Source organism: Callospermophilus lateralis, chromosome 5 (assembly GCF_048772815.1).
Source record: "Callospermophilus lateralis isolate mCalLat2 chromosome 5, mCalLat2.hap1, whole genome shotgun sequence".
Classification (NCBI taxonomy): domain Eukaryota; kingdom Metazoa; phylum Chordata; class Mammalia; order Rodentia; family Sciuridae; genus Callospermophilus; species Callospermophilus lateralis.
Window position 1 is genome coordinate 63403767 of NC_135309.1, and position 70099 is coordinate 63473865.

Consider the following 70099-nt stretch of genomic DNA (forward strand, 5'->3'; position numbering starts at 1 on the left):
ATATTTTCCATCTGTGTGATGCTTTGTAGGTACTTTTAGTTCCCTAATTCCTCATGTATGTCTAATCTGCTATTAATTTGTTCATTAACTTTTTTGAAAGGCATTATTGGTAAAATATGCACAGGAAAATGCATAAAATCGATGTAAAATTAAATATTTTAAAGTGAACATTTATGTGATAATCACCCAGGTCTAGAAGTAGAAAACTTCCAGTTATCCCAGAGGCATTTATGAGTCTGTTCACATTTGTAAATCCTTCCTTCCAATTACCACTATTCTGATTTTTATGTTAAACATTTCCTTGTACTCATAAACATGTATTTGCCGTCTCTTACCATTATATTTCTGAGATACATCCATGTGGCTGCATGTAATAGTAGTTTGATGTTCATTCTCTGCCATGTCTAATGTCAGGTTTCTCAGTGTTTGGGCTCATATTGGCCCTTTTTCGTTTATATAAAGAACAAAAAGAGGCAAAATAGTTTCATTTGAAGGTTACTTTCCCAGATTATATGAAAGATTAATTACCTGATTTTTCAGGATCTAAATTTTACTTGCTGAATGAAGAGTAATAGTCCATTAAAACAAAGATATAGCCATATACCTATACATGGGTACAAATTCACAGAAATTTATAATTCTAAAAGGACCAAACTTTCAACTGGTTGTCTCTAGTACACAGGAACAGAAACGAATGCAGAAGTGTGGGAAGAGGAATGAATGTACATGAGAGCAACTGTGTTGGACAGATACTTTCACATTTTACTTTTATTTTTTACAGTAAGCCTTTTTTTAACATCAGCAATTCACATGATCAGAGGAAGGGAATGAGGATCCACTTTTGACTGCAGGAGTCTCCCCCAGTCTCTTCTGTGTCTGTCAGTGGTAGTTACCCTCCAGAGCACGGTAGAACCAACCCAAGGCAATCCATGTCCCCTCTTCTACTTGCCAGACACTTTGATTCTTGGTCTTACACTCATAAAGCCTAGCTTTAAACAATGGCCCTTAAATCCTAGAGAACACACCATTGCAAACAATCCTAAGAGTCTGCTGGCCCTTTGGGATCCAGGAAAGGAACAAAACTCCAGACCAAAAGGAAAATGCAACCACTCTCCCATCAGGCCTGGAGTTAGAGAAGAGGAATTCCCATCCAAAGGGACCCCTGCAGTGATGGGAGGGTTTCCTTCAGGTGGCAGCTTTTCTGACCCCAATGCCATCCTGGCAGCTGACTTCTCAAGCTACACCCATTGCAAGAACCATAGATTCCGGCCAAGAACGGTGCTTGCAAGAAACCTAACAATGACTGAACCCTCATGACTGTGACCTGCACCCCCTAAAGGAGTTTCTATACTCATCTTACAGATGGAGAAACAGAGTCTCAGGTGTGAAATGACTGGCCCAAGTTCACCAGGCTTGCAATGCCAGAATCAGACCCCATCCCATCCCATCAGGTGGCCCAGCCTCCACTCAACCTGTGAGCTCCAAGGCAAGGCACCACCATCAGTGCTTCCAGAGTGATTGGGCATTGGCTTGGCCACCCAATATAGTAAAAAGAGTAAAACAGGTTCCCATTTTGACTCTGCCCCCGGCTAAGACATTTCCCTCTTTTCAGCTTGAACATTCACATCTGTAAATCGAGAACAAAAAGACCTTTCTCTCAGGCTATATTGAGAATTAGGAACCAGGTGTGTCAAGAACCCAGCCCAAGTACTAGACACTCAATAAAAAGCACCACCACCACCACCATCCTCCTCCCTAGAACTAAGGGACCTGCTCAGAGGGAGGGTGGAAGGGAGTCCTTATAAGAACTCCATTCCACACCTCTCTTGTAAAGTGCCCAGTAGGGCAACCCCTCTTTGGATCTCCATGGTCACACCTCTATCTAGGCCTCACCCCTTGCAGACTCCCTGGTTCTCAGCACTGCTCCTCTTCAATGTGTCCCCCACAGCAACCAGCGAAATCCATTGCTAAAACCTCCCCATTTCTTAAAACCCCACTTCTGGACCTCACTGACCCCTAATATAACCTCTCTCTTCCCCAGGACAACCTGCATCTATGCTCAGTGCCACACCCACCTCTGCACCTGCCGATCCACTTATCAGGAAAGCCCTCCCACCCACCTCTTTCCTTAATGAATTCGCCTTCTTCCTGCAAGACCCCACTCAAATCCTCTGGGAAACTTCTGGAATTCCACCCCACCACCAGGTTTGGGGACCCTTCCCCTGCTCTACGACACCTGGTTCCTCCATTGTCAATGAGCTGTAGGGAAAACTAAGGTGATTTACTCCTTCGCAAATCGGCCCTCTCCACCATCTTTTTTCCTCCTGAAGGCCTGGGCCTGGCACACTGTCTGGCACATAGTAGGTACTTAGTAAACACTTAGAGCATGCACAGATAAAGACTAACTGCAACTCAGTAAAAGGGAAAACTTTCTAATTATCAGAGATATCCTCAGGTAGATGGGCTGCTAGTGAGTGCACCACCATCAGGGAACGGAGTGTAAGCTGCATGGGTGTGGATTCCTAAAGGCACTAACTGTGGCCCCGTCGCACAGGAATCACCTGGAGTAGTGGTTACTGATAAACATTCTCCACTCACGAAATCCATTTTCCACTCACGAAATCCTGATGCTAAGGGTCTAGGGCAGGCCAGAAATCTGTGTTAGGACCAAGGTCCCCAGGCGATTTTGAAGCACATCTGCATTTGGGGACTATTAAACTTTGTGACCTTTGAGGCCATTTGCAATAATGGTTTGGTGTGAAGGCTCTTCATAAACTGTGAAGTGCTGTCCACGAGTCTTGGCTTCAGATACTACCTGAGCCTGGAGACTGAGGAATTGAAGCTTCAGCCTGGGACTACAATTCCTCGGATTCTGGGAGGTTGCGGACCCAGCCCTGAGCCACCCTGTTGAAGCTGGGTCTGAGGCGGAGGAGTTCCAAGCCGCTGAAGGGCTCCGAGACAAAAGGGGTGCCTGCCCTGGGAATGGTCTCCCCCATGAGGGGTCCTCCAAATGGCACTGGGGTCCTGGGAAAAGAGCAACAGGAAAGGTGGGCTGTGTGGAGCAGGGATGGCAGAAGGCTGACATTCAGGTCACATGTGGCCCCTACCTGCCTCTCTCTGGACCTGTTTTCCCTTGTATACAGCAAAGATTTTTCACTGTGGTTACAGGTTTCTCCAGTTCTGGCCTCTCCTAAGTCTGCCCCTAGTGGGGAAGGAGTAAGAGATTTTCCTTCCTCTTGTTACCTCAACTTAGAACAAAATACCCACAAATTGGAGAGAGAAGGAAGGATCCAAAAGACCAGCAAGAATCAGGGAAATGCAAATCACCACAGAGATTTACCAAATTCTCCCCCAAAAGACTGGCAAAAGGAAATAACTTGATGAGGCCACCTTGATGAGGTGGTAGGGGTGGTTTCACTCGTAGTCGGGTGGTTAGAGCGCAAATTGGTGCTGCTACCTTGGAGAACAATTCAGTGGGATCTTCTGAACCCTGAATTTATGTCAACTTTGTCACTCAGCAACTCCATCTCTAAGTGTGGGGCTCAAGGAGGCTCATGCATGAAAGCACAAGGAAGCAGACATGAATGGTGCCTTAGTGACAACCAGAAACAACTCAGATGTCCCCTGGCAGAGGAGCGGACAAGACAGAAATTGTGTGTCACAGGACAGAATTTTTTCAGCTTAAAAGGAAAGAACTAGATCTACAGGTATCAGTGTGATAGATTTCAAAAGCATAATGTTGGATGAAAAAAGCCAGTTACAGAATAAAACACAAAGTATCAAAACACATGATACTCACAAACCAAGGCCGCAAGCTCTATAGTATGCAACGGCCTTAGCGATGTTTTCCAAAAACACACAGGCCAACCGGACAACAGGGCTACCTTTAGAAAGGGCCCTGGGAAAGGGACCTGGGGGACAGTAAAAAAGGGCCCTGCTTTTATTTGAAGTTGCCTATTTTTTTTTTCTCAAAGAGAATGTATGTGTGTGATTTTAAAACAATGTTTTAATTCTAAGGAAAACATAAAGCACTGCTCGTGTGGTGTTTGCCTGCAGCAGGGGCCAGTGGAGAGAGGGGTGGAAAGACACACCATGGGCCAGAGCCTGGGATCCTGCCAGGAAAGCACTGCTGCCTGGACCACCCCAGCTTTGGCAGCAACAGCCAGGCCCTGCCGGAACAGGCTGGGCACTGTCCAAGCCAAGCAGGCCTCACAGTCGGGGCCTTGACTGGAAGCCCAGAGCCCAGCATTCTGAGCCCCACTGGGCCCCCAATACCGCTGTCCCTCCTCTGGATTCCTTAGTTCCTCCTTCTGTCTCAGATGAGGTCTGGGCCCAGGACTCCCTACCGCCTTCCCCCTGCTGGTGGGAATGTGCCTCCGCCTGTCAATCAGAGGCCTGAGATGGGTAGGAGATGTGCCCAGAGACAGCCAGCCTGGAAGCTGGCTGCCAGCCCTGAACGTCTGCGTCGGGTTTTAAATAGCAGGGCAGGCTGGATCTGCGGGTCCAGGAGGAGGACAGGGCCGCCCTGGCTGGCAGGGAAGTCAGAATGTCTGCCAGTGGCTCGTGGCTCACACAGCGCCTGTCGGGCCTGATTCTTCCCATCAGGGCCTCCCTGGGTATTCGACCGTCCGAGGGAAGTCACCTCTGTCCTGAGCCATCTCTTCTCAAGGCTGATCACCCCCCCCCCCATTCCCATCCTTCAGTCCTCCCTAAAAGTGCCTCAAAACGTCCTAGCCAGGCCCTGGAGTGCACCCATCTGTCTCTATCAGACAGACACAGTCTCCACGTGTGGTCTGAGGAGGTGCCAGAAGAGCTGGACTGTGGCCTCCTCTCTGTGGACACTTCTTTTCCTCACTCAATATAGCCTAAGCCAAAGGAGTAGGTTCAAAAATAGATGCGGACGGAGGAAGCCAACTGCAACTGAAATGCACCCCCAGTCCAAGGCCCGCCTCCAAGTCAAACTCCAGTCTTGACTCCTATGGTCTGTTTTTGGATCCCCAGGGCAAAATACTATTGAAGTTCTCTCTTTTTAGCTCTTCCAACCATCATTTCAGCCTGCAGTAACAGTGGTAGTAGTAGCTGTAGCTGTCCTTTATTGAGAACTTATTACTTGCCAGAACTTTGCCTGTGGCTTCTCATGTCATCCTCATGGCAATGCTGTGAAGCAGGTACAGGTGGGGCAATGGAGACTCAGAGAGGTTAAATTGCTTACCCAAGGTCACACAGGCTAGGCCTGGAGTCTGCATTTAAATCCATATGGACAACTTATGCCCTACACCAATCTATGACACTCCTTTGTGGCCCTGACCTCTGGCCCCACTCCCAGCTTTGGGCACCCACATAGACACCTTGGAGGTCTCTTCCACACCCTTGATGCAAGTAAGGAAAGGCTGGGTTGGCCTTGGAATGGGGAGATCTGGGGCTCTCCAGGGCAGAACTGGATGTCCATCATGGAGGTGGCCCACGACAGTGAGGAGAACAAGACACCAGCTCTGGAGTCACACAAACCCAGACTTGAATCCCAGTCCTGCTGTTTCCTCCTTGTTCTGAGACTTTGGGCAGGTCGTTCCTGAACCTCGGTCTCTTTATTAGCAGAACAGAGGAGACCAAGGCACGGCAACCTCATCTTGTGGGAATACAACAAGACTGGGGCACGTTCACCATTCATTCGTCCTACCTTTATTAAGCACCTACTAGGTGCTGAGGCACTGTTCTAGCAAGACCTCAATAAGTACATATGAAGTGCTGGACCTAGAACTTGCATGTGGAAAGTACTAGGAAATTCGGGCTACCGCTCTGGCACCCTGTAGGTCCTGGGCTCTCCCAGAAACTGCCCGGCCGCCCCGCCTGGCCTTACTTGTTGAAATTCCGATAGTCTCGCAGGTTGGGGGTGTAGCTTGCGCCATCGCTCAGGTAGTCCCGGTAGCTGATGAACTCCTGCCACGGGCAGCGGTAGCCCTTGGGGATGGCCGTGTGGTTGAACTTCTCAGGCGGCACGCCTTTCAGGGGCTCCGCGTAGCCTGCGGGAGAAGCAGCTGTGGGTGCCCCGCGGAGGTGAAGAAGCGGGCGCCTGGGCTGTGTCTCCGCCGCCCCACTCCCATCCCCACCCAGCTGACGAAGTTGGGGGCGCAAGGCTGGAGTTAGGAGGAGTGGAGAAAGGAATGTCACAGTTGCTCCAGCAAAGGGGACCCTCCCTCATCCCAGGAAACGAAGAGGACCTGAGCAAGTGAACCTAGGGTTCTTCTAGTTTGGGATCGGATTCTGACTCGCTGTGTGACCTTGGGCGCACTGCTGCCACTCTCTGGGCTTGTGTTCCGATCTGGTGTGTTGGGGGCGCGGTCGCTCCCTGCGTTTCAGCCCTGGTGGCCAGGACTCAAAGCGGCCACTCACCTGGCGCCAGAGCGCTTGGGCTATGGACCGACGCCGCTGCTGGGTGGGAGTCCTCGGGACCCCCGGGCGAAGCCGGGAAGACGTGGAGCTCGGAGCGGTAGTTCGGCCCCTCGGGGCCATTGGCAACCTGGGCACAGGGCAGGGCGCTCAGAGGCTCGGACAGCCACAGACAGCTGCCCCGCCCCTTCCCGCAGCTGCCCCTCCCGAAGGTCTCCCTCGGCGCTCACCATTCCCGCCTCCGCGGTTCCAGTTACGCTCCTCTTGGCGCTTCCGGCCAGGATCTGTGGGGGTGGGGAGATAAACCACAGGGAGGCTCAGGGGGCACGGTGCCAGGGTTCTTCTCCACCAGAGAGAGAGAGAGAGAGAGAGAGAGAGAGAGAGAGAGAGAGAGAGAGAGAGAGAGAGGGGGAAAGGGCAAGAACCCTCGCATTCATCTCCAGGGCATGTTAGAAGGATGGATAGTTACAATACTAGGCTCAGTGCCTAGAACAGAAGAACGCTCGCTGTTCCCTGCACTTGTCATGGAGTCTCAACAAGATACTTCCCTGAGCCCCAGTTCTCTTCTCTTTCAAGTGGGCATCACCGTGATGGTGGTATCTACCTCCCAGCACTCCATGCAAGGATAAACTGGAAAGCGCTTGGCCAGCACTGTCTGGTGCACGGCAGAGGTAGGTGTTTTGGCATCCTTATTGTTCCCGTCACATCGTTCCCTCTCGGCTGCCTCTTGTGTGGCTCAGAAATGGAGTGGAGTATGGGTAAAATACTTCTATTTTCACTAGAAGTACCTGAAACTGCCTGCAGCCTTTTCCAAGCCTAGGAATCAACCATTCCCACCCTCCTTTTCTGCCAGCAGATTGGTCCATGACCTTTTTCTTCTTCAAGCAGAAAGACAAAAATTTTAAAAAGCACCATGCATTGTCCATCTTAGATCAAGCCGAAGTCTGAACTCACTCCTGCGCACTGCAATCCACCCCAGAGCACACGGCTGGCTGTTCTTTATCAGTTTCTGTACACCCAGGACAGCACAGCTCATCCTCCCGACTCACTTTGTGATTTGTCTCTGGGAGAGACGCCTGCAGGGAGAACCCTTCTCAAGGATCACACAGCAAAGCAGGGGCTCAGTCGGATGGGGGCACCCCAGTCTCCCCAGCTGCAGAGACTCTCCAGGAGCCAGAGGTCCTTGGTCTGGCTCTTTCTTGGCCTCAGTTTCTCCATGAGCACAATGGAGACCTACTCACCGCCCGCTGACTCTCCTCCAGCTCGAAGGTGAACCTTTGCACCCGGCGCTGCCTCTTCTGGAAGAGGAGGGATCCTGGGTTGTTGCGAAGCGACAGCTCCTCTATCATCAGGTCCTGGGGCACGCTCAGCTTCTTCCCCAGGTCCAGCGTAGGGACTGCCGGGAGAGGCCAGAGCGAGTTTTACTACCCAACCCCAGGGCACTCCTGGCCACCGCCTTGAGGGCCCCTGTCACAGCACCGTATGCTGTGTACCAGAATGGCTGCGTCACCGCGGTCTGGACTCCTTGCCCACCTGAGGACGGTTTGCCCTGCTCAGAGCTGAATTATTTGAGCACGATACTCTGTTCTTTGGCCATTTGTACCTATGTCATAAATCTCTCATGCAGGTTCTTGCCCACTGTGGTGAAGGTGTGAGAAATGGTCAGATTCTAAACTGTTTAAATAAACCACAGGTGCGGGGTGTGAGAGGAGAGTTAACTGCAAGATTTCTGACCTGAGTCAGCAGAAAGGGCTCAGCCAGATGGAAAAGGATGAGGGAAGAGAAACACCAGAAGTCTGACTTTAGACATCTGTCTTTTAAACTTTTTATTATTATTATTTGTGGTGCTGGGGATTGAACCCAGGGCAGTGTGCATGCAAGGCAAGCACTCTACCAACTGAGCTATATCCCCAGACCCTTAATTTTTTTTTTTTTTTTAAGAGATGGGGCTTCATATGTTGCCCAGGCTGACCTTGAACTTGCTTCCTGCCTCAGCCTCCTAAGGCATGTGCTACCATGTCCAGCTCTCTTTTTAAGTTTTAAATAATCTCTTATTATTATAAAAACATAAATGTGCATTTTAAAAGTTAGAAAATTTACATATAAGTAAAAAAAGAAAAAGAAATATCATTATCTGTCACTCAAAGGTTGCCAATATTAACACTGAAGTGTATGATATTTCATGTCCTTTTTATGTTTCTTTCTTTTTTTTTTTTTTTTTTTTTTTTTTAGAGACAGGGTCTCACTGAGTTGCTTAGGGCCTTGCTTTTGCTGAGGCTGGCCTTGAACTTGTGATCCAGCTGCCTCAGTCTCCCAAGCTGCTGGATTGTAGGTGTAGGTCACCATACCCGGCTTCAAGTCTTTTAATAACTACATATTCATATGTGAGTTTTTAGTGAAATCATAGCAAACATGCTTTGTAACTTGTTTTTATCAATTAAAGAGACACCACTTTTCCAAATGAACATATTTTGTTTTTTTCTAATATATCTAGTCTATATTTAAACTCCCAATTGTGTTCAAAATTCAGTTTGAGGAGCCTTGCAGACATCCAAGAAATGCTGAGTAGGGCATGTGACTCTGATGTTCATGAAAGAAAACTGACCTGCAGGTTTTAAAAAATTAGAGACTGGTGAGCTTATAAATGGTATTTTGCTGCCGTTGTTTTTCAATGCCGAACATTACATTTCTTTCCCTTCTCATGGTTAGGATTTGTCATCTGGCTGATGACTGTCCTTAGTAGTATGGGGTCCATCCCCCAAATCTGTGCTTTCCCTGCCGACAAAATGCAAACTTTTACATTTGACTAAGGAGAAAAGCTTTTTGGTGGACAGAGTGGCAGGAGAGCAGAAGGTATGTCACCAGCATGGCCAATGCTGTCCAACTGAAATCAGATACAAGGCAGGAGGTGTAGCTCAGTGGTAGAACACTTACCTAGCATGGGCAAGGCCCTGGGTTCAAATCCCAGACAGAAGAAAATTAATGAATTAGCTAACTTATTAAAATAAAATCAGAATCACACAGGCTCATGTGCCAGCTCTATGAAATGATATTTTAAACCAGGAAGCTGAAAAAGATCAGGAAGAAATGAGAAAAGATAAAGAGAGTCAAGACTGAGCCCTGAGGTTTCCAACATTTAGATGAGAGGAACCAGCCCTGGAGCCTGGGAAGGAGCAGTTAGCCAGTGAGGGAGGAAAAAAAAAAAAAAAAAAAAAAAAACATCTAAAGGGGATGGTGTCCTGGAAATTAAATGCTGGAAGATTTCTGGGATAACAAAGTGACCAAGAGGTCAAGTGCTGCTGAAAATTGACTCTCGTATTTAGTAACATAGAGTCCCTGGTAATCTTCACTCACACTGTTTCTATGGAGCATTTGGGTGTGAAAGTCTGATTGGAGAGGATTCAAGAGAAAATGGACAGAGAACAAGCCTTCACATCCCACAGGGGAGCGGTGGGCACGGCCAGGACTTGGAACGTTCTACAGGGCAACTGGCCTGTTTTCTTCAAACAAGTCAATGACATGGGGGAAGGGGGCGGGTTGTTTTAGATTAAAAGAGATTTAAGAGGCATGGCAACCAAATAAAAACTATGACCCTTGTTTAGATCCTGATTAAAATAAACTAGAAAACTGCAGAAAGCTAAATATGGGACTGGCTAGTAGATGTTGTTAAATCATTACTGCTAATTTTGCTGAAGGTGCTAATATTTTTTAGTGGCATATAAGGAAATGTCTTTTTTCTTATTTTCATGGATGCTGAAGAATTTAGGGGATGCCATGAAGTGCTCTTTGGTATTTGCTTGGGGATCCAGGAATAAAGGGTGGCACCCTCTATTTACGCGTGTGTTTGGAAACTGGCATATGACGTGTTAAAAAGACAGAATGGGAAGAAAAGCATCGGTGCTTTCAAGGCTTGTGGCAGCAGGCTGCATGGGATCCAAGGGGGCTGGTTTGTAACGGGGAGATAATGGCCTGAGTGTTAGCTGTGGGGACCATCTGATAATGCACAAGGGAGAAATGCTGGAGGAATGTCCTTGAGCCTGAGAAGGGGCAGAGCAGGGTGTCCTGTCCAGCTAGAAGGGCTGGCACCAGACAGGTGTGAGGAGCATTCATCACCCTCTCAGGCAAAGAAGGATTGAGAACAGATGCAAGCCAGTGTGCAGATGTGGCAAAGGGGGCTTGCAGATGTTTTCTTTGAGCTACTATAGTTTTCTCAGCGAAAACTATAGTAGCAAGGTCACTAGCTGAGAGTGAAAGTGGGGGCTTTGGGTTGCCAAAGTCACCTGAGAGAGTAAGTCGTCTGGAGGGGTGTCCGGGCTGGGGAGAGGGACTTGGCTGCCAGCAACAATGAGGGCCACCCAGGTGCTGCGGTTTACCTGCACAAGACTCCTGGGCTCTACTCCTAAGGATTCCACCCTCACGACCACCATTAAAGGTTGATTAAATATAAATGACATGTCCACACACACAGGGAAACTGAGGGGAGGAGGCAGTAAGATAAATCATGGTAGTGTGCAAAGGAGTCCGTGATATGTTGCTAAGTGAAAAAAGGAAGTAGCCAAAGAACACAGCACACAGTATTTAGCTCATGTGCATGTGTATCTATATAAACATATCATATGTAGACAGAAGAACTTACACAAGAATGTTAACAGTGATCATCTACAGATAGTTCCATTATGAAGAACTTTCACTGTCAAAGTCATTCATGGTGTTTTGTCTGAATAGTTTTTTAAATGGATGTATTCTGCCAGATATGGTGGCACATGCCTGTAATCTCAGCAGCTCGGGAGGCTGAGGCAGGAGGATTGCAAGTTCAAAGCCAGCCTCAGCAACTTAGAAAGGCCCTAAGCAACTCAGTGAAAACCTGTCTCAAAATAAAAAAATTAAAAATAAAAAGGGCTGGGGATGTGGCTCCGTGGATAAGCACCCCTGGGTTCAGTCCTTGGTGTGAAAAAAAAAGAGAGAAAGATGTATTCTTTGCATAACCACATAGAAGAAGCAATTCTGGAGACAGAAATTGCAAGTCAAATTTCAGCTCTGTTACCCAGAGGTGTGCAGAAACCTCACTCCTTGAGTCAATTTTTTTTTCATCTGCAGAATGGGAATAATAATATCTAACTTGTAGAATTGTTTTGGGGCTCAAATGACAGGACGCAAATCTCCTAGCACACTGACCCAGTAACCATCCAATAAGGATGGTGTTTTTATTATTACTATTTTAAAATGAATCTTTAAGTGGTGAGACCATGAGATTTCTTTTTCTTTCCTATTTTTCTTTCATTTCAAAATCTTCTTTAATTAGTGGCTTAGCAATTCTCAACTAGTTATATATTTCAAGTGTGGCATAAATGATGTGTGTCTCAGACTACAGAAATGAGTAGGCACTGCCCGACTCTTCCAACTGAAGTATGAGTATCTCACAATGTTTGCATATTTCAGCACACAAAATCAGGGGTGGGGGGGGGCTAAAAGAAACACAACACCAACAATAGGAGGCAAGAACACACAAACTAGCTAGGTTAAAAGTTTGCATATAAAGCACAACTTGATTGACTGCTTCTTAGGACTGACAGAGGCCAACTGCACAGGGGCCCTTGGACAAGCATTTCTCAGAGCGAGCTCACTGTCACCAGCTTTGAAGTCACCTGAACACTTGTCCAAAAGGCAAATGTATGACCCCCACCCCCTAAGGTCTATGAAATCAGAGACCCTGGGGGTAGATGTTGTGAATCTTTATTTTTAACCAAAAACATGGAACCACTATGACCCACACTAAAGATTGAGTGTCCCCCCCTGAGTTGAATTCATTTCTAAAATATTTGAAATGCTCTAATGTAGACCAAATAAGCAGACTTCAAAATTATTCCAGAAGTTCATAAAGAGGTCTTACAAGGTTGGTAAACATGGTTTTAGATGATTTATTCTTTAGATGAGCCAGCTTTGAAGTAAGATGGTTTGAGTTTGAGGGAGTGGTCTGCTCTGGCTCTCCTGCCATGCGCTCCCCCACCACTAGGGTCGAGCCCTGGGCTGGGCCGCCTGGGTCATCCTGAGGCCCACGAGAGGCCTGTAGGTACCATTAGCAGGAACAAGTAGGCCAGAACTTGTGGCTACAGTTGATCTGGGACCAGAGCCCTCAAGGAAGGCCTTCGCTGGGACCAAGGCCAGGGTCATCTTGGGGTCAGAACCTACTATGGGGCATTTAACCTCAGCTCCTGGCCTGTGGACATAAGGGCAGGGCCCCTTCAAAGCCTCAGGAAATGCCTGCGCTCAGGTGGCAGATTCCACAGGCACTCCCTCAGGGCTCTGGAACTCACACCTGCTTGCTAGCCTGGGGCCAGCAGGCCTGAGTGACCACCATCTGGGACCAAGAGAGGAGTTTGAGGAAAGCGTCGGACTGGGCCCATCTTACCTGGTCCGGCAAGGTCCCCCATGACAGCCATCACTGGCTCCTTCGGCTCCTTGGGGATCATCCTGTGGAAGAGAGACTCCCACAAATAGGCCAGGCTGTCCCCTTCCTCCCTGAACCTCTCCCTCCCAAGGCTTCCTCCAACTCCCCGGTCCACCCAGCCCCAGCCCTGAACAGTCTTGACCCACCCCCAAATCAATAGCAAAGGTGTCTGAGCTGAAAAGGGCTTCCAGGTCTTTTTGTAGAAGGGAGGAGATTGAGGCTCAGGGAGGACAGGGGAGGTGCTTGAGGTCAGACAAATGGGGTCCATGTTGCTAGGGAGGCACTGAGAGCCATCCTAGGTCCTCCCCCAGTACCCACCCTGCACTGACTTCCACAGTGCTCTCCCTCGACCCTCCTCTTCTTCTTCCTCCAACTCCCCTTTTTCATCTCACGGCACTTTCCAGGAATCTTGGAGACCATTTGTGATTAAAATAAGCCCCAGAGCCTCAGAGAACCCTTGCAGGCCCCAAACCCAGATTACTGAACTCTTTCCCGGGGAAGGAGGCAGCACCCTTGGGCTCCCTGGCTGACCACCCACCCCAGTGCCCCTCTCCTTTGATTCCAGGTCTTACCATATTCCTTCCCTCAGGAAAAAATGTGCCCCTATCTGTGTCCCCCCCCACACACACACCTGCAAGGACCCTGGGTTAGTCAGTGGACACTAAGCTAAGCAACCTGCAACTGCGAACAAGTAGCTCTCCAGCTCTGTGCCTCGGTTGCCCCGTATGTGATTTAAGAGGGTTGAGCTAATCATAGGGATCCATGCTGAGCTTCGGGGTATCATGAACAGCTAGAACTGTAAGTAAACATGAGTGTGACCACACACATTTGGGGTGATCAAGAGATGATAGAGAGTGCCCCGACTCTGATCTTTAGAATGCCACAGTCCACAGATCTATTTCTGGATAAACACTCCCCTTACCAGAATTGACAGGTGCAGGGGTCCTATTTACAGACAGGAAGCGACTTCCCTCCGCTGCCTAATGACCCTGAAGTCCTGGGCAGAGCCATTATCTATCCCCAACCTTTAATCCTAGTCACCCCCTCCCCATTTCATGGAGAGAACCTAGAACTTGTTCCCCTCCTCCCAACCAGGATCCAGGCTTTCATGAGGCCCCAAACTCCCCGGATCCTCTGCAGGGCCCTGTCCCTGCTGGGGGAAGAGGTCCTCTGGGAATCGCCTAGCCTCCTCCACCCACTCCCCACAGCTCCCCCAGCTCCCTTAGGATCCTGGTACCTGAGAGGGTGAAACCACAGTGGTCAGGAAGGAGTATCCGACCCTCAAGATTAACACCTCTGTCGGGAAGCTGAGAGTTGCGTGGTCAGTATCTGTCACAGTCGGCGGTCAGCGCTCAGTGATCAGAGTGTGCCCTGTAGCCAGCTCTGGCTTCAGCTGACGAGAATCATTCTTGCCTTGTCGTGGGTCACAGCCTTATTTCGGGCTGCAACAGGAGCCGGGGCCAGATGCTAAAAGAAAGCACCAGGCCCTAGGGAAGACAGGTGCTCCGGCAGCAGGCCCTTGCAGACAGAAGGGCTTGCACCCACGGGTACACATGCACAAGCGCACATGTCCAGGTCACCTGGAAATACTGAGAATCAGTTGCTGCTCACTTCAACTTGTTAACTGTCATGTTCTTAGGCCTACAACAGTGTTGGATAGGAGCTCAATAGATATCTGTTGGATAAATGAATGTGTGGATGGATGAATGAACTCTTCCTGATATTTTTGCTTGACTTATCCTTTGTCTCCTTCCTTCCTCCTCTCTTCGCTCCCTCCCTCCACCTTCTCACATTCTCTCAGCCTCTCTCTTGAACTGAAAATAATAAGCAAGGGCACTGTCCTCAAAGAGCTCTCTCAGGCCACAAGCCTTGTGATGCATCATGGGAAAGTCTTTGGGAGAGCCAGGGGAGCAGGGGAGCAGGAGAGCCTGTCACCAGCTCAACCTGGAGGGTGGGGAGGCTTTCCACAAAGGGAGACATTTGACTTGGGCCTTGAAGGTTGAGTGAGAGTTCATGGGACAGAGGTGGGTAAAGGCAGTGCAGGTGAAGGACACAGCACTGGTAAAGATGGTAAGAGGTTGGCGAGTAGAACCAGAGCCAGGGCCGTGGGGCCATGGTGTGAGATGAGGCCCAGCTGGTGGGCAGGCGTGAGATCACAGCAGGCTTCTCAGAAGGAAGCTGTTATGAAGGCCGCTGTGGAAACTCACTAGTGAAGTGGAGTGGTCAGATTGGCATTTGCAACAGATACCTGGCTACCAAGGGGAGCAAGGTGAGACAGGGGTGGCTAGCCTGGGCAGGGACAGAGGGGATGGAGAACTGAAGGGGCATCAAGGGTACTTGGAGAATCCACAGGTCTCATTGAGGGATTGAAAGTGAAAGGGGAGAAACAGGAGCTGCCCCTGACTCCTGTGACTGACTCGGGAACTAAGGTAAGAATCGGGCAGGAGCAGGGTGGGGCGGGGGCAGAGACAGCTCTGTTGGGAGGAGCTCAGTTTGAAATGTCGGGTACTAGGGTGAAATCAACTGTAAGCAGTAAGTAAACTTCAGAGGTTCCATCTGAAGTTGTGGCTGGGTCAGAGGCACACAAACCACTCCTGGGAAAGTGTGGGCACAGGAGGGACAGGAACACCCATGCCTATGTTTTGGTGAAGTTGTTCCAGGGCACAATTCTGACACCTGGTAGGGATGGAAGACTGGAGTCTGCTGTGGTCCTGTCCCCTGGGCAACTCTGCTCAGTGTCTGCTGGGCCTGAGCTGCTGGAGAGGAAAGGCAAGTGATGTCCGCCAGGAAGGCTTACCCTCACCTGCGAGTGGGCCACAATCTTCTTTTTTAGGCAAAGGATATAGGAGAAGATTACTCCTGAAAGTCTGGGTCCTGACCTCACTAGTGTCCAGACTCAGATGTGACTCCTCATAATGGCTCCTGTTCCTGCCCTGGATCCCTGACCTTCCACAAGGAAGCAGCCCCAGAACACCCTGACCCAGGTAGGCTCTGCCCACTCCAATGTCAGTGACATCGAGTCAGGGCATGGGCAATATCACCCTGAGACATTATCTGATCTAACTCTCTCATTACAAAGATGGGGAAATTGAGGGCTGGGGCTGTAGCTCAGTGGCAGAGTGCTTGTTGCGCATGTGTGAGGCACTGGATTGATCCTCAGCACCACATAAAAATAAACAAATAAATAAAGGCAAACTACCAATTTTTTTTTTTAATTTAAAAAGAGGGGAAAGTTGAGACCTGCTGGAGTGGGCTCACTCAGAGCCACCTAACTAGTCAATGATGGAACCAGGATTTCAACCCAGGGACAACACAACTTCTATGGTTCTAAGTTTTTCCGTTGTTCACCATCTCTCCTCAGGGCTGCATAACCCCAAGTTCTCAGTCCATGTGTCTCAGATATTCCCACCCCCCCCCACCCAGTGTCCCATGGACTATGCCACATCTGGGGAGAAGGGAAGGGCTTTAGCTAAGCCAAAAATGACACAGGAGGCGGAAGAATGCAGGAAGCATTTATTTAGCTGAATTCTACTGGAGGTTAGAGGCAGTACACAAGCAATCTCTTAAACGGTTAGAGAGGGTCAGGGAGAAGGCAATCCTAAGGAGAGAACAATCAGAGAAAGAACTGCAGCCTCCCAAGGCTGCCTCCTGCTGGCTCTGTGGAGAAATGCAGTTAGAAATGGCTCCTCTTTGCCACTGCATCAGCCAGAGGCCTCAGTTTCTCTTCTCTAGGAGGAGGTACTCATAGCCCTGGTTTCCTATGCTACAAGGGTCCCTGCAGGTAGGGGGCTTTGGTAAGTGTAGTCACTTATTAAATGAGGAAGAGTCCCATCTCATCTTCCTATCAACAGGGCATGTGTCCCCAGGCCCTAAGAATCCTCTGGGATCACTCCTTTATTCCAAAGTGTGCCCCATCCCAATCCTGATTCTCTTCCATCATGACCCTTGCTTTCCCTAGCCTTACATGGAAGATTCTATGACTAATGTTACTCTGCTGGGTGGGTAAGTCTACCCTTAACCCCAAATCATACTGTTCCTCACCTTTAGCAACATCCTAATATTCTTTCTCCTACATATACTTGATCCTCAACCAGTTTCAGCTACCACCCTGCTGCATCCAGGCAAAGTATTCTGAATCTGATCATCTGAACTTATAGAGGACCCCACCATTCAGCTCTGGAAACTACAGAACAGCCACATTCCTCTCCAGTTCCCTCCTAGGGACTAGAATCAGAGCTAAGAAGGATGGCTAGGGCCTGTAGCTAGGTCCTCAAGGTCACTGGGACTAGGCATGAGCTAGGCCAGACTGCAATGATAAAGAGTTGGGTGAGACAATGCCCACTCTTCTGGTTATGATATGGACACTGGGGCTGTGGCCTAAAACTGAAGAGGGAGGCACTTCCTAAGTGGCCAGAACCTAGGCTGACTCTGGCCTAATCCTTCACTTACTACCTAAGCTCATCTGCCCCTGAATTCAAGCTCAGCCCATCTGTCACAACCCCCTTCCCACTTCCTAATACCATGTAACGCATCTGAGGACTAGGAGAGCCCTTGGAGGTGATCTGAGACAATCTATCTCCTGTTAGACTCTCCTTTGTGCATCCTGGCCGCAGCTTGCATACTTTCTATAACTTTTTGCCTCTCTCTTTCCAAATGGGCAGCTCCAAACTGAGGGCAATAGGTAAGGCCAGAGGGTAACTCTATTTCTTCTTCTCTCTTCAGCCCAGCTTTGAGACCAGAACCTGCCATGAACAGACCCAGAAGACAGGCAGGTTGGAGGCCCAAGACTGCAGAAAATTACTGTCCTGGCTGCAGAAGAGATGACATGGACAGTCTGACCTGGGATGGAGAAAGTAGCGTGACAAGACCCAGGAAGAATCTTCCTGCTCCTTTTCTCCAGAGGAACTAGGAAGGCACCTTGAGCTGGCTTGGGAGATCTCTCTAAAGGTCACTGGGTAAAAATAGAGCCTGTCTGAGAAGTGATGGAAAACAGCTGCTCCTGCCTGGGACTTGGTGCCAGGGAGCTGGGTGGTCAAGTCAGGGCCTGGACTGGGGACATAGCCTAGGTTCTTATGAATATACCCCTTATTTGCTCCAGAGAGCAAAGAGCCAAGAAGGGGTGTGGAACCCTGGAATGCAGCAAGTCCAAGGGTCCATATGCACAACTGAACCCTCCAAGGCACGTGTGTGTGTGTGTGTGTGTGTGTGTGTGTGTGTGTGTGTTTGAAAGAAGGGGAAATTTAGATGTTTGGCGACTGCCTTGTCCAAAGCTGCATTAAACAGATGAGAAAGCTGAGGGTCAGACGGAGGGAAGGTCTAGCCCAGGGTCATACCACTGAATGATACAGCGTGGATTAAAACCCAAGCTTGGGTACCTACTCCATTCCCAAGCCCAAAACGCTCTTTTCTGACCACTTAGCTCTGGGGCTATTCAATGAGGCCAGATCCTTTGGGGTCGAGGTGCGGGGATTCCCCAACACTGATGACTTCTCTTACTGCTGGGCCCTCTCGGGGTGGGGCTTTAGGTGGTGCAAGAGGTCTCGGTGGGGAGGCTGCCACGTTTGAGCCTCAGGCTACCGTTCCATCCTCGGGGACAGATGTTGTAGCCGAGGATGCCAGGCGATTTAACCCCAGAGTCCTCGGAATCAAGGGACACGTCGGAGTCCGTGGGCGAGCGGCGGTAGGGAAAGGGCCTAGGCGGCGCAGGCACTGGGCTCCGGGGACTGGCGCAGGACGGGGGCCCGGCCAGCAGGGGGCTCGGCGGAATGGGCGTGAACGCCGCCCCCCTCGCTACCCCTGGGTTGGAGCGGGTGGGCTGCGGCGAGCGCATGCGCGGTGGCGGCGGCGGCGGCGGCGGCACCCCGGGAGGAGAAAAGGGCCTCAGACTCTCGGCGCCCGCTGGCCGCGGGGAGGCGCTCTTGCGCCGGGCCGCGTTGATGATGTTTCGCGCCAGGAGCGCTTGCAGCTGGCGGCTGGGCGGACGCACCTCGGTCTCGGTTCGCAGCGGAGATACTGAACGCTCGCTCCACGAGGGAGACATGGGCGGCGGCGGCAGCGGCGGGGGGCTTCCCATGCTGCTCCCGCGGCCCGGCTCCCACGGTCCTGGGCTCACCCAGCCGTCCAGGCTGCTGGGGGGCCGGGACGCGCTGGGCGTCCAGGGCGGGGAAGTGGGCAGGCTCTCTTGGCGGTCCTGGGGAGAAAACAGAGAGGGTGAAGGCAGGTTTTTAGTGCTGGTTTTGGAAGGGACTGAGTCTGATTTGTATTTTCTATAAGGATAGAAATGCACTGACCAAAGTCAGGCAGAACCTGCAATGAAACCCAGGTGACCCAACTCCCAGCCCAGAATGTTTTTAAAAGCCCACGCTATCGGGGTCAGCCTCTGCTTTTAAACGGAGGACAAGGGGAAGGGACGATGACTAGGGTTAAAGAACGCTAGCTTTGGAGACAGACTTGTTAATTTATTGGCAAGCTCTTGCTCCCTCTGGGCTTTAGTTTCCTCCTCTGTAAAATGGTACACTGTAGAGTCCATGTGAGAGAGAGAGGTGACTCCTGTAAAAGACAGTTATATGTATTCGCATATTGCTTATAGGAAAGTGCGCAATAGATGTTAATTACCATAAAGAGATAGTGGAGGGGTACATGTGAAACTAACCGAAATGGTTACTGGTTAGGAAATAGTTTTATCAGTAGAGTCAGAGCATACAAGCCTCAGGGGAGTGGGTCCGAGGCTTTTTAAGATATTACTTTCTATAGAAGTTTAGATTTTTTTATGTGCATATATTATCTTTTTCAAAACAGTTAAATTTAAGGGCTGGAATGTGGCTCAATGATACAGCACTTAGCTAGTGTGCACCAGGCCCTGGGTTCAATTTCTGGCACACACACAAAAAGTTAAATTTAAAACTATTAGCTACTATTATTAAAGTTGGACTTAATGAAGACTCCCTCAGCCCCAAAACATTTGCTATGTTGCTATGATGACCTCCTTATTTTTCCTTGATGCCTAAGGAGGGAGGGAGTTCCTACTGACAGATGAAAGGCCAGTCGGTCTTCCCTAGGCAGCACATTCCCCTGGTTGGACTTTTTGCTGGCACCAGGAGAGGAATGTGACTCCAGATAGTGAACATGCTTGAGGCTATAAAGCACTACTTTGCCATGCACTCTGCCATACCTGTTTCCTCCGTTCAAGGACTTGCCTGTCTGCAAGGTTGTTTCTCATCCTATATCTCTCGTTGATTCCTCACAACAAAGTGGTGAGGAGGTAGCGGGCATAGTCACACCTAATTTCCTAATGATGAAAATGAAGCTCAGAGGTGTAGATAGCAGCCCACTATATTCTGCCATCCCCCCTCCCCTGAAATGTTTGTGTAACTATCTGCTGCTCAAAGGCTACCTCCCTTGTCATCAGTTTTATCTGGCTTGGAAGTGGAGGACTTGGAAATCCATGCCGAGCTTATATTTCTCTAACCATCCCACTGATGATCCTGTTGATCCAATCAGATTCCAGCAATAACCAGTCTACTAGGGCTCGCAATCCAATCCAAATTCACCAACAGCCATCCATCCATCTGAGTCCCTAACTAGTCAGTCCATTCATTCCTTGCCTCCTACCCAATCAAATCTAGACCCCCCACAAGATCATTCTTTCCTCCAATCAGCAATCAGCCACAGTCAAGCCAGTCATCCTTTCAACCTATTGAAAAAAGCTAGTTTCTCCCAGAAAAAGGAAGCAATAGGCAGAGATTATACTGTTCTCCAAACACAAGGCAGCAGTGCTAGTTGAGCCCAGACTCTCGGAATAGAGCCCTTTAACCTAAAGAGGAACGTCATGCAACAGCCTGGAGAGGAAGTTTTTCATGGTGCCTTGGACTTTAGAGACCTCCTGAGGACATCCAAGCTTCAACCATGAATAGAGAGGTTACGACTCAGCATGAGAACCCTGTTTCAGGGTCAAGAGTTGTGCAGAGTTTGAGCTGGAGAACCTGAGAGCAGCTCTATGTCTGACACATCCCAGGAAGTGTGCATCGAGCCACCTGTGGAAGCAGAGCCCATGTCACAGGGAGAGGAGCTTACAGGGAGGTCCTGGCCACATAGGAAGGAGTAGAAGCTCAACCCAGAGTTTCAGGGTGTGCTCGGGCATATCCTATACCCAACTACCATGCCCTCCTGAGCAGGAAGGTGGGGACAAGAGCTCATGACTCGAGAAGAGCCATCAAGGCAGAAGAACAGGCTTTTCAACCAGGAAAGGAGGCCGGGCCCGGGGGAGCTACAATAACTGTCAAAAACTCTAAAATGTTGTCTTTGCCTTTTGTGGCCACAAGATGATTACGGGGTTCAACAAGTAGAGGGAGTAACAGGATTAGCCAGGACCCTGAAAGCAAGCAGCTCGAGCAGAGGGTGGGATGTTGTGGGTAGTGGTGAACAGCTCCTCAGCCTCTGGAGGACGGCCAGGCCTGACCTCATACTAACTCCACGTCCAGGGACTGACTCTGCATGGGGGTTGGGGGGTTCACAATACAAAAACACTGCAGAAAATCAGAACTGTTCACTTTCTGCCAAAGTAGAAATGCACCATATATGCCGATCTCCTTGGAAATGCACTAGGTGGAAAATTCAGAGAATAGCACCCAGTCAACCCTGCCCCAGTCCCACAACAGAGCACATGTTTGGGGTAAAGGCAGAGCAGTCAGCCTCTGGCTAGCATAGACCAAACAGAGCTCCCACCTTCGACACTCCTATCTGCACAGAAGGAAAAACTGAGGCCAGAGATGGGAGGGGCTGTGCAAGGCCACACAGGAACCAGGTACACATCTAGCAGTTCTTCCCTCTCCAGCAGGGGCAGAAACTTGGTGTTTTGAGGAGCCAGGCGGTGATGGTGATGAATGTGGGAAATCACCAAATTTAGATAATAGGAAGGGGGGGGGACGTGTAGAATGTAGAAGAGCGAATGCTCTGGTGAAAGGCATTTCAGTTTCATTTTTCAAGAACCCAAACAAGGGCTGGAGATGTGACTCAGTGGCAGAGAGCTTCCATAGTGTGCACAAGGTCCCAGGTTCAATCCCCAGCACCAGTAAATAAAAAAATAAATACATCTGGGCCATAAGAGGCAGCATGGTCCCCCCTTGCTCAACGGCCATTGTGGTCAGACTCTGAGGGAAGGAGAAAGCAGAACAGGAGTCTGGGTCCCTGCGGGTTAACCTGGGGAAGAGAGGGCAGCCTTCACTTCCCAGGCAGCACCTAACTACGGTAGCCCCAGCAGATCCAAACACACGAGGACACACTACACTCACACACAGTGGCTGACCAGTCCACTCCACGGCCCAGGCCAGAACCAGGAGCAAGGGAGCCATGACCCAGCAGCAGCAGAGAATAAAGAAAGAAGCAAGATGGATTTGAGGCAGAGTGTATTGAGAACAGGAGAGAAAACAAAGTTGGGAGAAGAGCTCAGCCCAGCCATAGGATGGAAGGTGGGCTCCTCCACGGCTGGCCCCCAGGGTTGAAGGGAGCAAGGGCCCAGGGCAGGGGGCTTCACCTTGTTCTGGGGAGGATGTGGCATGAAGGAACTAAGCTCCTTTACAGCTCCCCAAGCATGCCCCCTCAGTTTGTGGTTCGTGCAGAATGAGCTCACTGAGAAGGCACCCCTGTTCCCATGGAGACGAGCCCTGAGCTCACGAAAACTGCAGGCTCAGCCCAGCATGGCACCGCCTCCACCACCCCTGGCCCCTCTGGGAGCCCAGAAATAGGACTGGGAAAAAGGAAGTGGGTGGTCCTCGGCCCCCGGTCTTGGGCAGCTTCCATCTGAATCCTGTGGCTGGTATCTGTCTTTTCTTATCCCCTACAAAGTATAGTTTGGGGGGATGCATCATATCAAAGGGGCGCAGGGGGGTGTGGGGATGTCTGGCTACTTGACTCAACACCTTCACTGTGTGCATGGGGAAACTGAGACCCAAAGATACACATCAAGTCATTTCATTAGAATCCAGGTCTAAGTCCAAGGCTTCCCTCAAAGCCTTAGGGTCTTTACTGTCCCTTCCCCCAGAGCTGCTGTGGGCCTATCCCAGCCAACATCATTTCCACAGGCAATTCCGACCTGAGTCACCCCAGCCCAGGCTTCTGAGCCTTTGGCCTCCTGCAGCAGCTCATTCTAACCATACCTCACCGGGTCATCCTCACAGACATCTAACTCCATCTATCCTGTTTCCTTTTCCTGTCTTCCCAGGGACTATCTTGTCACTCACAAGCCCTTCCTCGAAGAGCACCAGCCTATCCTTTCAATCCTCACAGCTTATCATGGGGAGGAGCCTTCATTGTATAAATGAGAAAACTGAGGCTCAGAGAGGGAAGTGACTTGGCCAAAGTCACACAGCAAGTGGAAGGCCTGGATGGGACCTCCTCCTCTGCCTCCCTCCCTGGGGCCTATGCCATTGCACTGAGGTGAAGCCCAAACAGCCCATGATACCTCACTCAGGAGCCGCCCTCCTAGCAGTACACACACATTTGCACATCATTCCCTCAGGGATCCCCTGGGATGTCCCCCACCCCCAAACAGAAGGGCAAGCCAGGTGGAGCAAGACTGAGGCCTAGGCCAGGAGTCTCCCTCAAGTGGAGCCAGGTCTTGGAGAAGATGCAGAGGCAGCTGGGGAGAGCAGGAAGAACAGCAGCAGACAGCAGTGGTGGGCCAAGTCCGCGTCCAGCAGGAAGCCCCGGGAGAGAAGAAAGGGTGGAGGCCAGGCAGGCTGTCTGAAGCAGTGGAGAGGAGACGTCCAGAGGCAGAAGGAGAGACAGGCCTGCAGAGGTGAGAATCCAGCAACAGGAAGGAAGATGCCAGGAGCGTGGGCCACCTGGGGAGGCCTCCAGCCGGCTGAGCAGGCAGACCCCTGGCTGGCAGAATCCTCAGGCACTGGTGGCTCTGTCTGCTCCAGAAGTCCCCCTAGCATCCCCTGTCCTGGCCATTCCCCAGCGAGTCGCTGGCCTCAGACTGGCAGCCCTGCAGCTCACCAAGGCTGGGAGAAGCCGCTTGGCCTCATCATGGCCTGCCAGCGGGAAGCTCTCTCTGTGACCCTCCTTCCCACCCCGACATGGAGTCCAGGACCCCTTGTAGTGGAGAAGAGGCTGCTGTAGCTCAGAGAGGGGAGGCAGCTTGCCCAAGGTCACATAGCTAGCTGGCGACAGTGCAGACCTTGAACCATGGACTCTCCCTCCTCCTCACTAGGCCCTGGGCCGCTTCCTGCCACCTGTGCTCTCCACCTGGCCCTTGGAGAAGGGGCCTGGACAGGCAGTGGGACCCTTGTGGGGTCCGTTACTTGAAGCAGAAGGAAGGCTTCCACACCTGAGCCTCGATCCCTGCGTTCCGGGTAGAGAAAGAGGGCCTGGGAGCCTGCTTGGCACGGGGAGACCATGCCCGGGAGGGAGACACGGGGGAGATATCGCTGCTGTAGGTGGGGCTCACGGCAGTGGGCTGGAGGCCGTCCTGGCCAGGTGAGGTGTAGAGGCCTGGGGAGGATCGGGAAGGCCGAGGCAGTGCAGGAGACGGTGGGAGACCCGCCTTGGGCAGGTTGGGCACTAGGTCCAGGGAGCTGGGCTTGGCAGGGGAGGCGGCTCTTGGTGAAGAGGCTCTTGAGGAGGCAGCTCTTGACGAGGCAGCTCGAGGGGAGGCCTTGGCAGGTTCCTTGATGGGTGAGAGGACAAAGAGAGAGGGCCGCATCTGGTATGGGGGCTGCTGCTTGGTGGGCTCTGGGCGCAGGACCCCATTCTCAGGCAGGTAGCCATGGTAGAGGGAGGCAGGGGGGGTCCGCGCCGGGCTTAGGGATGCCACTCGGAAGCCGGGGGCATTCGTGGAGTATTTCCAGGAGGAAGGCAGGGACATGGTGGGTGAAGGGCAGCGGGCCAGCTCGGTGTGGCCTGAAGATTCAATGACATACTTCTCCATCCGCGACTGGCGGCGGGCGTACAGCTCAGCCCCCTTCCCGGAGGCCTCCGAGAGGTTCTGGTTGGGTTTGGGCTTCGGCTTGGCCTGGATACGGGGCGACTTGAGGCAGGAGGCCCACTCGGGGACAGCCTCCTCCGCGGCTGCAGGGCTGCCCCTGTCCCGAGGGACTGGCTCCTGCTGGAAGTTGGACGCCTCGGCCCCCAGCGCGAAGGGCTCCTCCTCCCCGCCCGCCTCGCCTTGGTCCCTCTGCCTCCGCTTCTCGTCCGCCGTCTGTACCAGGTCCAGCAGGTCTGGGTTGGGGGTGACCTTTGGCTTCTCCACGAAGGTGAACATGGATTTTCGACTGCCTCTGCGGATCATCGACTCCTCCAAAATGCCCGTCTTGCTGGCGGGAACCGCCTGGCCCTTCAGATGGGAAGGCTTGGGGTCGGAGCTAGGGTACAAGGCAGAATAAGACGGGGGAGACCTAACCCGGGAAGCGGGGGGCGCCGCGGACAAGGTCTCTGCATAGGTGGGCGGTGGGGTGAAGTTCCCCAAGGGGCGTCTCTCCAAGGCGGGGCTTCGCTGCCCCACCAGCCTCCTTTCCACCATGGGGCTGTGGGACATGACATGTCTCTGTGGCCGGGGACTCCTATCTACCATGGTGGGGTGCTGGGGGGCAGGGGCCTTCTCCCCAAAGTGTCGTCTCTCCAGCATGGGGCTCCGCTCTATTTGGTTAGTGCCCCCTGGTGCCTGGATCCCAAAAGGCCTGGCCGTCCTGTTCACCACCGACTGGGGCTTGGCCAGCGTGAGATGGACCTCGCTGTACACCTTGGTGGGTGTAGTGACTGCTGGCCGTGCAGTCATCTCTTGTTCCGTGGACATCACTAGGGTGCTGGGCTGCACATCGATGAGCAGGGAGCTGGACACGAAATCTGGGGTCAGTGGCCCAGAGCCCTGGATGGGAGTGGCTTCTCTGGAGCAGGTGCTGGTGACAGAAGGCGGAGTCGAGACCTTGTCAATCAGGAGCAAACTGGATCTCACCTCCTCCAGCGGTGCCTGGGGCTGCCCATCGGCACACAGGGTGCTGGGTTTGGAATCTGTGCCATTCTGTGAGCACTGTGCCTCAGGGGAATTCTGTTGGGTGCTAGAACGGGGCAGGCTCTGGGGGGTGACGGTTGCTGGGGGGTTCTGGTTGACATCGGTGGCTGGCAGGTTGCGGTTGCTGTTAGGAGCTGGTGTGGTGAGCACCGCACTGGGCGAGGAAAGGTTTTGGTTGACATCTGTAGCTGGGCTGTGGGCTTCTGCTGGAGGAGGGCTGGGCAAGGACTCTTGGGTCTCTCGGTTCTGGGACAGATGAAGCCCATTGGCCGTCAACAGGGCTGCGTTCTCCTTTAAATAAACCACCAGTGGTACCTCTTCCTCCTCACTGGCCATCTTCTCCAGGTGCTGCAGCAAGCTGGTCTCTTCTGAGTACCCCTCCATCCTGGGTGCAGAGACCCCTCTGTGGCGGGTCTGGGGGTCTGGGTGCCTGGAAGGGCCTGGCTTGGGCAGCAAGGTGGAACTCAAGTTGAGACCTGGGGCATGGCCTGGGGGGCTTGCAGAGGGCTCTCTGGGGGACTCCTGGCCAGGCTTCTGTACCCTCTGGCCGTGGCTTTCCAAAGTGAATTCGTTCACTCTCTGCCGGCGCCTGTTGAAGAGCTGGACACCGCGGGAATTGGAGCTGGGAGGGGTGGTCAGCTGCGCTGCAATCTGCTGGCTCAGAGCCTTGGCCTCTTTCAGATCCTTCTCAGTGAAGCTAGTGCTCCGGCCCAGTGCTGCAGGGAGGAACAGAGGCCCGGTTAGGAAACGGGAATGCAGCGCCACAGGGGCTTGCAGACAGGTGGTCATCCACGCCCTCCTACACATGACCTTTTCCTCTAGAATTTGATCTTGACTCACAGTTTCCTAGAACTAGCTCATGACCCAACTAAAGATACATGACCCAACTTAAACAGGACCACCTCGGGGAAGCCTGCCGTGATTTCTTTTTCAGTATTAACTGTCCCTTCATTTGGATTGCCCCCAAAATCTGTTGATGCAGCACGTCACCAAACGGAGCCTGAACACCTTGCTCTAGAAGTCAAGACCCCATTGAGCCCTGATGCCTCCTCCACCACCCCCTCCTCTCCACACTCTGCTGCTTTCTTTTTGTCCCTTGAAAATGACATGTGTGGTCCTGCCCCAGAGCCTTTGTTCATGCTGTTCCCTCGGCTTGCAATTTGATCTCTCCCTAGATGACACTCCCTGTTGGTTCCTTCTTGCTACTCAGGTCTCAGTTTGGATGCCACCTCTCTGGAGAGGCCTTCCGTTCTCCTATCCCATCTCTTTGCTTTATTTTGTTCCTAGCATTCACCACAATTTGAAATGGTCTTCTATGTATTTCCTTGATTATCACAGTCTCCTCACCTAGAGCATAGCTGCAAGGAGATGATGGCCTTGCCCAACTCATTTATCTCTCTAACCCTGGCCCCTAGTGTGGTGCCTGGCCTAAAGTGGGCACAGAGTAAGATTGCTGACGGTAGGGCTGGGGTTGTGGCTCAGTGGCAGAGCACTTGCCTAGCATGTGTGAGGCACTGGGTTCAATTCTCAGCACTGCATATAAATAAATAAAATGAAGGTCCATTGACAACTAAAAAATATTAAAAAAAAAAAAGATTGCTGACTGTACAAAGGAGCCCCTGGAGTATTTTCTATGTGCCGTTGTCCCTCCCTCTCTTTATCTCTCTTTTTCAGTACTAGAGATTGAACGCAGGAGTGCTCTACCACTGAGCTACACCCCTAGCCCTTTTTATATTTTATTTTAAGAAAGAGTTTCCCTAAGTTGCCCAGACTGGCTTTGAACTTGGGATCCTCCTGCCTCAGCCTCCTCAGTCACTGGGATTACAGGTGTATGCCATCACCTCCGACTCTATGTCCCTTTCTTAGGTTCCTTTACACTTTCAAGCTCATGGTAATTTTCTTTGATCTTATAGAGTTGCCACTAACATTTCTTTATAGAATAGGTGATACATTCACATTTCATTTATAAAAATAAAGACATAAAAATGGTCTTCAGTGAAAAGCATCCATCCCTGATTACTCCACATCACAATCACAGAGCCACTGTCGTCTGTTTCTTCTATGTCCTTCCAGTTACTTCCTGTTTTTTATCTAAATGGTCATTTAAAAATTCACATACTTTAACACTAGAAAAGTATTAAATCAGGCTAATTCAGCAGGGACCTCACTAGAACATTGCATCCTTTCATTTGCCCACCACGAGACAAACGTTAGTTGCCCCTGTTTTGCAGAACCGAAAACCAAGATTCGGAGACTTGTAAGTAACTGACACCAAGGTCACACAGCTAAGGGTGGCAAAGCTGGAATCAGTTCACAGCCTACGCTCAAAGTCCCTTGGGAAAGCGGGAGGGGGACAGATCAGTGCTTGGTGCAGGTCCAGTCTGGGGCTGAGGTCAGGGATCAGGCTCACTGTGGGCAACCATTTCTCTTTCTCTCCCCAGTGCCCACTTGGTACATAGTCAGTGCTCAATTTGTGCTTGTTGAACAATGCACGAACAAATGGACACATGAACAAATGAACCGATGGACAGATGGATGGATCAGCCTGTGGCCAGGGTCATGGGCTTTGTCAATGGCTGAGAAAATTCCTTCCTCTGTCACCCCTTTCCCTGATACTGTGGGAAGCTAATTAGTTCTTGAGGAATGTGACCCTGCCCTCCCTCCCACTTGCCCTCATTAGTGCTGGCCATGACTTGCTGAGTGGGTCTCCAGGGACAGTCTTTCTAGGCACCCTGCCAGCCTGGCTCAGAATTCCAGAACTCTTGGGGCTGCCAGGGCCCTTAGAGAAGAGCTACTTCACTGCCACTCCATTTTATAGATGGGAAAACTGAGGTCCAGAGAGTAGCCCAGGGTAGAGCCTCTGACTCTGGAGTCAAGGGGGAGGCCAATCGAGGATCTATGCTGGTTTCCCTGGGTCCAGGCCAAGCAGCCACAGGCTTTGAGGCCCCAGCTCCTTCTTCCCTGCTTCCCTTAAGGCCTGGATCTCCCCCACTTGTTGGCCACTGTGAACACACACAGCCCATCCCACCTGCCCACGACACCTGTGGCCCCTGGGAGGACTTCTCTCCTGTTTGTGTCACCTCATCAGTAAAAAATGAAGGGCTAGAGCGGGGGCCGTAGCTCAGTGATAGAGCACTTGCCTTGCATATGAGGTACTGGGTTCGATCCTTAGCACCACATAAAAATAAATAAATAAATAAATATTTTTTTTAAATGAAGGATGCAGTGGTGCACGCCTGTAATCCCAGTAGGCTCAGGAGTCTGAGGTAAGAGGATCACGAGTTCAAAGCCAGCCTCAGCAACTGCAAGGCACTAAGCAACTCAGTGAGACCCTGTCTCTAAATAAAATACAAAATAGGGCTGAGGATGTGGCTCAGTGGTTGAGTGCCCCTGAGTTCAATCCCCAGTATCCCCCATCCAGCAAAAAAAAAAAAAAAAAAAAAAAAGAAGGGTTAAAACCAGGCTCAGTGGCTCATGCCTGTAATTGTAATTCCAGCTACTCAGGAGGCAGAGGCAGGAGAATCGCAAGTCTGACGCCAACCTGAGCATCTAAGCAAAACCCTGTTTCAGAAAACCAGAGGGCTGGGATTTAACTCCATGGTAAGAGGGCCCATGGGTTTAATCTCCGAGACCACAAAAAAAGGAAGAAAACAAGGTCCAGCTAGGATGCCCCCCGGGGAGCTGTAGTGGGGGACACCAGCCACACAGGGGCCATGAGAGGCTGCTCGGCCCATGCAGTGTATGTTCCTGCTCTGCTTGGAACCCAGACCTCCTGCCTGAATCCAAGCCATTTGCTAGCTGTGTGACCTAAGCAGGCTCCTGCATCTCAGAGCCACGGTCTCTGTAACTGAGAAGGGGGGTGAAAGCACTTGATGTCAGTGTTGGAAGGTCACATGAAGTCATGAATACCAAGGGCTTAAAGTCATCAAGCCCTGGTGGACAGAGCACAGGGCTCATGCCACCCTGGGAAGAGTTGGCAATTGGTGACCCTACTCTATTCCCTGAAAGGGGTCAGATGTGCTTCTAGCAAAGGAGATTTGCCTTTGCTAGGATACCACAGCAGAGGATCCCAGAGTTATGGGGAAGAAGAGTTTCTGACCCCAAATCACAGAATCTCAGTGGCAACCAGCACAGGGTCCAATTCCCCGACTATTTCTCCATCTCCCAAAACACACCCCTGACATGGGTTCCCTACCCTAGGGAGGTGCCGTCCACCCGTGTACACTCTTCGGCAATAAACTGCCACTCACTTCCACCACTAGGTGTGTCTCCACACCCCCAGCACCACACAGATATGAAAGGTTTCTTCTTCCAGCCTGACAACCCAGGACACATTCACAAATTCAAATCACGGGACAAGGTCAGGATAATCAAGTTCCACCAATATTTCTTATGACCCAATGGCAATGACAGCAGCTAAGGTTTATTGGGCACAGACTGTATCCCTCTACCTGTACTTTACACATAGTGTTTAATTCTCCCAACAATCCAATCAGGTACAAATGTGTTACTATGCATGTTTTAATGATAAGAAAACCAAGGCTCAGAGAGGTAAAGTGAGCTGCCCAACATCACAGAGCCAGAAGAGGAGTAGAGCTGGTTTCACACCTGGCTCCATATGGCTGCAGAGTGCCCAGCTCCTGACCAGCAGGTCCCCACAGAGTGAGACTCATAAGAAGTGCTTCAGGGTGGGAATCTTCAGACCTCCCAGTGGTCTGCATCTTTCTGCTTTTCTGCTTCAATCTCATTCCACAGGCCGGCTCTAAAAGGCTGTGGATTTAGAAAATCCTCAAATGCCAGAGTGTGACAGGCCCTCAGGAATAAGCTTGTCCTGGGAGGCTCAGAGGGACAGAGTCACAGAGGAGGACATGCGCTCAGCACCCAGGTCTAAGTTGGGCTTCACGCACAGCCCGAATGCTGCTGCTGACCCCTTCCCACACCTCTCTGAGCTTGTAACTGCCCCTCAGGCACTGGACTGAGACAGGAGGAGCAGCAGAAAAGGTCAGCTCCCGCACCCCCACACCAGCCTGCAGTGACTGCACAGAAAAGGAATTCAGCAGGAGGTCTGGACCAGGCCCAGCCAACAAACCAGATGATTTTTGCCACCCTGCACAAACAAAGCTGAACGAAGAGGGAGGGCTTGACCAAACACAACCACCCTCAGTCCCTTGTCCAGGGCTCCAGGGAGCTGCTCCATCTAAAATTCCCCAGCCTAGGGAGGGGAAAAGGAGGAACTAGGGAATGCAATTGACCAAATTATGTTGTGTGTTTGTACAAACCCGCAGCAATGAAGCCCACGGTTACGTATAATTATAATGCACCAAAAAAAAAAAAAAAAAATCTTTAAAATTAAAAAAATAATTTAAAAAATTTCCCCAGACTAGGGAACCTGTAACAACAGTCACCTGGACCAACACTAGGCTCCCTAGTGTCCGAGAGGCAAGAGAGGACCAGGGGCCACAGGAGACAGACACCTCACTGAGCCCTCAATCCGCCTGGCTGGGGCCTGCACCTGTGTAGGTCATAAGGTCTCAGCCTCTGCAGGGTCAGGTTGGGATGCTAGCCCTTTAAAGACTCACCCAGGATGTTGGATCAGGCCCTAAAGAGAGGAAGGGTGGAGGGCAGATGCAAGGAAGAGCTACCTGAGGTCACCAGATGGGGTCCAAGAGGGTAAGCCCCCAGGTGGGGGAGGGGCGGATAGCCCCAAGTGCTGCCCTAGGAGGCCAGCAGCAGCTGCCCAGTCACCCGACCTCACTACTGCGCCCTTCATACTCCTCACCTTCCAGCCTTCCAACCCCAAGAAATAAATACTGGTCATTCTCCCATGTTGCACATGAGACCCAGGCGGAGGTACCTGCCCAGGGTCATTCCACTTATACGTAGTAGAGAGCTGGAATTCAAAACTCAGAAAAGTCTGGCTGCTAAGTCTCATGTCTTAACCACGCTGCCTTCCAGACCAGCCCAAGGGAGGAGCATCAAGAAAGGCTGCAGGGCTCCCGGATGATGAGCTGCTCAGCCCTGTTTCCTCATCCCATGATGGATGCCTTCGGCTGTGCCCTCTCCCCTGAAAACTCAGCTGCCTACAACAACTCGTGCGTTCTCTCCCTTCTTCCTCTCAGTGGGTGAGCTGAAAACTCATTCTTACTAAGGTAGAAAAGACTGATAGGGTATGAAAAACTAGTGGAATGGAAAGACCGTGAGGTTGGGAGTCAGGAGACCCCAGGTTCTAGTTTTTCCCAGGCAGAGACGAGAGCTTTCTCACATCCCTCTCACCCTCTGTGGGCAGCTGCCTGTGCTGCCCATCACTGAGGCTGTCTGGACCAAGACCCTGAAGGAAGGGGGTGAGGCAGGGCCAAGGAGGCCAGAGAGGAAGTTTGGACAGGGAGAATTAAAGGAAATGCTTCTTCACACAGCTACCGTCAATGGAAATGTCCAGGCCCAGATCGAGAGGGGCAGACAGGGAGCCAGAGGTGGGAACAGAGACTGGCGTGGGGCAGCCCATTGTGGAGTCTTGGCAGCAGGCTGGGTAAACAGGCTGGGTAAGCTGCTCCCCTGGTGGGATCAGGAAGGAACCAATGGCTGGCCTCTGCACAACCTCTGGCTTGGCTGGGGGCAGGAAGATGAAGAGGCCTGAGTAATGGCCTGGCTACCTAGCCAGCCCCGGCCCAGCATCCTCCCCACCGAAAGGAGGAAATGACACATTTGCCGAGTCCCAGGAGCTCTCCAGCCCACAGTGGACAGGGGAGTGCAACCCGACTGAGGCCAGCAGATGGCCAGATCTCCTTGCTGGAGAAAACCGCTACTTGGGTGGGAAGAACTGCAGGCACAGGGACACAGGAGTGGAAGTGGGGAGCCCAGCCTGGCCACCAGTGGGTTGACGGAAGTCACCCGTATGCATCCCCCTTGATGCCCAAAGGGGAAACTAAGATCAGGAACGGGATGCCACATGCCCTGAGTCACACCCCCAGCCACAAAGGCACCTCTGAGGGCTCCTCTTACTCACTCCGCCTGCGTCCTCCCTGCAGCCCAGCTTCCCCCTGGGTGCTCCCGCCGCTGCAGAGATGCGGTTCTCAGAGCCTCCAGGAAAGGCGCCCAGTCACCCAGTCCACAAAGAAGAGAGGAAAATCCCACCTCGACAGCCACACGGAGAAGCTGGATATGACTTCTCTCCTCCACAGATGACTCAGCCCAGCTCTTTATCAGGAAAACTGATTTTGCAACAGCCTTTTAAATGGCCTCTCCACCCCCAGCCTCTTCCCCCGCCAATCAACCCACCCCACGCAGCCAGATTCACCTTCCCAGCTCCACTCTTATTTCTCTCCTGCTCAAAACCCTTGCTATCCCCCCAGGACACGGGGGGTTGGGGGATCGAGAAGAGGGTCCTGCTCATTCTGACATTCAAAGCCCTTGACGTCAGGGCCTGCCCGGGAGCTCACTAGCGCACTCTCTGCGTCCTAAGCAATGGCGGAGGGAGTTCACAGCTCAGAGCTCCCACGCCTGCCCTGGGACTTCCTGCCGGCAGAGCACCTTTTGCACCTTCTCTGTTTCACATTTTTTTTATGCACCCTAATCCCCCAGCCTCCTGACTGACTCAAACGCTACCACCCCTTCCCCAAAGCCTTCCCTGACCACCCATGTTTTATCCGCACCATTCTGTGCATTATTCATTTTAGTTAAAATTACCCTTCAGGCTGTGCTCACCACGTGCCAGGCCCCATCACAGGCCCACGACTCACTGAGCAACCCAAAACTGGCTCAGTGGGCTCAGTGACTTGTTCAGGGTCACACAGTCTCAGAGGCACAGTTGGCTTTCAAACCCAGAATAGCCCAATAGAGCCTAGGGCCTGTCCCATGATCTGCACTGTGTCTCCAAGGTTTAGCTCTGTAGCCATTATGATCGGGGTCTTGGCCACTCCCCACCCCCAGTAGACTATAGGAGCCTTGAGGGCAGGGTCTCAACCATCTCCCTCCTGTATCCCACCCATCTTCCATAGCCGCTTGCAGAATAATAATGAAGTTGGTCGGGATGACAGTAGCCAGCATTTTGGGAGCACCAGATGCTGTAAGTGAGGGGTTCAATATGTTTTTCCTCGAATCCTCACAGCAACTCATAAAGGCACTCGCTTTACAGCCGTTTTAGAGATGAAGAGGCCAAGTGCTGGAAAGTTACTAACTTGTTCAGTGTCTCACAGCCTGCGAGGGGCAGAGAGCTGGAGCAGGGACGTCTGATCCCAAGCTTGGGCGCCTTCCTTCTGGAGAGCTCTGCCTGCAATGTGCACTCTCCCCACTCACCTGTCCCAGCTGCCACCTCTTCCAGGGAGCCCTCATCAGTCCATCCAGACTCCAGCAGGACTGGGGCTCAGAGGAAACGGCAGGCTAAGAAAGCTCAGAAGCCACTGAGGAGGGCAGCTGGGTCTGTTGGACTCTTGGCTTTTCTCTGCTGACAGCGGAATGGGATCAGGGAGGGCACAGATTGGGGAGGAGGAGAGACAAAGATGTGGGGTCCCAAATCAACACAGGCTGGGCTGGGGGCTATCCCTGCAGGTGATAAGCACTGTCCAAACTGCTGGCTTACCAGGACCTGCCTCAGTGTCCTGGCCAGGAACCAGGAATCAGGACTAGAGCATCCTTCCTGCCTGTTCTGCTGGCTGAGTCACTAATACAATCAGTAGATTTTAGAAAGTTAGAAACTTAAAAAATTAGCCACTGGGGAGGAGCACTCCCACATCCAAAGCCTCCCAGCTTCACATTTGCTCCAACATTTGTCCCTGGAGCCTGATTCTAGATCCTTCAAGATTCTAGACTGGAGATCTTGAGGGTGATTCTTCGGGAAGGGGGAACAGTGTGTGTGTGGGGGGGGAAGCACCAAGTCTGAGGGTGGAGAGAGAGATGAAACCTCAAGTTGCTGTGTTGGACCTAAGAGGCAGAATGTTCCATGAGGTGCCAGAAGAACATGGAGTCCCAGAAAGAAATTAATTCAGAGGGAGCAATCAGGAAGGCTCTCTGGAGGGGGCGGCATTCACCGCAAGTCTTGAAAGATGATCTAAGGAAACATTCCAAGCCATGGAATAGCGCTGCTGGGGCTGAAAGGCTCTAGGTAATCCCCACACTTCCTCACCCATCCCCATTCCCCAAATCTAGAGCAGCTGGAGAGGAAGGGACCTTGACTGGACCACGCCCATCGGGCTTGCGCAGAGGCGGAGGCAGAGGCTGAACCGGGTGAGGCAGGCACAGTTCCGCAGGGCCATGCGTATGGCAAGGCCCATGCCCCGAACCCAGGCGCATAATCCAGGAGATGCACCGTGTCCCTGCCCTGGGTCTCCGGGTGGGTTACATAACGCCCACTGCTCCAGACTCCGAGCCCGCGGGACCCTGCGCCGCCTCCCCTCTCCTGCCATCTGTCTCGGCCGCTTCCTTCTCATAGAAGAGGCCGCTGTACCGCCGAAAACGAAGGCCAGCGCCCTGCGGTAAATTCCCCACATTCCTTCCTCCCAGAAAAATAAATAACCCGGGAGGAAAAAACGCAGGAGGAATGGTAATGATGGCCCCAGCCCGCTGGGGACGAGCGCGGGCTCGCGGGGCAGACAGCGAGGGGGCCGGCGCCCTCCTGGGACGCACTTTCTCAAATGTCGCTGGAGCACCGACTCGGGCTCCGGAGGACCGACCCGCCCCGCGCCCCCGCGGGACCCCCAGGCAGCGCTCGTCCTCGCCTGGTCCCAGCGAAGAAGACGCTGGGCTTTCCTGGGCGGGTGGCGAGGAGTCACCGTGGGCAGACGTGGCAGGGACCCATGCCTCCAGTTCACTCAGGCTGCTGCCTCCATGCGCACGTCTGTGAGTGAGCGATTCCACCATTACCATTTGTCTGATGTTTGATTTTATCCTGGCGTGCGGTGAGGTAGGGAGTGCGCTTCTCTCCATTCTGCATATGAGGAAGCTTGAGGCTCAGAAAAGTTGGGGAATTCACCAAACTATTTGGCCAGCGAGTTGAAGGCGGGTTTCTGGGCGCCTGCCTTTCATTCCTATATCCCTCCAACTGCCTACTCCTCCCTAGACAGCCCTCCTTCACCAAATTCAACCCGACATTCAGCCCGTTCCCCTCCCCTCTGTGGTTCAACAGGGCATCCCATCCAACCTGCTGAGCTCCCTTAGGTAAGTCACTTCATCTCTGTGAATCTCAACTTCCCCATCAGTAAAACAAGAACGAAACTATCTGCTTAAAGAGCGGCTACTGAGCAAATGAGATGCAGAAATGATTTAAAAGTATAAAGCTCTGTGCACACCTGAGGGGAATTTCAACTTTGGCCTTTTGCATACCCCTACCCCTGCATAACTCTCCAAGGCTGGGGCTCTAGCTGTCTCCTTCTCTCCCACTTCTGTTCACATCAGTCACCTCCTGGTCCCCCCACCCCCCACCCCCTACCGCCACCATCCCTCACAGCATCTTCTGCACAGGAGACCTCAGCATTGACTTCTATCTGGTGTGCTGTAAAGAGAGAACAGGTTTTGAATCCCTGGCCCCCAGGGGCAGACCCCAGAGGGACTCCTGGGAGGGGAAGGAGTAGCCTGTGCTGGCTGGGGGACCAAAAGGGCTCCACGGTTCATCACCAACCATCACCAACTGGGAGCTGGGGGGGGGGGGGGCTGGAGGCTGCCAACCCTGCCCCTTCCCAGGAGTTCTGGTCTCTCCAGGAAGGGCTAAATCATCCAGTCCTGCTCTCCCCCTTTCCCTCAAACTATAAAAGAAGACTGGAGGTCAAGACATTTGGTTCCACTGTCTGTCCTATCACAGTTTGGATGACATTTGGCTAGTCCCTAAGCCTCTTTGAGGCCCAGTTTACTCATCTGTTCAAAGGGACAATTGGACTGAACCAATGAGTCCCAAAGTATGGTGCCCTCTCTCCTCTGGTGAAAGCAAAAAAGATCTCAGGTGGAATCCTAACATTTAAAAGCCTTGATAGCTATATAAGTTTCAAATGCATATTGGAAAATATACACCAAACCTGTGGTCTCAGGTATATTACTATTGCAGGGGAGGCTAAAGTGGATATTTCAGTAACAAAAATAGACAATTTAAAGAAAATAAATCCAGGTGGTACATGGACTCATTAATTCAACCCATAGTTATAACAACTAAGTGCCAGGCAGTGTTCACAGCCATGGAGAGAAACAGATCCCACCCCCCCCCCAAAAAAAAAATCTGCTTGTTCCAGTAGGTACAGAAGTGGCACACACTGTAATCCCGGTGACTTGGGAGGCTGAAGCAGGAGGAGTGCAAATTTGAGGCCAGCCAGAGCAACCTAATGAGGCCCTAAGCCACATAGCAAGGCCCTATCTCAAAATCAAAAATGTTTAAAGAAGCGCTGGGGATGTGGCTCAGTGGCTAATCCCAGGTACAAATAAATAAATAAATAAATGCTTGCGTTCTAGTAGCGGGGCAGGATAATAAATGTATGGTTAACTCAGACGGCAAATGCTATAGAGAAAAAGAAAACATGGATGGAATGTATGTACGGAGTGGGAAGTGGTTTGTAAAGGTAGATACAGAAATCGGAGTTGTCCTCACTGAGATGGCACATCTGACTGAAGGATGGGGAAGGTGAGGGAGTGAGGCATAGGCACATCTAGGGGAAGAGAGGCAGGCGGAGCAGCTGGCACTAAGGTCCTTGAGGCACGCTACACCGGGCAGATTGGAGGATGGTATGGCGGTGGAACACAAATAAGGAAAGGGGGTTCTCTAAGTGGAGCGCTACTTCTGCTCTTTGAGATCCGTAGGATCCCCCTGGGTTGCATCCATTGGCTCTCTCCCTCTCACTTCCTAATGCTGGAGAGACTCCAGCCAGCAGCAGCACAGCTCCTCTGCGCATGTGCAGAAGGGCTGCTTGTGTCAAGCCTGCCTTACATGCATATGTACACTACACGGTGGGAGAAGACGCACACACATACATGCGCACGCTGAGCACCGGAGGACATGCACATGGAGGAACATGGGTATAGTGCATCAGGTGCCTACCTATGGGAGGGTGCCTTTTCCCTCCTGCCAGCCTGCCCTGTATATAGGTGGCAAGTTCCCAGACAATACGTGCCTCGAGGGCACGTGCTACTGGAGAAGAGGAAAGGGTGGTGTGGCTTCAAATTCCTGTCTCAGTATCTCTGAACCTCAGTCATAGTCTCCCTTCCCAGGGGTCCATCCAAATCTGCCACCTAATGCTCAAGGGACCCAGGAATCATGCTGCTGAGGAGAATGTCCCCTTTTTACCCCTACAGCGATGAAACAGGATAAACCATGTGAAATGCCTAGCACAGCATTGTAACGTTAGCAGCCACCTTCAAAGTCTCCCCATTCCTTTAGATGCTTGGGGACAGCTGAAGAACAAGAGGAAAGGACCAGAGCAGGTGCTGGAGGCCTGGAGTTTAGCCTCAACCTGGTCTCCAACTCAGTGCAAGGCCTCTCTGGGCATGTTCCTTCCCCTCTCCTGCTCAGACCAGAAACTCACAGGTGCATCAGAATCCCTCAGTGGATTAGTTCAACATGCAAATCCCTGGGCCCCAACCTAGGCCCATGACAACACAGGATATGCATCAGCTCTCACTGGCCCTTAGAGTCAATAATTTTATAAGTAATCTATAATAAGTGAACACATCTGTGTGGTCAGCACATAGTAAAACTCCATAATGTTAACAAAACACACATTGAATAAAATATATTGATAATTACATATAGTAAATGTATGCTGTTCTTTCAATACATGCAACACTTTTGTAGTTTTCCTAGAACTGTTTATCTATCAGAAACAAGAGCAGAAGCTGTATGTAATGGTGCATGCCTGTAATCCCAGCTACTTGGAAGGCTGAGGCAAAAGGATCACAAGTTCGAGGCTAGACTCAGCAACTTAGTGAGACCCTGCCTCAAAATTTAAAAAAAAAAAATGAATGGGTCTGTGGATATAGCTGGATATATAGAGAGAGCATCACTGGATTCAATGCCCGATATCACCAAAAAAAGGAAGGAAGAAAGGAATGAATGAATAGAGGCAGAGGAGGGACTGTCAGACTGTTTTACAGACTAGAAAACTGGGACAGAGAAAGGCCAAGGAACCTCCCCGGGATCTCAGCACCCAGGGACACAGGTCTTTGACTCCCAGCCTCATGAGATGTGCCACCTTGGGGTCTCATACACTCGCCCCCTATGATTTTGACCTCCAGCCCACAGCACAACTGACCCTCCAGGCTCGTGAAAACTAGACACATACAACTTCCTCAGCAACTCAGGATCCACTAAGAACGGGACAACCTCAACCAGCTGACTTCCCTTCAGCAGAAAGGTCCCTCTCATGGGGAAGAACAGGGGTTCCCAAAGCCTTCCCTTCACACCACCATTTGATCTAAGATACTTGTTTTGTCCTAGCCAATCTGAGTCCCATCTGACCATGAGCGGTGGTGACTGTGAGCAAGCCTTGTGTATGCCGAGCCTCAGTTTCCTCCTCTGTAAAAGGGTCTCCTAATTCCTGCCCTCCTAAGTGGTTGCACAGACCAGCTGTGCCAAGTGCCCAGCATCAAGCCTGCACACACGCAGTGGTGATGATGGAGCACGCTGACTCGCTGGCTAACGCGTGAGCTTCTGGAAGGCAAGAACTTTGTTTCATTCATCAGGGCGCCCACGCCTGCTGCATGTAACCCCTGCTCCATAAACATGTGCTGAGTGAATGAAAAATGGAATCATGTCACCAAGCAACTTTCTCCCAGTCCTAGATAACCATTCTATTTCATTTCCCTGCTTAAGGGCCAAGGAGGGAGGGATGGGCTATGGGTCCTGGGAAGTTGCCCTCCCCTCCGCACAGACGCACTGATGAAGGCCATTCTGTGAGGGCCGTGTCCCAGGAGGCCTGAAGGTAACCCTCTTGACTCAGAGGCATAAATAATGCACTAGTATGTTCTCTGCTCACCACCCTGACACTCTAAGAATAGCACCGGCTACCCTTTCAGGGCCTCCAAAGGGAAGAGGGCAGGACACCAAGATGGGGACAAGCAGGAAAGCTGTCACTGGGCTGTGGACTCTCACACAGCCCTGCTGCAAGTGCACCTTTACAAACTCCTAAGACAGAGAGCCCTGGAGGTCAGAGCCAAGAGGGCTCTCAAAGGCCACCTGGGCAGGAGTTCTCCCAGGGGTCAAGAGAGGCCCCAAAAGATGCCCCCCGCCCCCATAGTGTTTATCTTTTCCTCCTCCCCCTGATGTTCTTCCTAGTAGTGTCTATGCTTCTAATTTACCCCTCCTCAATCCTGGGATGAATATAGAGTGGCTAGGTCTCCTGTTATGTGTTTCATATTAAACACTTTGGAGAGGGAATATTGTATGGATTTTAGTCTTTTTTTTTTTTTTTTTTTTTTTTTTTTTTTTTAAGTTTAAAAATGACTGGCCCAGGGGCTGGGGTGGTGGCTCATAGGTAGAGAGCTTGCCTCGCATGTGTGCGGCACCAGGTTCAATCTTCAGCACCACATAAGATAAATAAAGAAAGAAAAGAATGACTGGCCTAGAACAGTGCTCCTCATAATTTAAGTACCTAGGAATTGCCCACGGGTGTTGCTGAATTGCACATCCTGATTCAGGAGGTCTGCGGTGGGGCCTGATTCTGCATTTCCAACAACAAACTGTCAGTGATGCGGACACTACATCCATGGGCCACATTTGAGTACAGAAAACCCAGGGTACTTCCTGTGACAGATGGGGAGAGCAAGGCCCCTAGAGAAAGGGATGTGGCCAAGCGCACACGGCAGAGCTGGGCTCAGTACACAGGCGTCTGGACCACCTTCCCAGGGCTTTGGCTTCAGGGGCCCTCAGCTACCAGATGTCATTATTCTGCCAATTCTTGAGACCCAGAGAGGGACAGGGCTTCATTCAAAGCCACACAGCCAGTGTGTGGTGACACCAGACCTCCCTGGCACAGCTTAGAGCCAAGAGCTTCGCTTCAGGCCCACCCAAGCTCAATGGGAGCACCATCTGCCTGGAGACTGGGCAGGGGTGGAGGAGAGGAGAGGGTGCCTGGAGAGTGATGAGCCTCAGGTCCAGAGCCAGTGGGAGGTGGGTGGGGCCTCCAGTAGGAGATCTGAGGGGGCCCGGCAGCTGGGCACGGGGGAGCCAGCTGGCTCAGGCGGGCTAGTGGCATGCTGGCTCCCCGTGCGCGTGACAGTCTATTTTTTTAATCGGTAGCCTCCCCATCCCCCAACTCCCAAAGAGCCCTGTATCAGGAATCATACTCTGGCTGAGATCAGGGCCACCCTGGGGATCAATGGAAAGGCACCCCAAGTCCCATCTCTCCATGTTTAGCACTAAGCAGCCCGGAATGCAGAGCAGGTGGAGCAGGGATGAAGAGCTCCCTCCTCTGTGTGGCCTTGACTGGTCCCTGGACTCTTCGGCCTCAGTTTCCCCTGTCTATACCATGATGGGGCTATGCCAACCCCCAGGGGAGCACTATACCTCGAGCGTTCGAATCTACTCCAGCCCTACAACATTAACAATGCTCACTCATCAGGCCCTGGCAGGGCCTCCCATGCTCACGGTGCCCACAGGGCACACTTAATCCTCACTGACCTAATCCTAGGAGAAGAGGGGAAGGGAAAAAAAGATGCTGAGCTGGTTCAAATTGGCATTTGAACCTCAGAGCCCTCCACCTCAGATCTAGTGAGTTTCCTCCTTCCAGGACCTGTGGAACAGAAATGATGCAGCTCAAGAACGCTGTGTGTTCTCAAGCAAGTGACTTGGTCTCTCTGTCTTTGGCACTCCATCTAAAACAAAAGAGATTGTGTTGTATACTAGTGGAGATCACAGCCTTTGGTGTCAGACAGCCTGGATTGGCATCTAGCTACTTACTAGCTGTGTGAGCCCGGGAGCTCACTTATCCAACCTTTATGCCTCAGCTTCTCATATATAAAATGATGATAATGCAGTACTCACCTCATAGAGTGGTTGATGTGTAAAGATCTTGAAATAGAGCTGGGGATATAGCTCAGTTGGTAGAGTGCTTGCCTTGTATGCACAAGGCCCTGGGTTCAATTCCCAGAACCATTAAAAAAAAAAAAAAAGATCTTGGAATGTTCATGGCACATAGTAAATAACAATAACTACAGAAAACGTGGTTTTTATCTATGAATAAAAGTAAAGCCCTCCTTGGAGATCCTTAGTCTGTTAGACATTTTATTCTAGAGGATTAGGTACAAGGGTCTCAGGGAGCCCACTGTCTTGTATTGCTCATCCAATTGTCCCTTCCTTGACCCCATGTTTTCAGTGCCTTTCACACCTGTGATCGTAAATCCTTACTGCCCATTTCACAGCAGCTCAGAACTGAAGCCTGAGACCTAAAGGTCTGCCCAAGACCACCAGCCTGTTAGCCATTCCTGAGGCTCCATCCAGACCCCTTCCCGTTGGGCTCGTGTCCATCCTCCCGCCATCAAAACCTGTTCCTGGAAAAACATCAAAAAGTAATTTACACTGAGATAGGATGAGTCTTGGGCCCCAGTCCATCTCCTCAAAGGATTGCTATTTTCACAGAGAACAAAATATGATAATACTATTAATAAGGAGTAGCTCATTTTTAAAGCATTTATCACTCATTACACTTTTATAACAACAGTATTAGAGTCTATTATTGTCTCTGTTTTATAGATGAGGAAACAAAAGTCCAGAGAGCTTACAAAATGTGCTCCAGATCTCTAGCTGACCAGGACTGGAAGCCAGGGGTCCTCCACAGCCCTTGTGCATTAACCTCAGGGAAGTGGGTAACACAGGAGCGGATGGACTCTTGCTCCACCTGCAGCACCCTGGGAGGCTGGGCAGGCAGGACAGGACAGGGTCAGCCCAGTACCACACCAGCCTGCTTCACCAAGTGGAAAAGATGAAGCCAGGACGGAGGAATTCCAGGCAGCAGCCAGTGGTAACGGTTTCATTCCAAAGAGAGGGCTTTTTGTAAGCCTCTGGAATTGCAGGGCCTGGGGGCCGTTCCCAGATTGACTCCTCCTCTGGCCACACTGAGCAGCAATTGAACCCCAGTGCCCTAGGACAGGGCATCGTCACAAAGGACTCTGTACACACACACACTAGCCTAACTTGCAGAGACTTCCCCTAGGCCCTGGGTTGAATCCCCAGCACCACAAAGATCTCAGGCCCAACTCCTTGGGGTCTGCAGTTGACAGCCTGGGGAGTTGAGGGATATAACCAACACCCACCCACTCCCATTAGGCCATTTACCACCCTCTGCCACACACTTCCTCCCAACCACACTCCCTCCCATTCTTCTGGACCCCAGGAAGCCTTGATCAGCCTCAAATCCATTTAGACTTCTGTCCCCCACCTTCTGCTCCCCGCCCAGAAAGACCTTCTCTAACCACTGACCCAAAGTAGCTCTTCTTGCTGTTCTTCTTAAGAGCACAACTTTTTTCCATGCTAGTTTACCTATCTGGAATCACCTCGACATGTACTTGCTTCCTTGGTGTTTCTTTTCTTTTCTTTTTTTTTTTTGTCTTATCCCCTCAATTAAAATGCAAGCTCCTTGGGGGCAGGAACCTGCCTGTCCTATTTACTACTACCCCAGTTCCAAGCACCCACCCACCCATGGCTAGCCAGAGACACCGAGGTCCCTAGAGGGCAAGCGATTCGCCCAAGGTCACATAATCAGTAAGCAGGTGGCAGAGGTCAGCCTGGCACTGCAGCCTGAGCACTTGACCTTTCCTCACTCTCTCCCCTCTGACCCTCAGCCAGCCTGTCTTGCCCCTGCCTCCTCATCACAGTAGGGTCAGAGCCTGCAGGTCCTTGCCAACAGTGTCCCCTTTATTTGTCCAGGGACCCATAATGCCCCTATCTAGGCAGCCCTGCCTGCTTCCCCTCTGTCCCTCGTCCCTCCCTTCCTGGCATCAGCGGCTCCGATGAGCTCATGTCTGGAAGGTTGGGAGCTGCCCTGAAGAAAAAGGTGCTTTCTGGGCCAGGACTCTGGGGCTGGAGGTGTGCTGAGACTGTGGGAAGTTAGCCCTGGCAGGGGGATGGAGCCTGCTGACCCCCACCTAGTCTGCCTCCTGGAGCTCTGGAGAGCTCAGGGAGACATCCATCCACACCAGATCACCTTGACAAGGTGTGGAGGGGAGATGGAGTAGGCTCCTCCTGTGCTTCTCCCTTCCCTCCAGATGCTCCACTGTCACTTTGTACCCTCCCACTTATCAAGGATTTGCTCTTTCCCAAGGAGAAAGTGTTCGGCTGCCTTTTACCTACAGAATTGCCCTGGGCAAATTGCTTCCCTTCCTTGGTCTCCGTCTCCCCAACTCAAAAGCGGAGACTAGGTAAAATGACTCAAGAGGCTAGTCAGGAACCAAGCACCAGAATGCCACAGGTTTGTGCTCCCCACCCCCACCCCACCCCCCAGCTTAGGGAAAGAAGAGAGAAGGGAAATAGCTGACCAGGGAGAGAAAGAGTTCAAGACCTTATTTTAACTACGTAAATGCTGTGATTGGAAAAATCACAACTTAGTTCAAGTGCTAATTGGCAGTGGGGGCCCTGGAGTTGGCTGGTGGCTTGCAAAATGGGAGCAGACCTGAAAGGTCGAGGCCACAAGCCAGGGTGACATAGCAGCAATGATTTATGTAGGAGAAGTTCTTCAAATATCAAACTTGACTGATCCTATTTCATCCTCGTGCACAGATGAGAAACTGAGGATCAGAGAGAAGGAATCATCCCAAGATCTCATTGGGAGAACAAGGCAGCAGATGCTCCTACCAAGCAAACAGGGCATTTCCAACTCTCTTGAGGGGGGTCTCAGCCTCTTTCTGAAGCAATACGGTAAGTAGTTGGGGGAGTGAACCATCAATTTCAGTTTGTGCCTTCGCCCCTCAAGACGTAATGGGGGTCAGCCCTGGGGTTGGTGAGCAGGCAGGCTGGGGCCAGCAAGGCTTCCACTCCCTTGCCCCAGTGTACCCTCCTTCCCCTAATTAGCACCCCATCTCACCCTCCACTTTCCAACAGGACAGGATTGGAGCACTGACTATTCCTACAACCACCAGCACTGTCCCAGTGCAGCTCCCCCGCTCAGTGACCATCCTGCCAACCTTCCCACCGGGAGCCCCAGAGAGCAAGGGGCTCACTCCAAGATCATGCAGCAAGCTGGTGTGTTCCAGTGCCACCTGCCAATCAGGGTAGGGTGGAAGGGGGAATGGGACACATGCTGCTTTCCACTCAGTTCTTATCCCTTCTTTGAAAATTCAGACATGGAACACAGAGGGTCCCTCTCCCCATCCCAAATAAGCATATAACTTGGGGGTAGTGTGGGGAAATGAAAGGAGACCTTTTCCCCAAATTCCTCAAAGGTCTTGCCAGGACCATGAATGATGCTTTCCCACCGCCTATTCCACAGCACGGAGGTTAGAAAGGAGCCCCACCCTCCACTCATTTCACCTTTGGGGCCCCCCATTCTCAGCAAACAGGGGCAATCGTACGGGTGTTGTAAAAATTTGATGTGAAAAGCCCAGGGGTTTCCCTCAGCCGGAGGGCACTCTGGAAAGCCCGTGGTTTCCCCAGGTGGGGCTGGGCCCGGTGGTCCACAGCCTAGCCGGGTTTCGCGGTCGGCGTCCCCGAGCTCCAGCCTGACTCCGGGGCCCGGCTGCCCCGCCCGCGGGAGGTGGGGGTGCAGGCCCAGCGCAGGCCGTTCCGCTGCCCCGCGGGCGCCCATGTTGGTCCACCCGGGCAGCGCCCCACCCGCCGTTCCCCTGGCTCAAGCCAGCCGCACTTCCCCAAAGCGCCCGTGGGGCGCAGACCCTGGGCTTCTTGCCATCCGTGAGGCGGGGGCTGCCTTGACCCCCGATCAGCTGGAGGAAAGGGGCGCGAGGGCTGGTGACCCCGCACCCCAGAGAAGAGCTTCCCGAGGTCAAGGCGTCCTGCGGCTCCGGAGCTGCGGGAGAGCCCGAGATCCCTCCAGCCTCCACCAGACAGGTGGGGAAACTGAGGCCCGGAGTGGAGGAGCAACTTGGCCAAGGTCACTCCGCGTACGGCGACTGGAGCCCAGAAGTGCCACCGCCTCCAGCGCGGTGCCACCAACTGCGCAGGTGGGAAGGGCGAGGCGCCAGGCGCCCCCACCCCGCCAGGCCAGCGCCCCTCACTCACCTCCAGCCTCTGCGCGCGGTCCCCGAGCTCCCGGGCGCCGCCGCCTCGGCACACCTGGCCGCGTCAGTCAACGCGCCCCGCCCCGAGGTCCCCGCACCCCCGCTCCTCGCCAGGCGCCGGCTTTGCGCCCGAAGCCCCCTCCTCGCCTCCGCCACCGCCGCCGCCGCCGCCGCCGCCGCTGTCGCCGGGAGGGCTGCTCGGACCGGAGCCGGGAGATGCGAGCGGGCGGGCGGGCCCGCAGCTCTCCTGCCGCCCGCTCCCCGGGGCCCTAGCGCCGCCCCGCCCGCCCGCCCCGCCCAGCCCCCGGGGGTACGACTCCCCCCTTCGCTGGCTCAGCCTCCTGTCTCCAGGCGGGTCCCCCTTTCTCTCCCTTTTTCCTCTCTCGCAGTGCCTCCCTTTCTGCTGTCTGATTGCCTGTCTCTCCCATGTCCTCATCATTTTCCGTCTCCTGGTTTGTCGGTCTGTCCTCAAATCCTATTCTCTTTCTGACCCGACGTGTTTGGCCGGCTCATTTCCCCCTTGTCTTTCCCACTAGTCCCTCCTCCCTTAAATCTATCCCTGCGATTCCGTGGGGCACAAGGGACACCACCTCCCATACCAGAAAAAGTTCCCTCGGGGCCATCTCCCACCACTTTCATCTCAGCCTTGATAACCAAAATAACTCTTTACCCTGGCAGGACTAGGCAAATGGGGACTGAGGAGGGTTGCCACCTCGCTCACCACCAGCCAGCTGCTGTTCCCGACTTAACTAGTGGGTCAGCAACAAAGGCACGGGGGCTGTGCTGCCATCTTTCCTTGAAGGGGATTCCATTCGCCTGGAGCTCAGCAGAGTCTCTAGGCCTTGCTCAGTCTGCTTCAGAGTCCCCCATGGGGATGCTATTAAAAGCCCATATTCCCACATTCCAGTCCCTCTCCCTAGGGGAGGGGTTGGTGGGCTTGGAAACAAGACTAAACAGTCACCCTCCATCCCTCCAAAATGCTGGCCTGAGCAAGAGTACAGTGGCACCCACCTGTAATCCCAGCTACTTTGAAGGCTGAGGCAGGAGGATGAAAGGTTCAAGGCCAGCCTCAGCAAGTTAGTAAGACCCTGTCTCAAAATAAAATAGGAAAAGCTGAGAGTGTAGTTCACTGGTAGCGTGCTTGCTTATACTGTGCGTGTTAGGCCCTGGATTTGATCCCCAGTATAAGTACAACAACCAAAAATTAAAAAAAAAAAAAAAAAAATGTTGGGCTGGGTTTTCACAAGTTTCCTGGGTTTCTCATCCTTTGAACCAAGGTGGTTCCACTTCCATCTGTCTTTTGTATCAAGAGCTCTGTGTTTAGATTTCTGCAAAAGGAAGTTAGAAATGTGCAGATATAAGCCCACCCCACCCAAGGTTTTCTGAAACACTGACCTATAGGTGTTGGGGGACTTGGTTGTTCCCTGTTCACTGTGGGCTGGCTCAGAGTGCAGGAGGTCAGGTGACGGAGGAGACAAACCCTCTCTGGCCGCTCTCTTCCCACTGCCTGGCCTCAAGGGCCTCAGAGAATTCCTCTAACCCTGTTTTGCTGGGGTTGGGGGGCAGAAGATTGGCAGCAGGTAGAGTATTGCTTACCCTGAAAGCGCTTTGCTGGAGAAGTGGTTGCAGCCCAGCCTGTGGGAAACCAGGAAACAAACTGTGTGGGTGAGAGGGAAAGAGAGACAGAGGCTAGGATTACTGCGTGGGTGGGTATGAAAAAGAAAGAGATGGAGAAAAGAAAGAAGGAGAGAAAATGGTTCTGTCTGTACGTAGGTGTGTGACCGTGGGTGTGCAAGAGTGGATGTGCCTGTAGGAGAGAACAGGAACGCAAGAGAGCTTTTAAAGTGTAGGTGTGTAGCAGAAGAACACAGAAAAGAACAAGCTTTAACCTGTATCTGTGTGCTGGTATGAAAAAGTGGGCACATGTCTGCTCTGTGTTTTCAGGTGGGACTGTTGCTCTGTAAGCAAATCTAAAGCACATGTCCACATGTGACAGGCATGATGGGTGACAGGGCCTTCAGGAGGGTGTGTGCCAGTGTCTACCCATCGTCCAGATGTGTGAGTGCCTGAGGGTATTCATGTGTGCAGCATGTGTATCTATGGATACATGTGTATGTGTGAGTGCACAGTGAGGTATATTGGTGTGGGTGTGGAAAGGGCAGTGGGCCACTTTCTGCTCAGCCTGAGCCTGAAAAGCAAGGACCTTGTCCTTGGCCCGTGACTACTCTCAGCTCGTCGCCTGGGTGCAGGCTTTTCTGTTTAATCAAAATCAGTGCGCAGCCAGGAGTGTGACTCATCTGACAGCCTAGACCCCCACTCTCACCCCAAGACCATCCTGAGGCTCAGAACAGTGTCCACTAGAGTGGAGAGGCCTCCACACCCTCTAAATACCCCCACCCCCAAAACATAAAGGTCACTAGCAAGGGAGATGCCACCTCAGCAGTGGGTCTCAGGCCTCCCCCATGCATCTGAAGGCGAGAGAGAATGTGGTTTGTCCAAATCCCCCCACCTACTCCCAGAGCCTGAACAACCTTTTACCAGCCCCAGGTGGGTGGAAGAACCCGGCCTGCTGCCTCGTCTCCATGGAGACGAGGCAGCCAAGAGGGTGTTTAAAAACATGGGGCCAGACCTCTCAGGGTTCAAATCTCAGTTCCTCCACCCACGGATTGTGAGAGTTTTGATGATTCCTTTAAATTCTATATATCTTAGTTTCCTCATCTGTAAAACAGAGATAAGAAAAGTATGAACTGCAGAGGGCTGTTTAGAGCATGAAATGAAGTAGTCCATACGAAGCATCTAGCACAGTGCCTGGCAACTAAACAGTGAAGTAGAAGCCAGGATTCCAGCCTTTAGCTTTGCCACCAATTTACTGTGTGACTTTGGACAAGTCGATTGTTCTCTGGGCTTCAGAGCCTCCATCTGCAACGATAATCTCAGTGAGCTCAGTTATAACCAACTGAGACTTTAGAAAGGATGGCTACAGCATGGGGCTTTCTTGGTGAGTTGTGGACCAACTGGCTTGGCTAAGACCTGATTGTGAGCCCTGTTACATTTTCCTTCCCACATATATGCTCCCAAGTTGGAGGCAGCTGGTGACAAGAAACTTGAGCTTCAGGCTGCTGCCCACCTCAGCTGCCTGCAGCCCCTCCCCTTCCAGCCTGCCAGATGGTATTCAGACCTTGGAGAAATGGTACCAGTACCCACTGACCCCAAGTGAAGATCTCTGCAAAAGATGCCATGCTCATACTTTAAAAACACCAGGGAACACTCCAAGAGGCAGGTATAATTGCAAAAGGATGGGTGTAATTGTCTGATGATGCTTATAATCCTTTGGCAGTAATGGAGGAAGCTTTAAAAGGAAGCCCTAATCCACTAATAACCTGGCGGTACCACAGGCTTTTTAGGCAGAGGGAAGCAACTCCGGCCACACCCTTTCCCCAGGGAGCAGAAAGTCCAGCGTGGGCTCTGACCCAAGACCACCTGAATTTTGTCTCTCCTGCAAGACCCAACTTCCTTCCTGTCCCCACCTCTGAGAAATCTACCCATTCTATCTTCCTGAGGTCACTCCTGTCCCTAGAAATGTTCAGACTAGAACTAGGTGACCAGCTGATTGGACATGAAAGGAAAAAAATGAACCAGGCTGTTCAAGGCAAAGAACAGCATCGTGGTCTCAGTGCAGGTACTGACTGTTGCCTTGGGCAGGCGACTTGAATCTGTGAGCCTTAGTTGCTTCATCTGTAAAGAATTATTTCAGAGGGCAGAGAAGGAGAATGACCCCAACGTGGGACACTGATGGGTTACATGCAAGGTCATCCTTTCTCCTCTCCTCTCTACCCATGCTCTTCCACCCCAGGTTTCCACAGACAACACACACCATTCCAGAACACAGTGATGGCTAAGAGCACATGCCCGTATTCAAAACACTGTGGTTGAAACATGTCCTGGCATCTTGCTAGGACAAATGCCCCGCATCTCGGACAAATCCCTTACATTCTCTGAGCCTCAGTCTTTTCATCTGTATAATGGAGATGATAACACTCCATCCCTGGGGGACTGCCATCCGACTGAATGAAGTAATACAGGTAAAGCTCTTTGCACAACAGGCTTAGCACAAGAAACCTCAGCAAACAGTCTGCTTGTGGAGTTGATGATGATCAGTTCCATTGTTATCAATGTCCCCACATACATATCCAGATGACTATAAAATTTCCAGAACTTTGCCACGTCCAAAGTCAGCGTGACCTCACAACAGCTTGATGAGGTAGATAGGATTCATTGTTTTATTTTACTTTCACAGATGAAAACACTGAAAGTCACCAAGGGACTTGCTAGGGTTCGGCCAGTGAGCATCAGGCCCAGACCCAGTATCCCTGTCTCCTGACCCTGAGCCCTGGTCTATGTGAGGGGAGGCAGCAGAACCTGGGGTCTCAGGCTCCAGGGGGCCCAGTTTGGACTGACTCTGGAGTGGGGGCCCACCTCCCCAATTTAAGTCTGGTGAGCCTCGCTGGTGCCCTCCTCCTGCCCCGGAGGCACTGAAGGCCCCTCTTTGCTACTGCCCAGCTCTCTGGGTGACCCAAGTCTGGGTGGGAACTGTGTTCACGGGGGGCGATCAGAGACTGGAGAGAATTATTTCAGAGAGTAGAGTAGGCGGGAAGGCTGGTGAGATGCCAGCCTGGGCGTCAGCAACGCCTGCAGAGAAATGAAGTGTTCCTTCAGTTTCCTGACGCACGAGCCCTCCCAGGACTATGTCCCCCACACGCCCTGCACCCCTGAGATCTGCTGGCAGCAATTCCTGCCTGAGCTGAGCATGGCCTGGCTCACGTCCTCCCTATCTGGACCCACTTCAGGTTTCCATGGGCCCCGGTGGTGGAGGTGATTCAGCATGGGTCTCCCTGCCCCGCCCTGCTCTGCAGACTCCAGTGCTGGAGGGGAAAAGGATCCTCCTGCCTTCCTTCCTCCATGCCACACCTGCAGTGCTCCCCACACACTGTCACTGGATCCCACTGCAGCCCAGGTGACATGACTTGTCCTTTGTCATCTCTGACAGATGGGAAACCTAGGTGAGGCATATGGACCCAGCTCAGCCACTAATAGGCCAAGTAACCTCTGTCAGTCTCTTGCTCACTCTGGGTCTGTTTCCCCACTGGGATTGGATTAGATGAAGGGCTTTGGTGGCTAGCTTGAGGGCAGGGACCAAGGTCTGCTTGTCCAGTCTGCATCCTCATATGCCCAAGTCACTCGAACTCTCGGATGGGTCCTGCCCCATCAGATGATTGGGACTTTCATGGTCATTCATTCCCTAATCATTAAAGGGCAGCTGAGACTGAGAAACGGACTTTTTTCCAACCAAGCATGATAACGTGGTTTTCTTTCACTGCCTGCTCACGTGCCCTCTTTGGCAGAAAAAGAAGTGAAGTTAGACATGGTACAGCTGGACCTGCCCATAACCCACAGCTGCTTCTCTCTCTCCACAGCTGCCAATCTGGGCATGCTTCAGGGACTGCGACAGATTGTCATGTTTCCTGGGAAAATATATGGAGGAACCCCTGCTGAAGGACCTCTGGGGAGAAGGATTGCAACCTTACCTGGTTTCTGGGCCACCCTGGGCCCAGGGCCGGGGCTGGGGCTGACTGTCACCACCTGCCGGGCCTTCACCACATCCCAATCCTGGTTGGCCCTGTTGTCACGCTGGGACCCCTCTCGTGCTTCCCTGGAGCAGCTGGATGGCTGAATGCCCAGGGCTCTGGACATCTGTGGCAGCCCTTGGGTGGCTCTGCAGGCAGAGTTGTCCCTGCTGCTGCTGGCCACCTTGTTGTCTTCCAGGTCCATGGGCCCCGCCTCTCCCTGCAGGCCCTCTTCACTGCCGCTCTCCTCGGCCTCCAGGGCCAGGCACCTGTAGCTCCCATCGGGGATCTGGAAGGTGCAGGGGGTAGGCCTCCCTTCTCCAGGCCCCAGGGGCTGTGGTGGGAAGTGAGGGCCCAGCATGAGGCTGCCTTTCCTGATGAGCAGGCGCTGGCCCTGGGCTGGGGCAACTGCCTGAGCGCTGCTCTGGGCTCCTCTCGGTGGGGTCCTCTGGGTCTCTGCAGATCCACCTTCACAGAGTTGGAGCGAGGTCCAGCTGAGAAGTAAGATAAGTCCTTTCTGAGCTGGGTGAGGAGGTGGGCCCCCAACACCTTCTTCTTAACCCTTCTTGACCTCTGGAATGAGAGGCCCCTTCAGGGAGATCTATCTGTACAGGGAGAAAAGGAACCGCACGTGAGACAGCTCACCCAGTGTTCTGGGCTGAATTCCTGAGACCTGTCCATCTGAGGGTGGGCCTGAGAATTGACTGAGGTTTGGGGTAAGGGCCCCACACATGTACAGGGAAGTGTTGCCCAAGCTTCAGTCACTCAGCATTCTAGATTGGCACCATCTGTGTGTGCTACCTGACACTCTATGGACTTCATATTCTCCTTCAATCAACTTATATAACTTACTTTAATACATTAGACTTTCTTAAGCAATAATTACAGAAAAATCACAAGTGTATTGTGCTAAGTCATTTCCCCTGATTCACATTAAATAAATATCTAGTTTTTTAAAATATTTATCTGAGCATGACTGAGAAAGAATTCTTTGACATTCCACCCAAAGTACATACACAACAGTAATCACAGGAACAGCGGGTGAGGATACAAGACTGGGGACGTATACTTTCCCTCATAATGTTCCAGAGGCCTTACCACAGGCCCAAGGCAATAAAACCAGCAGACCATGAACTGAAACCTCTAAAACCATGAACCAAAATGAATCTTTTCTCCTTTAATGTTCTCAGGTATTTGTCCCAGTAACAAACAGCTAACCCAGAGGGGTCACCATGGTGTGCACTTATATGCCTGGGCTCTGAGTTTGACCTGTGATGGTCTCTGAACCTCCACTTCCGCACCTCAACATGGGTATTGTAATACAGTGGATCATCTCTCAACTGGAAATCCAAAATCCTAAACATTTCAAGACCAAAACTTTTGGTGGGAACAACAGGATACCGCAAGTCCACATTCCACGCCTGACTTCATGTGAGGGTCGCAGTAAAAACACAGGCACACTAAAAATACTGTGCAAAATCTTATGCAGGCTCATGTATATATGAAACAAAAATGAATTTCAGTTTTAGACTCGGGTCTCCTCACCAAGATGCCTCATTATGTATATGCAAATACTCCAACAAAATCTGAAAACATCAGAAACAGTACTGGTTCCAAGTTTTTCAGATAAAAGATAACTCAACCTGTCTCTCCAGTGTCACATTGAAAATTAAACTGTCTCAGTGTTCCACTGAGGGTTAAATGAAAAAATGCATGCAGAGGACTGAGCACGGTTTCTAAGGCATATCTTTGTACATTTTGGCTATTCTCTCTTTCCACAAAAAGTTCTTAAGCTCTTATTCTATTTCAGATATCATAAAAATTCCTGGGGATTTAGTGATGATAAAGAAGATATGGTACTCTGCCTCATGAGCCTTAAAATCTGGTGGTAAGAGCTGTGAATGATAATAAGGACAATAAAAATAATAGTATGATTATTTATAAACGTTAAGAGTGATGAGAGTCAGCGGAGAGGGGACAGAGGCTTCCTGAAGGGAAGGCGAGGAGGAGATGGATGAGAGAGGTTCTCGGGCGGAAGAATTGGCCAGGCCTGGAAGCAGATGGAGAGTGGGTGTGGAGGAAGGGGGAGGAGCCCAGGATACAGCGCAGGTCCCCAGCTCTGGTGACAGAGTGATTTTGTTAATAGAGATCAGGAATACATGGGAAGGAGCTGGTGGTGTTCAGTGGAGCCGGGAGATGAGTTTGATTTTTGAATTTTCAGGGGGAGGTGAGCAGGAGGTCCACAGATGGGGGAGAGTTCCAGATTGGGAGGGAAGGTTTGGAAAGCGTTTGTGGGGGCGGAGTGTGGAAGCAGGTAGCACTTCAGAGAGGGCTCAGGGCCGATTGCACTTCATCATATTGAATGACTTGATCCCTCATGACTTAGCTGTGTGGACTCTCTAAGTCTCATGTATCCTGTTGGAAAATGGGGAGAGAGCCACATGCCATGAAATCTGTGGACGTGGATGACCTCAGGGGCTGGACCGACCTCAGTGGCAGCACTCACCCCTCCGTCCCCAAGCAGAGGTCATGCGCCCCTGCCCCACTGCAGCAAGCTGGGTGGAGGCCTTGGCTGCTGGTTGGGGCTGGGCCAGGAGAGTCTGGTAGGCATGCGGAGAGATAAGTGCATCACCAGGCACTGGGACAAATCAGAGCCAACCAGGGCAAAGGCAAATGTACATCAGAATCAGAAAGATAACCAGGCACCTGTTAGAGCAGCCTCAGCAGCGGGAATCAGGAAAAAGCAGACGACCTGTGCCTGGGGAGGAACAGAAGCTACCAGGCTGAGCACCTACCCAGACCCAGGTGGGTCCAGTGCTTAGGTTATTACCACAAATTCTCACAAGCCTCCAAGACAGGCACTTTATTATTATCTCATCTCAGAGGTGAGGACGTCGAGGCTCAGAGAGGTGAAGCAACACAGCCATTAAGGGACAGGGCTGGGATTGGGACCTAGCTGTGACACCTTGACAGTAATGCTGGAGCCAGGGACACAGAGGAGATGGCAGCAGGCCCTCAGTCCTCTCCTGGAGCGTTCTCACTCACCAGCTGCTGCCACACTTCTACCATTTGAGCTTCAAAGATCTTAGCATCTCTTGAAGGGCCAGGAGCATTCTGAAGAGACCTAAATGGCTATGTGATCCTGGGCAGATGGCCTTGCACTCTGGAGTCAGTTTCCCCAAGGGCACAATTTAGGGTAGAGACAGATGGTGCTGGAGGGGCCCTATGCTCTGGCGTTGCAGGATCCCATGATTCTAAGCTCTGGAGTCAGCCACCCCCACCGCCACCAGAGCCAGATGGCAGGAGGCAGAGGGAGTGGGCGAGGGGAGGGGGCAGGGCTCTCCGACTCCCTGCAGGGGCCTCGCCTCACTCTATCCCTGCTTCTGTTTTGCTGTATTTGACAGTGGCCACGGTTTCCAGGAAAGAAGAGAGAGGCGGAAAAGTTAACTTTCCGCCACCCACACAAATATTTTTGGCTGGCGTTGTCTTCGGGCTGCCAAGCCAGGAGGGAGGGGTTGGCAGGAGCACTCCAATTCAAGCCTCCCTCCCCTGGAGGCAGGACTCCCAACCCCGCTGGAAGGTGTGGGCAGGCCCTGCACAGGCCTGAGCCCTGGAACACCCACCCTTGATGCCCAGGACCCAGTGATAATGGTCACTGTCACTTCCAAGCATCTGGGAGGTGCTGGGCCAGCCCCTGACCATACACTCCTGCGAGGCAGGTGGATGAGCACAGTCCACAGATGAGGAAACTGAGGCACGGGGAGGAACACACAGGGGTGAGAGGCAAAGCAGGGTGTGCATCAAGGTTGCTGGGATCTGTGCTCCACCTACTGCCCTCTGGCTGTGGACTCTGTCTCCAGGGGTCCCCAGAGCCCCTAAGGCTGCTGAGTTGGATGGCAGGCCCATCTGTATGAGCCAGTCCCCTCCATAGGCAAGAGAGGACCACCTCTGACCTCAGCAGAAGTGGGAGAGGGTCCTTCCAAGCTCTGATTCCGTTTCTACCCACTTGCATACCCCTCACCTGACCCTAAAGCTCTAAAGCTCCTGAGCTTTGGCAGCCAGGGCTGGTAGAGCCCTCAGAGCTGCTGACCTCATCTCAGAAGGGAACTCTGAGCCCAGGTTACATAAGGCAGGCTCTGGGGCACCCGCTGTAGCACCAGAGGCACAGCTGAGCATCAGAGGCCCCATGGTCTGAAGGCCTGGCCGGACATGCTGGGGCTCCTGTTGTTGGCTTCTGGATGGGTGGGCCCAGGGATCATGGCCTTGAGACCCTCACATTCTTTCCATGGCTTCTTTTGGAGTGGGGGAAGGGCACTGGCTTGGAGTCAGACCCAGGTTCTAATTCCGACACCACCATCCGGTGGCTGCTTGATCCTGGGCCAGTGCCTTATTTTTCTGAGCTACAGTTTCTCTGCAGAACAGCGTTTGAAATGAGGCCTACTTCCCAGGGTTGTTGCAGGGATTAATAGAGAAAACATAGGCTCATTGCAGCACCTAGCAGGGCAGGAGAAGGCACTGCTGTGTGCTCACCCACTGGGCTCGGTGGGCGCTTGGGGAGCTGCTCCTTGGAGCCTGTGCGCAGGCTGCAGCGAGCACAAAGCACGTCCCGCCTCCCTCGGGTGCCCCACAGGCCGGAAGAGCATGGATATTGCTGCAGAGGAAGCCAAAGGGAGTGAGGAGCTCTGGGCAGCAGGGCACAAATAGGAACATGACAGGGGTTGGCCATGGAGTCCTTGTTTTCTCTCTCTCGTGGCCTCGCTGGGTCATGCTAGGGAAATCACAGCATCTGATTTCACACATGGAAGACAAAAGTAGGCTGAGAGGAGAGAAGTAGCCCAGAAGTCTAGACAATTCACTCCTTCCAAGGCCCCTCTGCCAGAATTCTCCCTACCTGACCTCCCTCCACCTATAGTTTTCTTCCTTGTCTCCATACTATTATAGTCTGACCCCTTTTTCCAAAGCGCAGCTCTGAATGTGTTGCTCACCTGCTCAAGAGCATCCTGTGGCTCCCCACGGCTCACAGAATAAAATCATGTTGCCAACAAAGGGAAATGTGAATTTAAAGGCAGATCTCATGATTCTTGATTGAGGGGAATGAAGGAGGTTTCCTTAGGAAGGATACCTATCAAGGCCCAGGGAAAACAAGAAGGCAGGGCCACTGGGGATCAATCCAGTGGAGAGAGACTGAGGCAGCTGCATGTTTGAAAAGATGAAGAGAATTAGGGCTAAGAGAGAAGGGGGCCAGATGGTGACAGGCTTGGATGACCTGGACTCTCCCCGGCTGGCTGAAGAGAGATGATGAAGAGACTGTAGGGTTGGGGAACTGGGCAAGAGTGTCCCATGGGTGGGGGCTGAAGGCAGTGAGGCCAGAGCAGATAGCAGGAGGCTGAAGCAAGGGCTGGCCTGCAGGGATCCCTGGGAGAGGAGAATGTTGGGGCAAGCCCCTCAGCACCTGGAACAGTGCCAGGCGCATTGAACAATGACGATGATCGTAGCTGATGGCCATGAACATGTACTATGTCAGGTGCTATTCCAGACACTGAGTGTGCGTGAACTCATCGGATCCTCATCACGAGCCTGGAAGGAAGGTGCTATTATTATCCCCATTCTACAGATAAGGAAGTCGAGCTTCCAGGCCTGCCAAGCTCACCCAGAGAGCGTGGCCAAGTCGGGCTTCATATCCTGATCCTGATTGTCTGGCTCCAGATATCACTCATCTACCAGCCTGCATTGTCCCAGCCACAAAAGTCATTACTGAATGAATAAATGAAAGGATGGATGAATAAAGAGAAGGAGGGGAAGATGGAAGGATGGAAGGGAGGGAAGGAGGATTCTCTCCAGAACCTTGTAGGCACCCATTAAGTGAAACAAGGAAGGTGGAGAAACCAAGGTAGAGCTGTTTCTGTATCCCACGGTCAAAACGGTCACCCCAGGGACTGAGGTAGCTCAGAACAGGTTCAGATGCCTCAGGGCGCCTCTGCCTTCCCTCCACTGCCAGCAGCAGCGTTAGCCTGAGGGTGTGCGAGGGGCAGTGTCTGGCCTGTCCGGTTGCTCCTGCCACTGGGAAGAGAACTTGAGCTGTCCTCAAGGATCTGAGCCGAGAGGACGTGCCTCCTGTTCCTCTCCCAAGGGAAGTACAGGAGGCGAGGGAGGGGCTTCCTTCTACCTGGCGCCCAAGGTAAGATCCCAAGCCCGTCCCCACACTAGCACTGCCAGGCACAAGGGAATTCGGCCTCTGCCACTTCCTTGCTATGCATTCCTGCCAATGTCACCTCCTGTCACTGGGCCTCTGTCTCCCCAATTGGAAAAGCCCGTGGCTGACGGGAGCAGAGGCAGCCAGGGTTGATGCTGCTCCTGACTCCTCCCCGCACCTGCCCCCACGCCCTGTCTTCCAAGGGATGAGTGCAGTCACAGAGGGATGTGCAAGTGGTGACCCCACATTGCCAACCCAGCTCCTCATCCTGCAGGATGAACTGAGGGGTGCTGGCCTCTTCCCTCCCTGTCTCAGCAGCCTTCAGCCTCTACAGTCGGCAGCCCAGCCCACCGGGACCTCTCCTCCTCCTTCCTTCTTCCCTCCATTCCTGTCCACGTCTGCAGCGGAAGGGGCCGGTGTTGGATGGGCAGTGTGTGGAGCCGGGGGAGCTCCCCCAGGGAGCAGCAGAAAACCCTCTCTGGCACAAGGGGCCGAGAAGAACTCCCAGCTGGCCCTCTGGGTGGGCTCTGGAGCCCCGCGTGCCAGCCAGGTCTCAGCTCAGCCTCACGAGAGCTGAGCAACTTTGGATGAGTCATTTCATCTCCGTGAATGTCAGATGCCCTCTTGGCAGCACGGGGGACTCAGTCATTCATTTATCCCCTCGTTCACTCAGCACACACTCACCCAACGCCTGCTCTATGCCGTTGCTATTTTCAGCGCTGGCAGTACACAGTGAACAAAAGAGAAAGAAACCCTGCCCACGGGAAGCTCACATGTTAGTTGGGATGGACAGATAATAAATAAATAAGAAAGCATATCAGATGGTGCTAAATGGCATGGAAAAATAATTAAGCAGGAAAAAAGATGGGCGGGGAGGCGGGGTGCTGTGGATCACCACCATAGAGGAAACCGTGAGAAACCTCGACAGATGCCTTTCTGGGCTTTGCTTGGCATGTGTATTTCAAGTTCGCTATTATGTTAAATTCTCATATGCAACTGTTACAAACATAAAATCAATATTAGGTGGCAAATTCAGAAAAGTAAGCTCTGAAAATGTCCAGGAGTTGTACTTTTTTAAAAATATCTTTATTTTATTTATTTATTTTTATGTGGTGCTGAGGCTCGAACCCAGTTCCTCTCATGTGTGTGGCAAGCACTCTACCACTGAGCCACAACCCCAGCCCCAGGGGAGGTGAGTTTCTTATGCTAATATGCTGATTATACAGTTGCTCACCACTGTAGAACCTTCTATTCCACGATGACTATGCTGACCATTTAGGATATGATGTTTTTGTAATCTATATATAAACATACTGTTTCATATATTAGCATTTTTTTTCCTTGAGAATATTCTCTTCCAAGTTCACTAAATTGATAGGGCATCTCCTGAAGAATGACATCGTACTGGGAAAGTTAAGTAAGTGCTCAACGAGATGGTGCGATTGTCATGGTCATAGTTACTTTGGTGAGGGGATGACTCAGGACACAATAACAAAAGCCACCACCTGTTGAACATGCCAGTGTGCTGGGCACTGTACTGGCACACAGTGTCAAATGTGACCTTGTTGATTCCTCACAGTAGCATTCTGGGATTACCTACTACTATTCCCAATTAACAGGTGAGGGAAGAGAGACTCAGGGATGGGGAACCTTTGCCCCTGTCCAGAGCAAGGAAATGACCAAGCTGGAACCTGATGGGTGCCTGGGACAAGGGGTGGTCCTTGGGGTTCCCCATCTCATGCTGCACAAAGAACACCTCACTTTGGCATGGCTTTGCCACACCCTCTATGACTTTGGCCACATCCCTCCATTCCTGGATCACTGTGACCCCCACCGTACAATCACAGGGCTGGGCTTGAACCTCGAAGCCTCCTTCCAGCTCAGGATTGCCTGTGGAACCTGGCACCTAAGGACTCGAGCCCGATCCAAATGGACTCATCGAATCCAGCCTGTTCACAAATCACCTAAGTCCCCTGCAGGTCACATCTATTTCTGCCCCGCTGGGTTTATAAATACATGGGCCAGGGAACCAGCTTCAACAGAACTGGAGGAACTGAAGTCATGGCTATAAATACAGGCCTGAGGCTGGCTGGGGTCTGGTGGGTTGTGGCAGGTCCAAGACCATCCTGGGAAAGCACACTCAGGGGTCTCCTCCTGACTGAGGGAGGAAATGGAGCCCAGATAGGGAGGGATTTGCCCAGGGCGAAGGGGCCAGTGAGGATCAAGGGTGGGCATGGAGCATAAGGCCCCCAACTCTCAGGCTATTACAGCCACCCTCACCCTGCGCTATGGGCTCAAATGGGGGTGAGCCCCATTGGAACCAGACCATGATAGTATGATTGAAGTTTCTAACTGACACTTTTGCTGATGCCATATTTCATCTATTGTATATGTTGAGGTTTTCTATTTCATTTAGCTAAAAGATTCTAGGATAAAACATCCAGAGAATTCCTAACCATTTCTCCCACCCACCTGATAGGACTGAGGCTACCATGCTGACTCCTTAGAAAATCTCTTCCCACCTGTGTACCTAGGGGTGTCACTTGGTAGCTTAGCATAGGCGATGGTGGGAGTAGCTGCACCATGGAAACGAGCAGATGATGAAAACCAAGGCCCTTGTTTTCCCTAGAGCACCCGCTGTGGTGTTTATCAGCACGGCACTGCTTAAAACCCTGGCCAGCGAATCCCAAGCAAGCTCGTGTCCTGGAGGACTGAACTTGAGCCAGTTTCTTGACCTCGCTAAGCCTCATGGGTAATGGGAACCCATACCACACCTGTATCACACCTATTGAGAGGGCTACCTGAGCATGTGCCCCAAGGGATAGTACAAGGTTCCCAAACTTGCCCACACATTAAAACCACCCAGGGATCTTTGATATGTTCCCAAACCACTGCCACACCTAGGGGAGTTTAATCATACCTCTGGGAAGAGGATCTGGCCACTGGCAACCTTTGATGCTTCCCGGGTGATCCCCGTGTGCTGACGGCTTTGGGAGCCACTGGTTCTTTGCAAGCACTCTTTGGCTCTCCTAGGACCACAGACAGGAGGGGACAGTGCAGACCCTACATCCCTGCTCCATTTATTAATTCATGGGGTTTCCATTAAAAAAAATCAACATTAAGGGGCTGGGGTTGTGTGGCTCAGCAGTAGAGCGCTCGTCTAGCACGTGCGAGGTGCTAGGTTTGATCCTCAGCACCACATAAAATAAATAAAATAAAGGCATTGTGTCCAACTACAACAACAACAAAAAAAAAATTAAAAAAAAAACATTAAAGATAGTGAGTGTTTGTTTGCTTGTTTGTTGTTCCCCTGTTGAAGTCCTAGCTGGCTGAAGGCATGCAGGAACCTGAGAAGGAGAGGTCTTTGTCCCCTCCCTTGCAGCTGTGGACCTGGTCGCCAGCACAACCCAGAGCAGATGGGCCCCAGGCTCAGACCCCCCAGGAGGCCTCACTACATGTGGTACCCGGCTGGCCAGCAGGGATATGAGGGGTCTCCATCAGCCTCTCCTCCCCTCTTAGAGAGTCAAGCTGGGTCTTCTCAACCCACAGGCCAAAGGTTCATGAAGTTGGCTGAGCCTAGGAGGCATCAAGCTCTTGGCCTGGAGGATTAAGACTAGGGACATGAGTGTACAGTTTATGCCAAGGGCTTGGCACCTCTACCCAGGGTCTTCCTGGACCAACAACAACCAGTGGTAAAAATAATTATACAAGTGGATGACATTTATTGGGTTCTTCCTGTGCCCCAGGGTATTCCACAGTGAGAACCCTGAAAGGCCATACAGTATGAAACTGTGCTGTCCACAGCCACATGTAACGTAAGCACTTGAACTGTGGCCAGTTGGAGTCAAGATGTGTGTATAAAGAATACACACCATATTCCCAAGGCTTAGAATAAAAAGGACAGTTTAAAATGTCTCATGAATAACTTTTACAAGTTTATTGCTTGTTGAAATGATTGTATTTGGTTTTTAAATAAATGCATTATTAAAAAATGATTTCACTGTCTTTTTATAAAACCTTTTAGTGTGACGGCTAGAAACTAAAATTACATATGCAGTCATATTATATTTTGGTGGCTAGCACTGGTACAGAGCCCAGGGAGGTATGCTCTCTGATGCCACACCCCTGGGCTTCAAATCACATTCTGCATTCTGCCATTTACCAGCTGAGAGACTTTGGATGGGTCATATGACCCCTGCCTCTCCATTTCCTCATTTGTAAGAGTTAGATGATAACAGTACCTACTTCTCACAGCTGTGGCGCAGGTTCAACTGTGCTGGGCATGGAGAAAGACTAGGACCAGGGCCAATAGCACACATCTGTAATCCCAGTGGCTCGGGAGGCTGAGGCAGGAGGATCACAAGTTCAAAGCCAGTTTCAGCAACTTAGCAAGGCCTTAAGCAACTCAGAGAGACCACCATCTCTAAATAAAATGTAAAAAAGGGCTGGGGATGTGGCTCAGTGGTTAAGCACCCCTGGGTTCAATCCACAGTACCAAAAAAAAAAAAAAAAAGATTAGGACCCAAGACCACATGGTACCGGTAAGTGATTTTCTTAGATTGTCACATGTCCCAGTAGATACAGAGCTCCCTTCACTGGTGGGGAACAAGCAGAGCCTGGGGAAGGACGTCATCAGCTTTCCCTGGACAAAGTCCAAACAAGGAACCTGGGACTTTGCACTGGGCAATGGTCTTTGAGGTCTGCATCCAGCAGACACACTAGGCAGGAAGGCTGGCCTCCGCCCCTGCTGGCCTCCGCCCCTGCTGGTATCCACCCCTGCCTGGCGTCTGCCACTCATCCTCCCTTACCTACCTTGTGTCCTTTTCCCTTCCCCAGATTTCATTCAGTCCAGCTGAACGGGATAAACCCCTACAGGTCCCACGGGGCCAGCATCCCACAGGACGCTGAGGGAAGGATCGAGGCAAGGTAGCTGTGCTCCTGCCTTCAATCACTCTAGAAGGGACAGGAGGGCATGATGCAGGGACTTGAGTGTCTTTGATCAAGGTAGGAGGTGACAAGGCTGTGAGCAGCCACTTAACCATTGGCCTCAATTTCCTCATCTGTAAAATGGGGCCAAGGACTGGGCCAGCTCCCAGGCCTTGTTACAGGAATGAAATGATGCAGGAAAAACCAGATGCCACTCGAAGCCCAGGGTTGGGCTGGGGAAGACGGTTATTCCATGCCCTGTGGGTGGACCGCCATCCATGCATTGGGCAAGTCATTTTGGAGCATGGACTGCAGGCAGGGGCTGCTCTGAGAGCTGGGGGCAGAGCACTGGGGGAGGGCAGGGGAGACGAGCTAGGAGGCTGCTGCCCCTGCCAGGTAATCTTAGAATATGAAAAGTACTCTCAAGGCGGCAGGGCAGGAGGACGGTGTCACTTCCTCCTCTGGTACGTCAGCCACTGGGTCACTAGACCTACTCCTCTGCTGGCCGGGTATCTAGTAGGTGCTCAATAAGTGCATGAGAACAGACTGCAAACAAGAAACGTCATGGGGTGTGGGAAAGAGAGGGGCGGATTCTTCCTGGACGCCTTCTCGGATGGGGGAGTCAGATTTTCTGTCCCCGCCGTGCCCTGCCAGGCTGGGAGCCAGGAGCCAGGGCTGCAGACCTGCTCTGCCACCTCCTGGGAGCCCTCCGACTTCAAGAAAGCTCCCTCAGTCGCCTCAGTTTGCTCTTCCATAAAGAGAGGGGGTAGACAAGGTGCTCACCAAGGGCTCCCCGACTTTGGAAGTCTGGGGATCTCCCCTGCCTAAGACCCTGTCCTGGTCCTGGGGCAGGGGGACAGTGGGATGGGCATGTGAGCAGAGGCCGTGCGGCACACAGAGACTGGAGGTGGCAGGGCATGGCCAGGTCTCCCCAGGGGGCCGGCAAACTCAGCACGGAGCATGGAGAGAGCCAGGAGTCGGGAGTCATGGACTCAAGGTGGTGAAATGTTGGGACGGGTCAGGAGCAAACCCATGACAGTCGAACCCCTTTCACTCAGACACCCAACCCCAGCTTGTTCACCTGTGGGTGAGGGGGAGCAGACTCAGGCATTCCATCCATAGAATCCCCCCCCCTTTTTTGGGTACGGGAGATTGAACCTAGGGGTGCCTACCCACTGAGCCACTTACCCAGCCCTTTTTCATATTTTATTTAGAGACAGGGTCTCACCGAGTTGCTGAGTCTGGCTTTCAACTTGAGATCCTCCTGCCTCAGCCTCCCAAGGCACTGGGATTACAGACGAGTGCCACTGTGCTGCTAGGTTCCCTGTTCTATAAAGGTGACATCTCCCTCCTGGAGACTCCCCATTCCCACCACTGACAATCCCATCCTCAGGGGATGTCCAGAACAACTCACCCCTCTTTTCTTTTTCCTCCCCGCTCCCCCCAGCTAAACCTCAGTACCCTTGCCTACTCCATGCCGGAAAGAATTTCCAGAGCCCTTGGCATGCTCTTCCTGCTCTCCGCAGTCAGCCCCCTTTGTCAGTTTCTCAGAAGTGAACTGAATACAACATTCCAGGAAAACTAAGCCTGCACAGGGTATGGTAAGACCATGACCTCCCTTCTTCTGAGACTTCTACCTTTATTAATACACCTAACATCACACTAGTGTTTGTTTGCTTGTTTGTTTCTTCTTCTTTCAACAATTCCATCCTTGTTAGATCTTACTATGGACCACAAAGACCTCGCCGTACAATTGGTATTCTTATGCCGTATCTTCCACATTCCATATCTGTGCAGTTGACATTTTTAGCCCAATGGAGGACTTGACAAATATTTTAGTTAATTTGACTCCCTGTGGGCAAAGACTCTCAGTGAGGGATGAAGTCAAGACTCAAGCCTATCAAAAGAAGGGATCCCTCCCCACCACCCACCAGGCCGAAACAAAATAATAGGAGAGAAATGTGTTGGGTCAACTGTTCCCGACTTACTATTAAGGAAGCTCAGTTGGGCAACGTCCAGCCGAGTAAACGAGATACTGGATGGGTCAGGTCCAGGGGCCAGGTACAGCCCCCGGGCTGGGGCAGTAGAGGAGAGCAGCCTGGGGCAGAGGCTGCAGGAGGAGGCGTGAGGCGCGGGCCGAGCTGCAGGCCTGAGAGTTCCGCACCCCGCCTCCCCCCACTCCTCTTCACTGAAGCCTCAGCTTGGCACACACCAAGACGTCCTGTCCTCATCTGTCCATGCTCTGTGACCAAGGGCAGGTCACTCCCCACCCTGGGCCTGCTTCACAGGGAGCCATGGCAGAGGTGACCAGCTGTTCCCAGAGCAAGAGCCTGGTGCCCCAGAGAGTGGAACGGTCGTCTGCCTGTACACCAGTCTGCGTGTGGGTCTACACGTGTGTGTGTGCACATGTGTTTCTCGTGCCATGTTTTGGAGTAGCTGCTAAACAAACTGTGTTACCCTGGGAAAGTTGATTTCCCTCTCTGAGCCTCAGTTAGGGCTAATCTCAGTGCCCACCTCATGGGGATCATGAGGATTAAATTAGTCCATATCAGAGAGGAGTTAGAGTCCGGCACAGGGTAGGGGCTCACTACATGGTGGGTGTTCTCCGTACTGCAGTGAAGAGGTTGACCTGATGCCAATTGTTGGCTCGGAGGGGCAGGAGGAGACTGAGCTGGAAGGAGCTTCAGAAACCCTCCAGCCTGGCAGCGGCCCTCCAGCATGGAGCCTCTCCACCGTGTGTCTGTGCACGTCTGTGTGTGTCTGCAGGTGGGTCTGCATGTGCACGTGTGCATTGTGTTTTACATGTGCATGTCTGTTTCTATGTGTATCTGCATGTGCATGTGCGTGTCTCCGTGTGGCTGTGTCTGCATTCGTGTGTCCACGTGCGCATGTACGGTCCACACGTACCTCTATGTCTCTTCTATACGTGCGTCTGTGTGTGCACCTGTGTAACTGTTGTCCTGCGTGTCTATGATTGTGCACGTGTGTTGTGTGTGTGTCTGAGTCTGTGTGTATCTCTGTATATCCGTGTGTGTGTCTGTGTGTCTGTGTGTGTCTGTGATGTTGGCACATCTGTATGCCTGGGTGTAGCTGTATGTTTGTGTCTCTGTGTGTGTGTCTGTGTGATGTGCACATCTGTTGGTGTGTGTGTGATTGTGTGTACACACACTCACATGGCGGGCTGCGGGGAGTGGCCCTGGCGGTGGCTGGGCTGGGCCAAGCACCCCAGTGAGCGAGCTCTAGCCTTTCTGTTTGCTTTCCTCCTTTTCTTTCCGGTTCCCCTTTAACCCATTGCTGCTTCCAGGGGAGCAGGAGGGAGCAGCCCCCAGGGACCTCCCGGCCCTTCTGCCCTCTCCGCAAGGTCTTCTCACCTCCCTTCTCTGGTCCCCCACACGGGCCCCCTCCCTTGCTGAGGCTCAGTTTCCCTAGCCTCCTCGTTCCCTTCACGCCCTTCAGGTCAGCCCAGTCCCCCTCTGCCCGCTCCCAGTGATAATGAGGCGCTCCCTGTGACTACCTGCCATCACAGGAGGCTCGAGGCAGAACATCCCAGGAGCCATTCTTTTATGGCAAGATTCGCGACCCCAAAAAGCCCCACTGGGGGTCCCGGAGTCTCTGGGTGCCTGGCCTCACTGCTGACAAGGGCTGAGCCGACAGGGGACTATGCAGGGGATCTGTTTGAGGAGCAAACTCCTCCAGGTCCCCGTTCACCCAGTGTTTGCCGAGCACCTACCGGTGTGCCCAGAGCTTTTGGTGGGCTCATTCCGCCTCCTTAGCCGCTGTGGGGTGGGTGCAGCCCCTGCTCAGCTGTCCAGATGAGGAAACCGAGACTCAGGCGTTCAGTAACCTGCTGGAAGTCTAGAGCCAGCAGGGGCAGGGCTGGGACTGGACAGGCCTGGGAAGGAGCTGGCACTCTTCCCGCATCCTGCCCAGGGCTGGCGTCTCCCTGTGCCTCTGTGGGTGATGCTCACCTCCCTCCTGAAGCTGGCGGAGCTAATGGTGGGACTGATACCTCGGGCTTCTGTTCACCCCGGGCCCGCCACAGCATGTGCCAGGGTTTCTCTATTGTGCCCTCATGACCCTTCCTGAAGACCCATTTCACGGGTCGGGAAAGGAGAGCTCGGGGACACGCAGAGCCTGGCAAGCCCCGCAGCTGTGCCCGAGGGCAGAGCCCGTTCACCGGACTCCGTTCTGCTTTTTTATTTCTTCCTCACCCGACAGCAAACTTCCGTCTTTCTTTGCCTGAGGTTGAAACTGTCACCAGTCGGAGCAGTGGGACTTTATAGGGACACTCCCTTGTCAACCAGTCCACACTGCCTCTACCAAACCCAGGAGAGCAGAATCAAGATGAAATCTAAGGAAGTGGGCGTCCAGTGCCACTGTGGGTGGGTAAGCCTGGGGGACTCCGACCGCCGCTCCCTCTGAACCCCTTGCGCAGCCCGCTGCGGCCGACTCCCTTACTTCAGGGTAGCGTGAATGGCTTCATCTTCTACATGGGGTGTTTCCTTGGGGAGGGGCCGCCATTTCAGCTCCCTGTTCCCACTCCCTGGCCAGGCAGACCTCTATAATGATGACCCAGCCGCCCAGGGCAGCATCAAGCCCATCTCCGTTTGCCCTTGGCCTTGGGTGTAGCTGTTGGTGGTTCAGCAGGACTCACAAGGACACCGAAGGCCAGTTGGATTGTTAAGTTCCATAGGCAGGGACTGTGCCCCTGACCCTGGCCAGCTGCTTCCTCAAGGTTTAAAATAGCTGGCATGGGCCCCCGGGAACATGGGCCTAAGGAGTGTGGGCAATTTCCATGCTTCAGGGAGCCCAACCCCCAAACACAGGTTTCCTCCAACCAGAGAAAGTACCCATCTAGAGGAACAAGAATCCCCAGGGCAGAGCTAGAGAATCACTTCAGCCTCATCGATCACAATGGTCAGAGAAAAGAAGGGCCAGAGAGGGTAAGGAGCTTGCCCAGGATCACACAGCATGTTCGCAGCAAAGTTAAAATGAACCTATCCCTGGTCTCCTTACTTGGAGCCTGCTACCTCCCACAAAGGGGTCACGAATTCACCCCTGGCCGAGAGTGCTATTCACATCTTTAAACTTTCACATCCTGCCTGTTACAGGGTGAGACAAGAAAGAACAGTTCTAGAAGTTGCCCCTTCAGCCCCAGAGCAGAGCAGGGCTCCTCTGAGGAGCTGGTAATGGAACATCACCAGTGAAGATCCCCACGCAAGCAACCATCAGGAAATAACAACAGCCACCGTGAACTGCGCAGGAGGCAGAGGGCTGTGTCCTCCAGGGTGGCAGCTCCGACAAGTTCAGCCTGGAGAAGTGACTTTTCCCTCTGCCAAGGGTGGTGGTGGGGGGTGCATCCAATAGCCCCTGACCCCTCCAGTGAACCCCACCTGGGCCAGTCCTGGATGGGCAGATAGATTGCAGCCAGGTGGCCCGCAGCCCGGGCTGAATGGCAGAAAAGGCCAGAGCCAGGGTGGCCTCCCAGCTACCCACCACCACCCCTACAATTCAAACCATGGCTGAGGCTGGACAAAGCACTTGAACATTTTACTCAGAAGACACTCTCTTTCCCAAGCTCCCTGCCTTTAACCTTGTGCATCTGACTGACCAGCTCTGCTCGTACCACCCCTGCCCCTTCCCACACAGCATGTGCCACACACACCCAAGGTGGTAACTGGGCTTTCTACTCTGTAATCACAGAATTACTGCTCTGCTAATTTGTGGGAGCCAAGAGACAGTCTACACAGCAGATCATACCTCCTGGCCCTAGACAGCCAGAACCAACACTTTTTTTTAGGGGGGGAGGTATTGGGGATTGAACCCAGGGGCACTCTACCACGGAGCTGTATCTCCAGCCCTTTTGATTTTTTTGGACATGGTCTCGCTAAGTTACCCAGGCTGGTCTTGAACTTGTGATCCTCCTGACTCAGCCTCCCCAGTGACTGGGATTACAAATGTGCACCAACACACCCAGCAGCCACACCCTTAAAAACGTTTGAAATGGCAAAAGCATGAAGAGAGCCCAAGGCCACAATGGACAGGACCCAGAGGACTTTCTACTGGTCCCTAGGCTTCATTCGTCTGAGTAATTTAAATCTATTCACTGGTTGGACATTATGCTATTTCTATATTTGCCCCCAACGTGGGGAAAGTAACACCCATTCCTTGTTAAAATGAAAACTCACAGTCCACAGGGCATCCTGGACGAGCTGCCAGAGGTGTGCCCATCGGGCTTTGGAAACACCACCCTGGCCCAACCCTGCCAACACCGAGGGGAAAGGGGGCCGGGACGGGAAAGGACCTGTCCAACATCCACAGCAAGGCACTGGCAAGGCCACCAACAGAACCAGCTCCCAGCAAGCCTCATTCTTTAGGGAGAGATGGCTCCAGGGTCACCTGGGCCCCTCAGGAATGATCCCATTTGCCAGGGAACCTGAGCACAGGCCCCCAGACTTTCCCCTACTCTCAGGAATCCCGCGGGATGGCTCTGGACACCCCCACTCCCCGCCACGGTCTCCCTGACAGCGGTGGGCAAGTTGTCCCTTGCTCGGGCTTGGTTTCCTCACCTTCCAGGGCTACAGTGACCACGCCAAACTCCTGGAGGGGACTACGCTGCCAACCAGGAAAGCAGATGTGGAAGGTGGGATGGTCCTCACCCCTCACTCTGCTTCTCGGCGTCTCCCTCTGGGAGGTGGGCAGAGCCCATGCAGGTGTGAGGAGACGGACTGGAAGGAAGGGCACGGAGAGGATCGTGGGTGGGAGGCAGCCCACACCGGGGTCCCACCCACTCAGCTGGGCTGTCGCCTGCCCCCAGGCAGCCAGCAGGCTCCCAAGTCCTGGGTGACAGGTAGGAGTCTGCCCAGCACTCGTGCCACAGGAGGCCAAGAGGGAGGCCACACTGGCCCAGCGAGTGGGGACACTCCTCCGACCTGCAAATGGGCTCATGTGCGTACACACGTGCATGTGCACACACACACACGCCCACGTCTACACACGACAGACATCCACGGCAGTCCTGGACACCCTCTCGTGGCACAAAAGCAACGACCCCAAGCCACCGGCACCGCCCCTCACCCACTCCGGGGCACACATGGGGCCATCCTGCCTCTCGCTCCCCCCAGGCCCAAGCCCCAGGCCTGGCGGCGTCCTTGTCCCGCTGCCTGGGAGACACATGTGGTTTCAGTTAGCGGCAGAGCGGGCATTTCCGTCCCAGACAGCGGAGCCCTGCCAGGGCCCCAGCCCCACTGGAGCCCTCGAGAAGGGCCACCTCAGCCCTCACTCCCCACTGGCCATCCCAGGGACCCTCAGCCCCTCTCCCCTGGAAGACCGTGCCATCCCTTCCTGCAGTCACCCCTCACCTGGAGCCAGACTCTGCA

General features: G+C 52.4%; 2 protein-coding genes across 3 annotated transcripts; both read right to left on the reverse strand.

Moving 5' to 3' along the window:
- Positions 1-753: 753 nt before the first annotated feature.
- On the reverse strand, positions 754-14215 carry Myoz3 (myozenin 3). Its single transcript, XM_076856699.2, has 7 exons — positions 14073-14215; positions 12797-12858; positions 7629-7783; positions 6618-6671; positions 6391-6517; positions 5858-6020; positions 754-3024 (listed from the first exon to the last, which is right to left on the reverse strand). Exons 2-7 carry the CDS (start codon positions 12855-12857, stop codon positions 2856-2858), a joined length of 729 nt encoding a protein of 242 aa, XP_076712814.2. The 5' UTR covers position 12858; positions 14073-14215; the 3' UTR covers positions 754-2855.
- Positions 14216-16372: 2157 nt separating this feature from the next.
- Positions 16373-51774, reverse strand: Synpo (synaptopodin). Of its 2 annotated transcripts, XM_076856700.2 has the most exons (3): positions 51563-51774; positions 24165-26560; positions 16373-19025 (listed from the first exon to the last, which is right to left on the reverse strand). In XM_076856700.2, exons 1-3 carry the CDS (start codon positions 51726-51728, stop codon positions 18357-18359), a joined length of 3231 nt encoding a protein of 1076 aa, XP_076712815.2. In that variant the 5' UTR covers positions 51729-51774; the 3' UTR covers positions 16373-18356. The 2 variants fall into 2 exon arrangements, 1 of the variants encoding a protein (XP_076712815.2); XR_013091427.2 differs by lacking the exons at positions 16373-19025; positions 51563-51774 and adding an exon at positions 45979-46151 and having other exon boundaries at positions 26473-26560.
- Positions 51775-70099: the final 18325 nt, after the last annotated feature.

Coding starts and splice junctions, on each gene's coding strand:
- Synpo (XM_076856700.2), bottom strand. CDS start 51,728: ATGTCCAGAGCCCTGGGCATTCAGCCATCCAGCTGCTCCAGGGAAGCA. Junction 26,561..51,562: donor CAGGGTGGCCCAGAAACCAG/GTAAGGTTGCAA, acceptor TCCTCCCTGCAG/CACTGGGCCGGAGCACTAGC. Junction 19,026..24,164: donor ACGCAGGGATCGAGGCTCAG/GTGTGGAAGCCT, acceptor TTTTCTCCCCAG/GACCGCCAAGAGAGCCTGCC.
- Myoz3 (XM_076856699.2), bottom strand. CDS start 12,857: ATGATCCCCAAGGAGCCGAAGGAGCCAGTGATGGCTGTCATGGGGGAC. Junction 6,518..6,617: donor GAACCGCGGAGGCGGGAATG/GTGAGCGCCGAG, acceptor CCCTGTGCCCAG/GTTGCCAATGGCCCCGAGGG. Junction 3,025..5,857: donor GACTATCGGAATTTCAACAA/GTAAGGCCAGGC, acceptor CTCTTTTCCCAG/GACCCCAGTGCCATTTGGAG.